The sequence below is a fragment of the Helianthus annuus genome, chromosome 10 (genome assembly GCF_002127325.2).
Source record: "Helianthus annuus cultivar XRQ/B chromosome 10, HanXRQr2.0-SUNRISE, whole genome shotgun sequence".
NCBI classification, from domain to species: domain Eukaryota; kingdom Viridiplantae; phylum Streptophyta; class Magnoliopsida; order Asterales; family Asteraceae; genus Helianthus; species Helianthus annuus.
This window is the reverse complement of record NC_035442.2, coordinates 163,685,676-163,757,764: the sequence shown is the minus strand read 5'-3', so window position 1 is coordinate 163,757,764 and position 72,089 is coordinate 163,685,676. Positions and strand designations below refer to the sequence as shown.

At 38.8% G+C, this 72,089-nt stretch overlaps 2 protein-coding genes across 2 annotated transcripts; both read right to left on the bottom strand.

Moving 5' to 3' along the window:
* Positions 1–28,405: 28,405 nt before the first annotated feature.
* LOC110886358 lies at positions 28,406–29,363 on the bottom strand. Its single transcript, XM_022134138.2, has 2 exons — positions 29,073–29,363; positions 28,406–28,815 (listed from the first exon to the last, which is right to left on the bottom strand). Exons 1-2 carry the CDS (start codon positions 29,184–29,186, stop codon positions 28,537–28,539), a joined length of 393 nt encoding a protein of 130 aa, XP_021989830.1. The 5' UTR covers positions 29,187–29,363; the 3' UTR covers positions 28,406–28,536.
* A 15,491-nt stretch (positions 29,364–44,854) lies between these two features.
* On the bottom strand, positions 44,855–49,873 carry LOC110886356 (protein trichome birefringence-like 10). Its single transcript, XM_022134137.2, has 4 exons — positions 49,161–49,873; positions 47,902–48,300; positions 45,523–45,681; positions 44,855–45,452 (listed from the first exon to the last, which is right to left on the bottom strand). The coding sequence occupies exons 1-4, from the start codon at positions 49,673–49,675 to the stop codon at positions 45,062–45,064; spliced, it is 1,464 nt and encodes a 487-aa protein (XP_021989829.1). The 5' UTR covers positions 49,676–49,873; the 3' UTR covers positions 44,855–45,061.
* Between the last annotated feature and the right edge of the window lie 22,216 nt (positions 49,874–72,089).

Here is a 72,089-nt window from a genome sequence, read left to right as displayed (position 1 = left end):
AGATTTTAAAGGCTATTATTTTATTTATACTATTATGAATTAAGTAGAAAGACTAAATTGCCCTTTAACGAATAAACTTAACTGAAAAATTTAACCTTGTTATTATTAAAGGACGAAAACTTTAATGAGTTTTCCAAATAAAGGATTTGTGGCTGTAATTATTGAAGTTAAAGGGTATCCATTGCAACTCGATACTAACATAGAGGATGAAAAGTGTAATTTATCCTAGCTTTTTTTGTAAAAGTCAATAAGTTAAAAGAAGGTGTGGAAAAGCTTAGCCAAACACCCCCTTAGTCCAAAAAGAGGTTGGTGGGCCCACCAGCTTTAAGTAATATATTAATTAATTAAAAAAATTATTTGTTATTGACTTCAGGAGTAAAATAGTCATTTCACACTAATTTAACTTGAAAACTTAACGGCTATCCACTCTAAGGACCACCAGTGTTATGTGTTGCAAACTGTAAGAACTAACGTGTTATTTCTCAAAGTTAAGAACCGAACGTGCAGTATTAACTTACCACACATACCATCTGTGTAATCTCAAGCCAACCAATATTATTAACTTACCAGACATACCATTTGTGTAATATTGTAATCTCAATATTGGTCCGAACAAAAAGTGATGTTTTTTTAAATGAACCCGTCATGATCCGAATTCATTTTTACCTAAACATGGCTTAACCCAAACTCAGAGTGACCCGAATCTATTTTTACCTAACACCCAACTCGATATGCTCATTTGGCTAGGCATATTTAAGAGCATTGAAGTTATATATAAAGATAAGTAACATCATCATTATCTTTGATAAGTTTTCTTTTACGTTCAAAAATTATACTTATCCACAAAGCAACCCCTACAAAAGAGCAAAGGTAGCCAAACAAACTTACATAATATCGAATTTACATAAACTAACCCATTAAATAGACTTGAACTTAGATCACTTTTTTAGAACCAAAGAAAACCGGACTATTTTACGCTATTCATGATGTTCTGAGTCTTCACTGCCTTGCTAGAAAAATGTTTATCATTCATCGCTTTCTAGATACACCAATAATTTGTAGTAGTAGTAGTAATAATAATAATAATAATAATAATAATAATAGCATCCTTTGTACAATTGTACCTTTCTCCAATCCTGATATGATTGTGAATCTCCACCATATCCCTAAAAGATATTGTGTAAATTGAAAGTAATTTTACATTCAAGGTATCGGGTCAGTTTGATATGGTACTGGCACTCTAAATAGCAACCGAAAGAGGCAACCACAAGAGGATATACACATTGATTGATAAACCAAAAAAAATGAATATCAGTACCGATATTGATGTTGTTCTGCCGGTACCGTTTTGGTTTTTCATTGTAAAGTTAGTATACCAGACTCGTTGTAGCTTATGGTACCAAAAAGTTCTCTATTGCAAGTATAACTCCATCTTCAACACTTCAAGAAAACCATAAAAATGAATACGCTACCGGTACAATGTTGTTCAAACGATATCGGTCAAATTCTTTACGATAAAGTTTAAGTATATTTGACTTGTTCAAAAAAAGTTATAAATGAAAAACAAAATACACTCAAAGGTATTATAGTTATAATAATAAAAAAACAAAGCTAATTATAATAATAATAATAATAATAATAATAATAATATATTTATAAAAACTAATAATTAAAGAAAAACAATAAAAGATATTTATAAAAGTAAAATAACATTTAAATAATAATCTATTGTTCAACTACTTCAAAAATATTAGATATAGTAATTTTTACATTCAAGTTAGGGTAGTAACTTGAAACCTACATTGTATATATTGTTTTAATAACTAGTGTTTAACCTAGGCATTGCGAGGACGGGGTCTTTAAACCGTGCTAAGTAATAAGCAAACGACGACCAAAATTGGGAAAATCGTAAAATAAAAACTCGAATTTATACCACCACATGATGTAAAATGTAGGCAAGACAAACACAAACTTATACAACGTGCTGGCATAAAACATAAACAAACTTGAATTTATACTGAGAACGCTATAACCTAAAGATAAAAAAATAAAGTAAAATTTGAAAGACAAAAAGTAAAACATACAAACTTGAGGAACTGAAAATGTAAAACATATTCACTACATGAAAAAACAATAAAACACACAAAAAATAATTACACTACAAGACACCAAAAAAAATAAAAAAATTCAAAGGCCAAAACTGACCACCAAACAAAGTCTAGTGATCAAACCCAGAAGTTTGCGAGGTGATACTCAAATTGTTATACTATATAATTTACTAGACAATTTTATTAATTTTTTCATTATATATTTATTCTATACAAAAAATATTTAGTTTATATGAAAAAGAGTTAATTACATAGATGGACCACGTTGTTTATAGCTAGTTTCTTCTTTGGATACTAACTTTTTTAATAGGTTTGAGGCTTGTGATTATCATTTTGTAACGAGTTTGGGTATTTACACTAACTTCTATTAATTTTTCTGATAAATTTGAGTAGAATAACTAAAATACTCTTTTGTAACTATAGGGACCATTTATGTAATAAATCATTGTTAATTACAAGGGACCATTTGTATAAATTCTTAATAAATATAAAAATAAAACAATCCCCAACCCACATGAAATCAGATTCGTGTCTAAACTTGTTTAGGCTAGTGAGCGTAGTCAAGTTTCTATGTGACGCTCTAATATGAGCACATTTATTAAATGAGTTTCAATTAAGGTTTGAGCTTCTTTAAGTATGACCCAGTTCTAACTTGAAACAAGTCGATCTCGTCTAACTCATTTACAACCTGGTATTTTCAGCATGATTCGTATAACAGCTCTTAATCAATTTTAAAAAAACAAACACCCTTTTCGGTTTTAGTTCTATTAGCCTCACCATTCGGCTATTGTTCGAAGCCCACATGTATTAGATCTGTTGGCCTTGTATCTATCCCCTTCTTATTTAAGGGAAGGGACACCAATAATATAATAAATGATAGTCTTAGGTGTCACACCCCAACCGATGGCGGAAACATCGGATCGAGACGAAAATAAATCATTCAAAGCATCATAACACTAATTGTGGCAGTATAATTAAATCAAAATTTCATAAATGACTAAAGTAAATACATTGTTCCAAACAAAGACAAATTGTAGCAAAACATGGTAATTGTTTATTATTAAAGTGAGTTTCTATGTCCATCCTAACTTGATTTCTTAACCATTTCCTCTAATCAACCTGCAACATGTATTAAAATATGATCAACAAAATGTTGACGAGTATACAAGTTTGAATACATTGCATAATAATAAAATGTTTAAACGTGCTCATATCCAACATGAATAACGCATACAAGTTACTAATAAGTTAAACTAGTGTAAACTATATGCCAAACCCAAGTTTCCAACGCAAGCTTGATTACCCAACATCATCGAGACGAAGAGGGTGTAACATGTTTTACTTAACAATACCCCAAGAATCAAGGGCGGTGCGTTAATCCTATAGCTCTATAATTGTTAAGGTAGGCTAGCCAAGTTAATGAGCATATAGACACAAATGTATACATAGCATATGAGGTTAACAAGTATCACATGTCTTCATGTTTAAATGTGGATAGAGTGTGATTTTGATTAAACAAGTCTCAAGTGTTGCGTGTTTTTGTATAATGTACATGTTGCACCCAAAGTGACTCAAATAAAAATGGGATTGAGTATACTCACAGTTTTGCGTAGGGTATACACTTAACCGCGAGCGGAGTTGATGAAGTTTCGAGCAAAGAGGTTACACTGAAATGGTTAAACATGAGTATAAGTATTCTGTTATGAGAGGGTGTTGGATCAGATTGTTAAAATAAAGAAATGAAACGAAATGAAACGAGTGCCACGTTGGTTCGCACGGATGGACATGGTTCATTCGCATGGATCGACCTTTCTAGTAAGAACGAACTGACTGATACGGTTTGATGCAACTTACTTGATTTGTAAAACAGTAGTATAATTAAACTAAACAGCGAATGAAATGATCGGTCGTGCTAAGCTGATGTGAAAACCAGAAGTAGAACAATTTGGTTTAGAAAAGTCCGTTCGCATGAATGGACTTTCGCGCGGATGGACAGAGTCCATTCATGCGAACCTACTGTTAATGTTACGGACAGTTTATTTTATAATATGATTCAATTGCAAATGTTAAGTATATTATTTAAATTAGTGAATAAAACGATAAAATGACGATGGACATGTGTGAAAACAGAATTAAAAGTCAAAACAGAAAACGTAAAAGGTTGTCCGTTCGCGCGGATGGACATAGTCCATTCGTGCGAACCTACTGTTCTTGTTAAAATGAGTGTTCGATCCATTTAATCAGATCGTTTTTCGATGGAAATTAACCCTAATGCAACCCCTTAACTATGGTATGAGTTAAAGGTCTAACGGGTTCCAGATTCTATCAAGATCGTGTAATAATCGAAAAGAAAACCATGATTAAGTTGTAAAATGTCTAGATTTTTATAACTAGGATTCAATCTCGTATGAGTGATGCCCCACAGTAGTTTGCCTAGGCAAAACGAGTGGAAACCATCTTCGAGATGGGTTAGATCAAAGAGTTTTGTAGAAAGTTTAGAGTTTGTGATTAAAACTCAAGAAATGAAATAAAATGAAATGACACGTAATGGAAATGAGAGCAAGACCCTTACAGCAGATTCCGGTCATCAATGAGGACTTGTGAGTGTTTGCAAAGAGTTGGGCGAATTTAGGAGTGGAGTAGTGTGTCTATTTATAGGTTTGAGGAGAAATTAGGGTTTCCGAATGATTCGGACGAATGGACTTAGCACGGATAGACTTGATTCGCGCGGATCTACTTGATCCATGCGAATGGACTTGTTTTCAATATTTTATTTTCCATTTTTGATTATTTTACGTGTTTTAATTGGTTTCTCGAGTATCAAGCGTCAATGTGTAATGAAAAATCAAGAGTCATGAATAATATAGCGTTCAAAACGTGAATTATGAATACAAATTTGCACATAAGTCTAACATGAATAACATGAATATGATTAAAAATGCTTGTGTTTTCATTATGATCAATCGTCTCGTACAACTTGAAGCGAAATAGAATACAACAAGAGTACAAGTGTCTAAAATAGAAAGTACAACAATGCTTGCTAAATCAGGAAAGTACAAAAATGCGAAATGTTACATTAGGATCCTATAAAAAGGACATTTTTCGTGAGAAGTGTGAGAAGGCATAAGAATTGACATGTAGGCATCATGTCTTGGACTTTTGCATAATGTTTTGGGTTGTTTTGGCAAGAAAAACACCAAACATAACAATTTAAGGTACAATGAAATGAATTAAGGCTTAAAACTTAAGACACCATGCCAAGAACGTTAAGTAGTGTGTTTTAAGTGTTAAGCAATGTGTTTTAAATTTCACGCCTATAATACGTTGCATTGTTTTTAAATTGTTATGTTTGGTGTTTATCTTGCCAAAACAACCTAAAACATCATGCCTAAGTCCAAAACACCATGCCTACATGTCAATTTCTATGCCTTCTCACACTTCTCATGAAAAAAGGTCCCTTTTACAGGAACCTCACCCATAAATGATATTGAAAGCTCTAATAATCTTGCCTTACTTCCTAGGGCTAAGCAATTCACGGTTTTGAACCATCATAATCGGGGAACCGACACCAAACCGCTTGATTTGAACCGAAGTGGTGTTATAGGGTCAGTTTTCTGGTTCTCATATTTTGGACAAAAGGTTTTCGGTTTGGTTCCGACGAAAGGGTGGTTCTCGAGCTACACGCCTAAGATATCTGTCACACCCCGATTTCCACGTGTATCACCGGTGGGCCCGGTGGGGGATTACCGTGACGTAATTGGCAACAATATAGTCAAACCACACAATTATATGAATGCACAGCGGAAGCATAAAGATAAATATAATTCAACCTTTGAATGTAATATCAAATGTATTACAGAAGTCGAATTGTTTCCACAGGGAATCAAAATAATAGTAAAGTATTGTTCAGTCAGATACAGCATCAAGCTTGCGAGACTATTCGTGATGCTAAGGAGCTATTACCAGCCGAATTACGTATAGTACCTGCACTTAATCTTTTTGAAAAAATACGTCAGTTTACACTGGTAAATACGTTCAACTGACACATTTAAAAATGTTTATTAAAATTGATTTGAATGCACAAGGCACAAACTCTTTCATAACTTGAGAAAATTATTTATAATTATAATCTTGTGAACGAATTACATGTTCTTTTATGCGTTCAGTAGCCCGGGATCCTGTCCGGGTTAAAGATTAATAGACACACCACATTGCGTAAAACCGTGGTGTAAAAACCAACGGCTACGTCTTTTAATAATAATATCGACATAATATACCGGGTGTACGCCTACACCGGGATGTCGAGGTCGTGGCCATTTCGTAAAATGATGCCAAGGATATCCGGGACAACGGTCATTAACCCCCCAAAGGCTTTTAAGAAACAAGACTGTTTAAATGAGCCGATCACATTATTCAATTAACCACCTAAGCGATGGAAGATATGATGCTCAATCAAGCGGTATTAATATACCGTATCCCAAGCCCGTATAAGGGAAAATAAGTTAAAAGTATTTACCTTTGCAAGTATATTCCTTAATGGATTACGTCACAGATAGCTTTTACTGGGGCTCCTATTCTGGAACGAAGGTTTTAATTAACCTATTAGAATCCTAACGGGTCTTTATATTAGCCGTAGCCTAGACCGGTTGGTTTCAAAAGATAGATATGGTTTAATCGCGCGAAAAGGCGAAAACCGAGAATGGAGTGTGATTCTGACCCAACAAGTTCAGAGACTTGTTTTATATGGGTTTAAAGTTCACACTCTGGATTTTAGGGTCAAAATAATATGGTTTGACCCATATCGGCTAATTTATGAAAACTAGTTCCATAAGCCGAACCGTGCGCGCAATAGGCGAAACGGTTAACCATGAGAGTCCTACGCTTGTATCCTAGATCAATATGCCTTAAAGAGGTTGTGGTATCAGTAGGATACCTTCCGTGATGCCCGTAACGAGTTTTAGTTAATATATCGCCCCGTAGGGGTTTTTCGGTCATTTTAAAGACTTTTAAAGAGCTTTTCGAGTTCTACAGGAAATCTGAGTTTCCCGAACAGTTTATAAAGTCTAAAATACTTTATTTATTATTTAAAATCAGTAGCAACTGGAATCGGGTCAAAAGACCTTGTAGAACTCAAGTTTTGGCCGAAAAGGGCATATTCGGTATTTACCGAACCGTAGCCATAACCGCAGGTTATGAGCAAGGTAAAAATTATTAAAAATCTTTAAAATTCCAAAAATATTATTTTACAACAGTGGGTAAAAGTTTTGGTGAAGAAATCTTGGTTTAGATGGGCGTTATGCTAATTGCGCCGTTTATTACAAAAGTTTACGTTAATTGCGCTTTTTAGCATAACTCTCATTCTAACCCTCGGATTGACGTGAGACTTTAAGGACATGCTTATAATTTAGTAAGCAAGGTTATGGTCCGTTCACGTGTCCGAAATACTCGTTTTATTTTAAAAAGGGCGTTACGGTCAACTTTTAGGCGATCAACGGAAACGCGTAAAAGACTCGGACAAATCATGAACCGGTCACAGAGGGTTATACCATCATGTAACCTGGTCCTAAGAGAGTCCTAAGGCATATCTATACCTCACTAAAACGGGTCAGAAACTTTTGCGACATTCGGCTCCGAACCGGGTCAATATAGCAAATGGTCGATTCAAACGAGTTTAGACAAGTTTATATACTTAATATCACGTTTTATGATCATCAAAACAGGTTTCATAGCATATACATTACAGATTATGCAGATTCGCAAAAACGGCTTCCTGTTGACTTTTTAAGTATTCGTTTGACTCGACATTTGAACTAGTTAGAGTGGTGATCAGAGGGAACCCTTTTAGGGGTTTATTACCCACATAAATACCAACTCATAACTACTTTTGATCCGACAATTCACTGGACCATTTGTGATTTATCGCTATGACAACCGTTAGTTACGACGGTTTGGTTTATGAGCTAAATCTATTGAAAAACAAGACCACAATGGTTAGGTGACTTACAGAAGCTGAAGGCAAGACTTAAGAACAAAGAAGAAAACTTGAGAGCTCTTAGAATGATCAGTAGTTGAGTGTTTGAGGTGTGTGTTGGTTATGAGCCAAACATGCCTATTTATAGTGTTCAATTTGCCTTAAGATCATTACACATTGGTCTACCACTGATCATGGATGATGGGCAGGTGTCCCAAGGTGCTATGGGTCGAGTAGGGGGCGCCCATGCCTCATTTATTGGTTGTTTGATCGTTCACTAGCTCAAAAGGCATGAAAATCCAAAGTTTCTGCATCTGGGCGTCCCACGCGGCCCGCCTGGAGGTTTAGGCACATTTTAACGCGGGCCGCCTGATGTTTAAAAATCAGACGCGAATAAGAGGTGGCTCGCGGCCCGCCTCCACTTAACCCAAAACATAACGCGGGTCGCGAGAGGTTTGATTCTCAGGTTTTTTTAAATCTTTTGTAATCATGACGAAATCCTGGTAATTAATAACGAAATCTTTCGTAATTATTAACCTGACCTTTCGGGTTTGAAGGGGTAACTTTGCGATTTGGCCCTCGATTATTTACAACTAAGGGCCTCGTGTTATTCACTCGCACTGTTAAGTCCCCGGTTAATTTATTAATTATTCGGAAAGCCTTAACTTTCATTGTTGACGCTTTTAACCCTTCTTATACGAATTTGACCACAACTTTCTCGTTTTAAAACGGAACTTCGCGGAATTTATACAGTATATTCTAGTGAGCGTATAACACTGTTACAGAGCCTCGGGAGCGTTAAAGGGTCACTCAGAGGTATAATTAAACATGTTGACACAGTTAACCCATGTAGCTTGTAATCTCTCACTTTCTTCCGCGTTTCGCTTCCGTACGATCCATGATTTATTCGTTTGAAGGTACGAGCATCATTTAGGGTTACTATCCAGTATATCTACCCTTGTTTGACATTTATAACCCTCGAATTCACATACTTTCAAGGTTTGTCAATATTAGTCCTTTATTTAATATAAATGCCACGTGTAAACAAATGACACGTGTTAACACATTATTGGACACAAAATTTCGAGGTGTTACATCCTCACCCCCTTAAAATAAATCTCGACCCAAGATTTACTCAAATAAGTAAGGGTATTTTTCTTTCATCGTGGCTTCAACTTCCCACGTGTATTCGGGACCTCTACGGGCATCCCATTTGACCTTTACAATCGGTACGTGCTTTCTTCGAAGCTTTTTCACCTGTCGATCTTCAATCGACAAAGGCTTCTCTACAAACTTCAAGCTCTCATCTATATGCACATCTGTGTGTGGGATCACCAATGATTCATCGGCAAAGCACTTCTTGAGATTGCAGATGTGGAACACATTGTGAATTCCATTGAGCTCTTCAGGCAAGTTCAACTTATAGGCGACTGATCCGACACGTTCAATGACCTCAAAAGGTCCTATGTACCTCGGACTCAGCTTACCCTTCTTGCCGAAACGCATCACCCCCTTCCAGGGTGACACTTTAAGCAACACTTTTTCACCTACTTCGAAGTGAAAATCCTTACGCTTCGGATCAGCGTAGCTCTTCTGCCTATCGCGGGCAGCCTTGAGACGTTCCCGAATCTGGACAATCTTGTCCGTTGTCTGGAAAACTATCTCTGGTCCTGATAATTGGACCTCTCCTACTTCCGCCCAACAAACAGGCGATCTACATTTCCTACCGTATAATGCCTCGAAAGGCGCAGCCTTTATGCTGGTATGGTAGCTATTATTGTAGGAGAATTCGATTAGGGGTAGGTTCTTATCCCAGTTACCACCTAAATCTATAGCACACGCGCGTAGCATGTCCTCTAACGTTTGAATGGTACGCTCACTCTGATCGTCCGTCTGTGGATGGTAAGCCGTACTGAAGTTCAAACGCGTGCCCAAAGATTGCTGGAAGCTTTTCCAGAAATGAGACGTGTACCTAGTATCCCTATCGGAGATAATAGACACAGGTATGCCGTGTAAGGCTACAATCTTATCAACATAAAGTTGGGCTAGCATATCGGAGCTATACGTCTCCTTGATGGGTAAGAAATGAGCTGATTTAGTCAGCCTATCAACGATAACCCATATTGTATCGTTTCCTTTCCTTGTTTTGGGTAACTTGGTAATGAAATCCATAGTTACGCATTCCCATTTCCACTCGGGAAGTTTCAGGCTGTTGTAGCAAGCCAGATGGCTTTTGGTGCTCGGCTTTGACTTGAGCACAAGTCAAGCACCTTGCTACATGGGCGGCTACAGACTTTTTCAAGCCTATCCACCAATAGTTTGCCTTTAAGTCTTGATACATTTTATCTGCTCCAGGATGGACCGAATATTTGGAACTATGGGCTTCCTGGAGGATAACATCTCGTAGTCCTCCATAAATCGGAACCCATATTCGTCCGTTTAATCTAAGGATTCCATCCTTGCTAAGAGTCAACTGTTCTTCAGTTACTCCTAACTTTTCCTTAGGATAATTAGCTTCCAACACAGCCTCTCGCTGTGCAGCTAATATCCTCTCAATCAAATTGTTCTTGACTTCAATGCTCTTGGCATTGATTCGAATAGGTTTTACCCTTTCTTTCCTGCTCAGGGCATCAGCGACTACATTCGCTTTGCCGGGATGGTACCTGATCTCACAATCATAATCAGTCAATGTTTCCATCCAACGGCGTTGCCTCATGTTCAACTCTTTCTGGTTGAACAGATGTTGAAGGCTTTTGTGATCAGAATAAATCACAAATTTAATACCATAGAGGTAATGCCTCCACAATTTCAATGCAAATACAACGGCACCCAATTCCAAGTCGTGGGTGGTGTAATTCTTTTCGTGCACCTTTAATTGTCTTGAAGCATAGGCAATCACCTTGCCTTTCTGCATAAGCACACACCCCATGCCAGCGTGTGATGCATCGCAGTAAACTACGAATTCATCTGTACCTTCCGGTAATGTCAACACAGGTGCGTTGCTTAGCTTCTGCTTCAGAATTTCAAAGGACTCTTGCTGCTTTGGGCCCCAATTGAACTTTTCTTTCTTCTTGGTTAGGGAAGTCAAGGGCGCAGCAATCCTCGAAAAATTCTCAATAAATCTCCTGTAGTATCCTGCTAACCCCAGGAAACTACGGATCTCTGTGGGCGTCTTTGGCTCTTGCCAATTCATGACCGCCTCTACCTTAGCGGGATCCACTTGGATACCACGCTCGCTTACGACGTGTCCAAGGAATTGGACTTCTCTTAGCCAGAATTCGCACTTGGAGAATTTGGCATAGAGTTTCTCGCGATGTAGCAATCCGAGAATACATCGTAGGTGTTTCTCATGGTCAGCTTCGTTCTTGGAATATATAAGGATGTCGTCGATGAAGACGATGACAAATTTGTCCAAGTACGGCTTGCAGACGCGATTCATGAGGTCCATGAACGCAGCCGGTGCATTTGTGAGCCCAAAAGGCATCACTAGGAACTCGTAATAACCGTAGCGAGTCCTAAATGCTGTCTTGTGCACGTCTTCATCTCTGACCTTTAGCTGATGATAGCCCGACCTTAAGTCGATCTTCGAAAAGTAGCTCGCTCCTTGCAGCTGATCGAACAGATCGTCGATCCTTGGCAAAGGATATCTATTCTTTATGGTAACTTTGTTCAGCTCACGGTAATCGATGCACAACCGCATCGATCCGTCCTTCTTCCTTACAAATAGGACAGGTGCTCCCCAGGGAGACGAACTAGGTCTGATAAAACCTTTTGCCAACAGTTCATCCAACTGGGTCCTTAATTCCTTCATTTCCGTCGGAGCAAGCCTGTAAGGCGCTCTAGCTATAGGAGCTGCTCCAGGTATGATATCTATTCTGAATTCCACTTGTCTATCTGGTGGTAAACCAGGTAGTTCTTCGGGGAAAACCTCGGAATATTCAGAAATAACAGGAAGATCCTCTATCTTCGGCTTGGGCTCTTCAATTATCACCTGAGCCATGTAAATGACACAGCCTCTGTTCAAACATCTAGAAGCCTTGAGCATAGATACGTCCTCGGGTAATCCATACTGCGTGTCTCCTCGAATGGTAAGCGATTCACCACTCGGAGTCTTTAGCACTATATGCCTTCTGTTGCAAATGATTTGGGCCTGATTACGGGATAACCAGTCCATGCCTAGAACAATGTCGAAACCCGCTAGTTTGAAAGGAAGTAGAGATAGAGGAAAAGAATGGTTCTTAATGGATATTTCACATCCCTCTAGAACAGTGGAGACGGTTTCTATCGTGCCGTCTGCTAACTCTACCTCGTATTTCACATCTAGGGTTTTGATAGGCATATTCAATAGTTTGCAAAATTTTTGGTCTACAAAGGATTTATCAGCGCCTGAATCGAAAAATACTCTTGCAAATATATTATTTACGAGAAAAGTACCTGTAAGTACATTGTTGTTCAGCACAGCCTCCTTTGCATCCATACGGAAGACTCTCGCATTTGTCTTCTTGTTCTCTTCTGGTTTCCTGGCATTCTTGGGACAGTTACTCTTGATATGCCCCTTTTCATTGCAACCATAGCATGTTGCATCTTTGATTTTCTTGCAGTCCACTGTCTTATGGTCCTTGGACTTGCATAGTCCACAGGCAAAAGACTTTGGCTGGGACTGTGAATTCGACCCAAACCTACATTTTCCAGAATGGGGTTTCTGACAGATTTTGCATTTGGGCCTTTCTCCAGCTTGCCCATCTTTCTTTGCTTCAGTCCCTCTCTTGCCTTCATCGTTTCCATGGTGTTTCTTTCCTGACCTACGTGAGGTGTCGTCCTCACGTTTCCTCTTTTCCGCCTCCTTGCTCCTTAGCGTCCTCAGACGGACAGCATCTAAAGTGAGAGACAAGGAGATGTCAGTTACTGACCTGAAGGTCGTCGGCCGAGAGGCCTTCACACTAGCCTTTATCGCAGGCTCTAAGCCCCCAATGAAACGGGCGATTCTCCTGGACTCTGGTGTCACAAGGTACGGGACCAAGCGAGACATCGTATTGAAGCTCGTCAAATAGGCCTGGCAGTCCAGGTTTGTCATCACCAGTGACACAAAATCAGACTCGATCTTCTCTACCTCATGCTGAGGACAGTAGTTTTCCTTAATGAGAGCAATAAATTCCTCCCATGTCATCTTGTATAGAGCAGACTTACCGGATGCCTGTACCAACGCTCTCCACCACGCTAGGGCCTCGCCCTTAAACGACTGTGACACAAACTTCACCACATCCTTCTCCGCACACCCACTGATGTCCACAATAGTGTCCATCTCATCCAGCCAGGTGATACAATCAACCGCACCTTTTTCCCCTGTGAACTCCCGGGGTTTACAAGACACGAAGTACTTGTAGGTGCATCCCTTGGCACCGGACGTATCAGTATATTCCCTATCACGACGAACACTGTTCTCAGCGGACGAGTGATTGTCGTCATCTTTCTTGGGTTTGGAGAGTGGTTTGGATTGTGACTTTGGTTTGGAGGGTGGTTTTGATACAGTTCTGCTATGAGACTCAGTGTATTGACGATCCAGAGCTGCCTGAACAGCGTTGTCAATCAGAGCCTTTAGCTGTGCGCCTGTCAGATGCACTTGCGCATTATCGTAGTCATCTTCGTTTGTATGGCTGTTTTCTCCGTTGGGATCCGCCATCGTAACTTGTATCTGTTACAGAAGATAACATAATTTTATTTAGAAGCTTATTATGGAATTGTCTTTTATGACAATTTATTAACCATGGTAACAGAGACCATATCTGATTAACTTATTACGCACTTAGTTTTAGGATTTGAATATATCCTATTTTAGCTATAACAATAATATTGGCGGCATAAAGCCTAATCACGATGATGTTTTATAATATTAGCCGAGATTTCAGAGAATCAAAGGCATAGAGGTTTGAACCGTAGTTATTTTACCCCTTTCTGACAGGGAGTCATAAACTACCACTGTCTTTTGTCCTTTATAAAACAATTATTACGGCCCATAGGCACTACACCACTAATGGATGTTTTAATAAGGTTGGCTCGTAGACACTACATCACAAATGGATGTTTGATAAGTGATCATTTTTATTGATGATTTAACCCATGATTTATTATATCATTAATTTGGGCTTTGGAATCCTTTAAAGGACTCTTGTATGAGAATGACGTGTGTGACTTTAACGAATCACATCAGTCATGATCGTTAACATGCTTACAGAGGTTAACAGGGAATCAGAATCTTTTAATTAGGTCTTACCATCTTGGCCGGATCTTAAAAGACACCTGGCTAGGTTTCACTCTAAGATTCTTTATTTTGGCAGATCAATTAAAAGGAATGGTTTTGATTTGTTTCATATATAGTGATAACAATATGAAATTCATAATATAACATTCCATAATTTTAATACGATTACACACCGCCCTAAACGGGACTTTTAAATAGTACATACCTACATAGAGGTTTTAAAACAAGAGATAGGTCCACGCAGGGACTAATACCAGATAAGTGTCCATGCAAGGACTAAAAGATAAGTCCACGTAGGGACTGAAATACGATAAATGTCCACGCAGGGACTTCTTTTAAAATAAACATTACATTAGAACATACATAAAGACTAATGGTCACGTTTCTTCTTCTTGCCCTTTAGTAGGTTCGCTAAGCCCTTGAGGAATCCTCGGTGGCTCTTACGTTCTTCCTCGAAGTCTCTTTCCACACGGCTCAAACGGTGGAGTATTTCTTCTTGCTCAGGAGGAGAGAAACGTGGTTGTGGTGCCTGTTGCGGAACTGGAGGTCTGGGAGGTACTGGATACCCATGAGCTGAGTAATCCGGTGCTCCCATGTTCCCATGAGCTCCGTCGGGGTATCGTGCATTATACCTAGCCGACACCACATATGGGTTGCGCTCATAATTGTAGTTGTAATGCGCTTGTGATGACGGTTCGAACGGGTTGTAAGCCGTTGGACCCGTGTAAGCAGGTATGGGTTGGTCATACCCAAATGGTGGCGAATTTGGTGCAGCTGGTGCGGAGTTCGCCTCCTGTACAGGACTTGAAGGTCCTTCTTCTTGTAGTGGCGGGTAGTGGCTACTACTAGAGTGTCGAGGGGTGCTGAAGTTGAAATCCCCTCCTCCTCGTGTGGACATACGAGCATTTGTTCTCCTACGCCTTGGCGGATCAGGCATTACTGGCTGTACCGTTGGCGGAGGTGGTGGCGTAACTGCCACGAAGCGTGAATCCTCGGAGGGATCCTGCGGATGTCGCGGTTGTTGTGATGTCTGCTGAGGTGGTGTGTAGTACCACTCATGCCGGTCAAACAACGCTTGGAAACTATCTGGTCCCTGATAGGGTGTGCCATGGAATGATGACCCATCAGAGACTTCTATTGGATGCGTGGGCGTACCACGAGCAGGTTCTGTCGGATCAGTATCCTCGTCCATATGATCTTCGGAGAAATGATCTTGTGGCCCTAACGGAACAAAACCTGAAGGTTTCTGGATGTAGTCAGCTGGATTAAACTGACCTCTGAAGTATGGAGTAGGGTCGTCAAAATTTCGGTGTGATACCGAACGTTGTAGAGGTATGAAGGAGGGTTGCGGGTTGTTGGAGTCATTCTCGGAATTTGGCCCGAATGAGTGCCGGTACGACGGCGTCGAGCTATGCGAGGTGGAATGCCTCGCAGGTTCATAAAGGTCTCTTCGCCTCTGCGGTTCTTCACTCCTTGTAGTCGAAGGAGCTCGCGTACCTGAAGGCCCGGCTTCGTGATCGTGATGAGTAACGATCTCTCCTCTGCCTCTTCTTCCCCTTCCTCTTCCTCGGAATATCACTGGCGGCATATTTCATGCTTTATAAAACTTTAAATACCAATAATAAAAGAAAAGACAAAATTGGAATAACAATTCGAATTTGTCCTAAGTTCTTGTCTAGACTCAAGTATGTGCAATTGTGTCACTGAGATTAAACACATTAGGATAGTGTTTAATTCACTCAATGTTGGCTCTGATACCAACCTGTCACACCCCGATTTCCACGTGTATCACCGGTGGGCCCGGTGGGGGATTACCGTGACGTAGTTGGCAACAATATAGTCAGACCACACAATTATATGAATGCACAGCGGAAGCATAAAGATAAATATAATTCAACCTTTGAATGTAATATCAAATGTATTACAGAAGTCGAATTGTTTCCACAGGGAATCAAAATAATAGTAAAGTATTGTTCAGTCAGATACAGCATCAAGCTTGCGAGACTATTCGTGATGCTAAGGAGCTATTACCAGCCGAATTACGTATAGTACCTGCACTTAATCTTTTTGGGAAAATACGTCAGTTTACACTGGTAAATACGTTCAACTGACACATTTAAAAATGTTTATTAAAATTGATTTGAATGCACAAGGCACAAACTCTTTCATAACTTGAGAAAATTATTTATAATTATAATCTTGTGAACGAATTACATGTTCTTTTATGCGTTCAGTAGCCCGGGATCCTGTCCGGGTTAAAGATTAATAGACACACCACATTGCGTAAAACCGTGGTGTAAAAACCAATGGCTACGTCTTTTAATAATAATATCGACATAATATACCGGGTGTACGCCTACACCGGGATGTTGAGGTCGTGGCCATTTCGTAAAATGATGCCAAGGATATCCGGGACAACGGTCATTAACCCCCCAAAGGCTTTTAAGAAACAAGACTGTTTAAATGAGCCGATCACATTATTCAATTAACCACCTAAGCGATGGAAGATATGATGCTCAATCAAGCGGTATTAATATACCGTATCCCAAGCCCGTATAAGGGAAAATAAGTTAAAAGTATTTACCTTTGCAAGTATATTCCTTAATGGATTACATCACAGATAGCTTTTACTGGGGCTCCTATTCTGGAACGAAGGTTTTAGTTAACCTATTAGAATCCTAACGGGTCTTTATATTAGCCGTAGCCTAGACCGGTTGGTTTCAAAAGATAGATATGGTTTAATCGCGCGAAAAGGCGAAAACCGAGAATGGAGTGTGATTCTGACCCAACAAGTTCAGAGACTTGTTTTATATGGGTTTAAAGTTCACATTCTGGATTTTAGGGTCAAAATAATATGGTTTGACCCATATCGGCTAATTTATGAAAACTAGTTCCATAAGCCGAACCGTGCGCGCAATAGGCGAAACGGTTAACCATGAGAGTCCTACGCTTGTATCCTAGATCAATATGCCTTAAAGAGGTTGTGGTATCAGTAGGATACCTTCCGTGATGCCCGTAACGAGTTTTAGTTAATATATCGCCCCGTAGGGGTTTTTCGGTCATTTTAAAGACTTTTAAAGAGCTTTTCGAGTTCTACAGGAAATATGAGTTTCCTGAACAGTTTATAAAGTCTAAAATACTTTATTTATTATTTAAAATCAGTAGCAACTGGAATCGGGTCAAAAGACCTTGTAGAACTCAAGTTTTGGCCGAAAAGGGCATATTCGGTATTTACCGAACCGTAGCCATAACCGCAGGTTATGAGCAAGGTAAAAATTATTAAAAATCTTTAAAACTCCAAAAATATTATTTTACAACAGTGGGTAAAAGTTTTGGTGATGAAATCTTGGTTTAGATGGGCGTTATGCTAATTGCGCCGTTTATTACAAAAGTTTACGTTAATTGCGCTTTTTAGCATAACTCTCATTCTAACCCTCAGATTGACGTGAGACTTTAAGGACATGCTTATAATTTAGTAAGCAAGGTTATGGTCCGTTCACGTGTCCGAAATACTCAGTTTTATTTTAAAAAGGGCGTTACGGTCAACTTTTAGGCGATCAACGGAAACACGTAAAAGACTCGGACAAATCATGAACCGGTCACAGAGGGTTATACCATCATGTAACCTGGTCCTAAGAGAGTCCTAAGGCATATCTATACCTCACTAAAACGGGTCAGAACTGAAGTCAAAGCAAAAGTCAAACTTTTGCGACATTCGGCTCCGAACCGGGTCAATATAGCAAATGGTCGATTCAAACGAGTTTAGACAAGTTTATATACTTAATATCACGTTTTATGATCATCAAAACAGGTTTCATAGCATATACATTACAGATTATGCAGATTCGCAAAAACGGCTTCCTGTTGACTTTTTAAGTATTCGTTTGACTCGACATTTGAACTAGTTAGAGTGGTGATCAGAGGGAAACCTTTTAGGGGTTTATTACCCACATAAATACCAACTCATAACTACTTTTGATCCGACAATTCACTGGACCATTTGTGATTTATCGCTATGACAACCGTTAGTTACGACGGTTTGGTTTATGAGCTAAATCTATTGAAAAACAAGACCACAATGGTTAGGTAACTTACAGAAGCTGAAGGCAAGACTTAAGAACAAAGAAGAAAACTTGAGAGCTCTTAGAATGATCAGTAGTTGAGTGTTTGAGGTGTGTGTTGGTTATGAGCCAAACATGCCTATTTATAGTGTTCAATTTGCCTTAAGATCATTACACATTGGTCTACCACTGATCATGGATGATGGGCAGGTGTCCCAAGGTGCTATGGGTCGAGTAGGGGGCGCCCATGCCTCATTTATTGGTTGTTTGATCGTTCACTAGCTCAAAAGGCATGAAAATCCAAAGTTTCTGCATCTGGGCGTCCCACGCGGCCCGCCTGGAGGTTTAGGCACATTTTAACGCGGGCCGCCTGATGTTTAAAAATCAGACGCGAATAAGAGGTGGCTCGCGGCCCGCCTCCACTTAACCCAAAACATAACGCGGGTCGCGAGAGGTTTGATTCTCAGGTTTTTTTAAATCTTTTGTAATCATGACGAAATCCTGGTAATTAATAACGAAATCTTTCGTAATTATTAACCTGACCTTTCGGGTTTGAAGGGGTAACTTTGCGATTTGGCCCTCGATTATTTACAACTAAGGGCCTCGTGTTATTCACTCGCACTGTTAAGTCCCCGGTTAATTTATTAATTATTCGGAAAGCCTTAACTTTCATTGTTGACGCTTTTAACCCTTCTTATACGAATTTGACCACAACTTTCTCGTTTTAAAACGGAACTTCGCGGAATTTATACAGTATATTCTAGTGAGCGTATAACACTGTTACAGAGCCTCGGGAGCGTTAAAGGGTCACTCAGAGGTATAATTAAACATGTTGACACAGTTAACCCATGTAGCTTGTAATCTCTCACTTTCTTCCGCGTTTCGCTTCCGTACGATCCATGATTTATTCGTTTGAAGGTACGAGCATCATTTAGGGTTACTATCCAGTATATCTACCCTTGTTTGACATTTATAACCCTCGAATTCACATACTTTCAAGGTTTGTCAATATTAGTCCTTTATTTAATATAAATGCCACGTGTAAACAAATGACACGTGTTAACACATTATTGGACACAAAATTTCGAGGTGTTACAATATCTCTCTTCAAGGGTTGACCTTGGGCAAGGCCAGGGTAGGCGATGGCTCAACGCACAAACTCCCGAGAGGCCCGAAAATTTTATTTTATTTTTAAATATATTTTATGTATAAATTGTTTTTAAAATATTTTGGTGTGGAAAATAATGTCAAGGGCCAATGTAGATAAGTCGGTTAGACCATACAGAGTGGGAGGGCCCGAAAGAGGGGGCGTGAAGCGTCATGTAGCAGCCACGTCAGCACATGTCAGAAAAGGGGTGTGGTGTAAAAAAGGGCTAGGTGGGATGGGACGTGAAATGGTATCATGGTGTGACACGTAGCACAGACTTTTAATTATTATTTTATATTTAAAAATTATAACATATCTAATAAATTTAAGAAAAACATTAATAATAATAAAATAAAACATATATAATAGAAATTAGATAACTCAACTTAAAAAATTAAAAATTACATAATTATATATATTGTTGATAAATAGCGATGAATATTAACTTTATTTTTATAATAATATATAGCTTTTTATTATTTTTTTATTTAATATATTATAATATTTTATTATTATATTTACTTTTAATAACATATTTTTATTTTTTTTCTTTTTTAAAACCATACTTTTCTTTACCATTTTTAATAATTCTTTTTTTCTTTTTTAGAACATATATTAATTTATCGATTGATTAATTTGATACTTCTTTAATAATCTACATTTATAACTTTTTTCTAAAAACTTAAGTACTTTTTTCCCTGACATTCCGTTAAAAAGTTTGTTAAAGACGAAGTTGTACTCAAAATAAAGTACGTATTTGATATCATAAAATGATACGATGATAAACTAAACTGTTCTAATGGTTTGCCTTTCTAAACAACATGATCTATTTTTAAATCACGTTTGTTTTACATTATCATTTGCTCGGTTTCGCCGCAACGCGCGACGTAGAAAAAAGTAGTTAAACATTAAACCTAAACATAACTAAACCTTACATAATTGAAATTAAGCATAAATAAACGGGAAAACATAATTAAACTAAAAAATCTTATAATTTGTCACGCTGAAAAGTGTTTGAAGTCACGATCGTACGTATGTCTGTAGTCAACGAGGGCCACTTGAATCACATCGTCTTCCGTAAGCTCACCATCGTTGTTTTCCACAACGTTAAAAAGCATCTCAAATCTTGAACTGTTCAAACGAACAATCCTAAAATGTGAAGAAAGTGCATCAATAGTTCGGATGGTGTCACTCCTATGAATACAAAATTGTTGGAAAATTCGTCCCAAAATGGACCGAGGGATCACGAGGTGTATAGTCGGTAAGGTTGCGAGCCAAATTCACACAACGCAATGTCCTCTTTTCAGTCCATGGAATCGTTGCCATTTTATATAATTTTTTGAAGAGAGAATCTGATGAAAGTTATGAGAGTTTTTTGAAAAATGAGAGTGTTTTGTAAAATAAAAAATAGCATAATGGGTTAGATTAAATAGGAGTTAATTTTTTGAGTAAACTGCCAAAATGGTCATTGAGGTTTGGTCACTTTTGTCACTTTAATCCAAAACTCAAACATTTTGAAGCTGGGTCCCCGTGGTTTCAATTTTGTTGCCATTTTCATTCAAAATCAAAATCTGGTCAAAATTTTCGGTTAACATCCAGTTTTTTCTCTTTTTCCTTCATTTTAATGAAGGGCAAAATGGTCTTTTAACGTTTTATTGTAACAAATTTAAAAAATCTGACCATTTTGCCCTTCATTAAAAGGGAGGAAAAAAAACAAAAACTGGATGGTAACTGAAAAATCTGACTAGATTTGCTTTTGGATGAAAATGACAACAAAATTGAAACCACAGGGACCCAGATTCAGAAGTTTGAGTTTTGGACTAAAGTGGCAAAAGCGGCCAAACCTCAGGGACCGTTTTGGCAGTTTACTCAGTTTTAAGAGTAAAAAACTTAAAAAAAAATCGTTAGGGAGGGGGCAAATGACTATAAGACACAACTAAACGTGACACGTCGCCACAACAATCGCCTCCACGCCGGTGGAAAATCCACCGCCTCCAACCCCACGTAGTTTGTGGGCCGGTGTGCCCAACATGGAGAGGCTTCCACACCGTATTCCCACGCCCACTCCGTGTGGTCTTAGAGTGGAAGGGGTGGTTATCACATTATCACACCCAATCACCATTTGACGAAGGGATGGTCATCAAATTTCATTATATCACACTTGCGATGGCATTTCATCACTCTCTCTTTTGTTTTTTAATATTTTAATTTAATAGAATATGTAAGACAAATAAATAAAAAATGCATTTAACTTCAAAGAAAGTACAAATAAAGTAAAACTTCATAACCTAAAAAAATCACAAACGTTGCAAAAAAAAAAAAAAAAAAAAAAAAAGGCTACCGAATTTAGAAAAAAAAACCTATAAGTTATATGGCTAATTCCACTTCAGACAAATTTCTCGTTTGCGTTCAATGAGAATCGGTTGATACGGTTCTTTGGCGTTTTCGTGTGGTGGCTCAAAACTTTCAAATCTTTATTCTTCTCGATCTCAATCAAGTGTTTCATGTATTATTTTTCTCTTTTTAACTCTGTATCCGTCAACTTGCGTCATTCTCTATTCTTATCTATGTCCAACATTTTACCGACGTGAATTTCGTTCATGGAATCCATCCAACCTTCTTTCCTTTAGTCAGAGTTTTGTTTTTATCATAAAGATTAAAGATGTCACATCCAGTCATCCACATGTTTCCAATAAGCTTAAGGGTCATGGTGTAATTAAGTATATTGGTTTCTATGGTACCGGTAACTGCTATTTTCATGATCTACAATACTAGTAGGCAATGGCTTAGATATGTATGTCTAATTTCAACAACCAAGATTAATTATCGATTAAAAATATCTTTCTAACAAAATCTAAAACATATTTTTTTTATAAAAACATGATAGAATTGTGTGTGACGTTAATTCATAATGTGATAATGAAAATTGAAAATTTATCTGATTGGAGTATGAGTTTATGTCACTATATCCGTAACCTTCACTTATTTAAGGAAAATGAAGTTTGTTAAAAACTGCCATTTAGTAACACACAATTACAATGAGTTGTCTCATGTAAATATTGTTTTATTTGTTAGGTGATATCTTGTGTGCATACATCAAATCAAATTTGGCAATGTAACACCATTTTTTTCTTAAACATTTTACATCAACTTTGACATATCACAAAATCATCACGCAAACTTTCATAAACTTTTGTTTTAACCTGTTTTTGTTTATCATGGCTTTTAAATTATTTATGAGATAATTAATTCATTTTCTCCCAAGCCAAAATATGAGGTTAAACACTTAAACCTTTGGAGCTCCTTATGAAACTCGCAATGCATTTATAAGTGATATAATGAATTATCGAGTTAGATATTAAACATGTAAGATTATTTTGTAGTGGCGTGGCGTCTCCTTTCAAATTAATTGAAGGTTTTCATTGGATGCTAAAGACATCACACACCTCGTGCTTCTCCCTATCACGCCCTTTACAATACTCACGTCCAAGCCCTTAGCGCCCCCGTAATGATGTTTACCGCCCTTCCATGTTGAGGTGTACGTGGACGTTAATTCACTACACACTACATTCAGTCTAATATCAATTGTTATTGTTGCAATCATTTTAATTATGTGTTGTTTTGTTATTTCAGTTTTTATAGTTATCATATATTTCATGCCTACTAATTTAGTAATTGGCTGCGTCATGTGTCACAACTCTGAGAGTCCAACATCCTTTTTGCCGTTTCTCTTATTTCACTGTGTCATATTCTATTTCTTAATATAAATAAGTTAATCAAAATTTCATTTTATAGTCTCTAAATCTTCATTCCTAACTATTTAATACACGAGTTTATAAAGTAGTACTTAAACAAACCCCTGATCCTTTTGTCACAAACACAGTATCAAGAACAACAATCTCTTTATTAATCAACTAGTCGGCACAGATTACACCAAACAATCAAAAGAATCAGTCGGCACAGATTACCGACTTAGAATCTTCAAAGATAAGAAGAAACACAAACTCTCAACCTATTGAGATCATCAACGTGATGATCTGCTCTAACAGATGATCAGAATGATCACCAAATCACACGCCTCACAAACCAAAAACCCTAAAACCAGAGCGTTTGTAGAGAGAGAAAAAGAACAACAATTGCACTGCGAGAGAGAGAGAGAGAAGTGAGAAGTGAGAAGTGAAGTCTCTGCTCTAACAGATTATTCATAAAAGATATAAAAATATAAAAGATATATAAAAAATATTGAATTGTTATTTTAGCAACTTTTTATGAATAATTCTTGAATTAAACTATTGTTAATGAATCAATGGTTATTAAAAGGTAGTGGCGTAAAAATTTGATTTTGTGACTAAATTTGAAGTAAATATATAGATTTTTAAATAACTATTTTATTATAAAATCTATGTAGTCTTTAATACATTATTAAAATCCAATTTGGCTTGTTTCCGATCGGTTTTTGGGTGGCAGGGGCGGACCTACCCACACCCGTGGGTGGCGGCCGTACCCCTTGAAAAAAAATAGTGTTAATTTTTCGGTAAAATTCCGACTACACCCCTTGGAAATTTTCAGCCGCACCCCTTGGAAAACTTCAACCGCCCCCTTAGAAAAAAAGATCATATTTTTAATTTATAAAAAAATTGTAATAAACATTGATTTTATAAAAATATAACCTAAACACTGATTTTTATAAAAAAAAAATATAACCTAATTTATACGTTTGTAACCCACTCAATTATATTAAACAATTTAGCCTAATCCCACTTTAGCTCAACCCTACAAAATTTGAAGTATAATAAAATAACCCAACCCAAAGCGCCCCTTCCTATTCTGTTTCAGTCTTTCTCCCGCTCTCTCTCGTCTGCGATTCCCAACTTCCCATTGCCCAACGACAGCAACAGTAACGAACCCCCAATTTTTCATTGGAATTCATCAATATCCGGCCACCAAACCCACTGGAATTCAAACAATACAAGGTACTTTCATATTTTTAATGTTATATTGCTGTTTTATGTTGTTTTTTAGAAGAAATAGAGTTATAGAAATGATAAAAAGGTTAAAAATTTTATGTCTTTTGATTTTTTTTGTTATAGATTTTAGTAGGGTGATTTTGTTGCTTAGATGATTTTTTTGGTTGTTACAACTTACAAGATACAATTAATCAACAATTATTAGGGCTTGAAAAGTAAAATTCAAAATTATAGAGCGATGAACTTATGGAGCAATTTATATGTGATACGAACCATGAGTAGGAAAGTTATGGTGCGATTTCTCAAGGGGAAAGGGATTGGCGATGAGAATTTAAGTGATGGTTCGATATGTTATATAGAAAAAGATTTGCTTAGAAAGTAGCTCTAGATAATGTTTTGGATAGATTTCAAAAATTGAAAACCCGTAGGGCGACAATATAAATATGTTTGTAACAATGTTTGATGTGTTTTTGATGATTATATAAATTTTAGCTTGATGTTCTTTTGTTTTACATGTTCTGATGCGATCCGACACGATATGAACTGAATTTTTTTTTTAAAAAAACCTAGAGGCCTAAAATCTTTAAAGATATTTCGCACAACCATGAAAATTTTCTTTCGTCTGCCACTGTCGAGCGGTTCTCTAATGAAGTTAACATTTAAAAAGGAATAAGGAGGAGAGCAACACATTAACTTTAATGGTTTTTACAACCACACCCCCAATGTATATTGAAGATTCCATGGGTCATGAAACCCATTAATAATTTGAAACAGTCAAAAAGATCTTTTAAGATTGTGTTTTTTGACGATGTTCACAAAAGTATGGGGTCCCCTAAAATAATATATGAGTATCATAAAAGAATTGACGATGTTCAAAAAAGTATGGGGTCCCCTAAAATAATATATGATTATCATAAAAGAAAAGTCTATAAATATTTTTTTAATAATAAGGTTAATTATATTTACTGTAATTGTGATGTTAGTTTGTTTTTGGTTAAACATATATTTAACTAGATGATTCGTAGTAACGTAATTGATAATGAAAGCAAAAGTATGAGATAGAAAATAAATTACAAGCCAAATTCAACTTGGTATCGTCTATTGAACTTAGCCCGTCAGCACAAAGACATGAGACGGTTGTTTGAAAGGTCTCCGGTTTGAATCTTATAAATATTGTAGATTTTTTGAATTATTGTCGTCTAAGCCAAGAAAGAGTGAAAAACTTAAATTGTTTACATTACCTAAACCCGATGTGATCCGTTACACAATTCAACCCGTCAAAAGTGAAAAACTTAAAGTGTTTACATTACCTAAACCCGATATGATCCGTTACACAATTCAACCTATCAAAAGTGAAAAACTTAAATTGTTTACATTACCTAAACCCGATATGATCCGTTACACAATTCAACCAGTCCGCATATTTTACCACGCTTATATAATATGAATTATTTATATGAAGATTGTTAAACTAGTTATTCCAACATACCAAAAAGGTTAGACTGTGCATGTTCTAGTGACAGCCAACTTCAAAATTAAAAGTTGAGTAAAGGGAAAGAAGGTATGTGTCAATCTGATCTATCCTTAGATGGCATCAAAGATTCCATGTGTCAATGTCATCATTTCCCTTTAATAATTTCTTTTGTTTAAGATGGAATTACCAAATAACATATGTTTCTTCAAAAAAAGATTCAAAAGTCCATATTATATAAACAATCAAATAATTGTTTTCTGAGATTTTGAATCTGAATCTCTTGGACTAATGGTAAACTAGTAAGTTTTGTTTATTAAGTTGTAGCATAGGTAAATGCTTGGAGTCTTTATTTAGTTTTCTATTTCAGTGGTTTATATTTCTTGTTTTCCAATACATTGGTTTAGTATAAATAGATGGTTAGGGTTATTGTAATGATGTACATTTGGTTTATTAATAAAAAAGAGTCGATTGAACGTTCGACCAAAACCGAATATTATGTGTTTACGAGGAACTTGAGATCTTGGACCCTAAGTTAGAAAGGGAAGAATGTTACATCGGCACGCTTATTTCTTCATGGGTTATTAGAGTCATACGAGAAACTTTGGCATGGTTTATTTCACTCCACATAAATTAGAAAAGCTACTCGTAAGTGAAAATCATAGGGAGAGATAATTTGAGTGCGTTTATTCTTATCGTTTTAAATTTATGACAAAGATAATCTTTCTACAAGTCACGTGGGATGAATTAACGTTAAAATCAAACTAACGTCAACTCTAAAGACTAAACGTGTTAAAATTTCACAACGATGTAGCAAGCTTGTTTTTTTCTTTGATCAGTAACCAAGAACGATATAGTTCGAGGACCCACGAAGAAAGGTGTCAAGATTGGTCAAGAAGGATTGAAGATGTAAAAAAGAAGATGGCAATGGTACTTACAAAATACGGACAAAAAGGATTTGATAAAAGCATGTGACTTTGGATACGGTCTCGCTTAGCAAGTGAAAGAAAACAACAAAAGCGAGTGACTCGTGACATACCTAAACAAAAGAATGGATGATATCCTATTTTTTCTTATGAAGACTTGGCATTAAAATTTTGCTTGAGACCCCAAAATAGGTTGAACTATCCTAAATGCATAGTTATATAACAATATGTCTCCAAAGGTTTTACTCATTGTTATAATGAGTTTTCATGTACCACATCCGACTTTATATGTTTGATTTACTGTTGCAACAAGATTTGATATACTGATATGTAATGATGCAGTGACGGATCTAGCCTAAAAATTCAAAGGTGTCCTGATTTTTTTTTTTAGATTAAGGGTATCCTTTAAAAAAAATTTACTCTACGTAAACGGATTTGAAGGGTATTTTCACTACGGAGACGAAGTTGCAGGATAGCACGGGCTATATCCCTGCTTGTACACTACCTCCGCCTATGTAATGATGTGTGTCAAACCCGTTTAACACTATCTCAAAGAAAAAATCTAAAATCCCAAATAGGTGAAATATAGATAAATCATATTGACAAGAGATGCCAATAATTAAAAATAGATGATGTGGTGATGGAGAATTGATGAAGTGAATATATATAACAAAACAAGAGTAGAGTAGATTAGTTATAAATACCCCATTTGTGATGTCTATACCTATCCGACTTGATCACGTGACGCGGATTGTGACCCACATTGCACATGGCACTTGCTTGGATTGTTCCATTCCCATGATCCACCAAGTAGTTTTTCCTTTTTAATTTTAAAAGCTTAATTATTGTTTCGTTCAAAGTTTTTTTTTAATCAAATTTGAGCTTGTTTGCGAATAGCTTTGTAACCTTTAATTATATTATAGCATGTATATGTATATAAACGTATAGCTACATATAATAAAGGTACATATTATTTACCTTTTACTACGATTACTTTTTACTATAATTATACATCTTTTAATATTAGTTATGTAATCACACATAATATTATACAAATATTACTATATTCATATGAGTAACAAGGTCGTTAATTTGACCCGTTTGTTATATTAAGTCTATGTTTAACTCGTAATAAACGAGATTTTACTAAGTTAGGCTTAAGCTCGGCTTGATTTGAACTTGTGACTAGCCATTATTGAATAATATGAGTTATACCCATATGTATAGCTTATATTTGGAATGAAAGTATAAAGTGTAACTCATTATTTCCGGGACAAGAAGAATGTATACACTAGATAACAAATATTCAAGCTCGACTAAGAAACACTTAAAGGCTATATTTGAAAAAGATAAGTCAAAAATCAATCAATAATAAGGTGAAACTATATTTTTATTCACATTTACATGATTGATTAGAATTTAAAATATTCTCTTTAGCGACTCATAGTCCTCAATATTGTTGTCCATCACGATCTATGTGGTTGCTATCCAACACTCACAAAAAAACTCATTCATCTTTTATTAAAATAATAGTTGAAACAAATTAAATACACACTTATACATTAGATGAATTGAGCTTATACATCCATTGTATAGATATTTATTGTACTAGCTAATTAATTGATATTAATAACATCTTTTGTGATTCAAAGAATTGTAAGATGTATTAGTAGTATTGTGATTATGGTAAGGTTCATGAGGAAAGTGTCCACTTGAAGTATGATCAACATGCCTTTGAGTTTGAACCCTCGTGTTCGAAGACTTGGATCGCGATTGCTTACTTCTTCTTGGATTAGTCGACGATTGTGGGATGAATACCCCGGTTCCTTTGATTTCTCTTCTACCATTTTGATTATGGAAAGTTGGTATTTGGTTTTGAATTGGATGGATTGTTTGAGAGATAACCTAGAAGAGAAAACAATAACATGTGAAAAATACAGAAGAAACAAGGGTTACCCCTTATAGTAAAACTTAACAAAATAGCAAGGTTTCCTTTTTCCTTATATTGAAGATTTGATTAGATATTTTTGTTTCTTGAAAAATGTCACTTTCCACAAATAGAAAACTCATATTGCCACTTACCCATTCTTTCATTCAATCTTTGTTTTGTATAGAGAGAGAGAGAGAGAGAGAGAGAGAGAGAGAGAGAGAGAGATGTAAACCTGGAAAGAAACAGGAGGGCAGTGAAGAGTAGGGTCTTCATCATCATCCATAATCAAAAGGGAGATCCTCTTACTCAAGTCTGCAAAGAACACATCATCTTCAACAATTTCCATCTTACTTTCACTAAGCTTAACTTTCAACTGTCACAACTCCAAACAACTTAACAACTTGCTATACTTCAAGTGTTTCTTTCTCTTTCTCTTACTTCTTTTTGGTTGCTTGAGTAGAATAAATAGGGAAAGAAGAAGGTATGATGTTGAGTATAGAATGAAAGAATATATGTAGGGTTAATAGGGTGGAGTGGGGTGGGGTGGGGTGAGGGTGGGGGTATTCAATACTCCCAAGGGGCTGGACATGTGAAGTAGTGGGACCCATGTAGCCAATCTGTCTATTTATGACCCACAATAGGATCATGAAGTGTGTTTATGATTCTATCCAGTTGTGGAAAAAGAAGATAGATAATAGCAACAGAAACTAAGGCACAACCCACACACAGATTTATCTCATCCATAACATCAATCTTTAGAATATACTTGGTTGTTATTCAATTCTACTCTACTCACTCACTTGAATACACTTGCACATATAACATTGCCAACTAGGAGATGATAGGATAATTAGTTATGGTTCAATTCACTGTGACAAGAAGCTACAAAAAAACCATAGGTGTCACACACATGCATGCATGGGTTGGAGAATATAATCATATATTGTGTTTGGGCAGCTTTTTATCTGATTTCTTGTGATGGATTTAAGCTTTTGTGAGTTGGTTCCTGTCAAATATGGTGCTCTTTCTACATCTATGTCTTGCACTTTTGTTCTTTTCATTTATATCTTATGTTTAGGATCTTGAACAATTAATGTGATTTTATCTACCACACAACAAGCTTACATGTAGCAACAATTACCATAAAGTTATTTATCCCTTAAAAATGAAAAAAAAAAAAAAAAAACAGAAAAACGTACGAATTACATAGTGACATGAGGATAAAAGTAAGTGGACTAAAGGTACTCAACTTTAAACATGCATAACTTTTATCTACGAAATGAGCCAGACGTTGTGACAATTGGCCATAGGCGGCTTGCCCGACCAACTTTCGTGCCCAAGTCCCCTAATTTGTGAACTGATTTTGATTTTGACTTTGAAGGTTTTCTTCAAATTATGTGATTTTAATTGATTTTATGTTCCGGAGACTACTACAACACATCCATAATTGATTTTATGTTCCGGAGACTACTACAACACATCCATGTTTATTGGGTTGATTCCTCTAAGTTAGGGTTCATAGTACATAGCCAAGATCAATGTTCCTTGGATGATTCTCTTTCCATGTTCTTGAATCAAAACAAAATTTAAATAAACAATGGAACATAGATCTAACTAAAGTTTCCAAATCCCAAAGCTTATAATATTCCAGTTTCCATCTCTCTTACACACGTAAGTACGATATAAAATACCATAATTTAATAAAGTTCATAATTCTATATTCAAAATTATGTGGCCCAGAATAAAAGCGAGTATCTCAAACGGTGGTTAAAGGTCATCTAATATAGTGTCTCTAGTCATCATGTCACATCATTTTAAACCACACTCACTTCAAACTTTCACATTTCCTCCAACAATAAACCATTTCAAACCTCCACATCACATCCCACTTTTTATACTAAAAAAAAAAAAAAAAAACAAAACGTTTGTGAGTGGGTGATCCCCAACATTTCAGACCAACCGCATGGGCCAAAGGCCTCCAATAAAGGAAGTCTGGTGTGGGGTGGTCCGCTCTGCCAAACCATAGCAACGGACCACCGTTGTTTATGCCTAATAACTACAAAGCAGGCTTCCACATAAATTTTTCACTAATATGTGGTAACGAGAAAAACAATAATGCAATAAAAAAGGGGTAAATTACTTTTTGAGTCCCTGCGTTTTAGTGGTTTTAACTAGTTGGGTCCAAAAGCAAAAAGTTTAACGACCTGAGTCCCTATAAGCATTTTCATTAACCATTTGAATCCTTTTGGGTCCAAATTTTAACCTTTTGAGTCCAATTTTTTTGGACTCAAATCGTTATAAAATTAACAAAATTGGACTCAAAACGTTATAAAATAAATGGCTAGGGACTCAGGGCGTTAAATTTTTTGATTTTGGACTCAACTAGTTAAAACCACTAAAACACAGGGACTCAAAAAGTAATTTACCCAAAAAAAAATGTTACATGATTGGCGGACCAGAAATTTTTTACTAGAGTGTCATAATTTTTTTTGTATGTATATGAAAAGCATATTTTAACCGGGTCAGATCACCAAATTGTTTACCCTGGATACCAAAACATTTTGGGTTTTGAATGTGATTTTATTTATGTTAGTGTATACAGATTTTTTGTTTTTGTTGGATCATTGTTTACTTCAAATGTGAGAGCTAGCATCCATCTCTTGAAAGGGTAAATCATCCGTCTCAGAGCATAAAATGACCGTAAATTATGTGTTTGAGCAATTTAAGTAAGATTAGAGGTATGTGAGTTAAGAAAATTAACATGGGTTCAACTTAGTTTAGCTGGATCAGACATGTTAGGATAAGGGGTGAAACATTTAATATTTGAGAAAATCCTCAAAATGCCCCCTTTTGACAATTTTTTTAACGTTTAGTCGCTTTGACTTTTCATTGCCACAAAATGTTCTTAAATAGGCAATGACGTTGGTGTATTAAGGTTGACCGCCCGTGTTTTGATCCAACAAAATTGAGCCACATGTCTGGCGCCTACACCTGTGTTTCTATGGATGATATCACGAGCGCCACAGCCTGTCTACCATACTTATCACGGGTGTCATTGCCGGCTTTTTTTTAATTAAACAAACTATAGATTTTTAAATAAATATAGCCCTGACTCCCTTTTACCGTGGAAAGCCCACTTTGTGATTTTCCCTTTAGTTTTGGTGTTAAAATCAGTTGTGATGTCGTTTCCTAGGTGAGGGGATGATTGGTTCTATGACTACTACCTCAAAGTGACTCATCCATCTTTGTCATGTTAGCCAAGCGATTGTTTATCTTTTTGATAGGTAAAAAAACCCGTGGGACGCCCATGAGCGGATTGTAAGACCGGCGACGCCACCCGTGACATTGACTACAAAAACGTCATCGTAGGCGTCAACGTTACCATAAATATGGGGGTTTCTGACACGTGGCATGATTTCATTGGACCTAAACTTAACGCCGTCGGTCGACAATAAATTATGAGGGTCGCACTCGTATCTATGGGACATTAGTGAGAGTGGAAGGTCAAAGAGACATTCTCTTGTAAACCTTTTTTTTTGTTTTTTTAACATTATATATCAATATCATTCCACACGAAAAAGGGCAATTACAAAGCAATGGCAGGTAGTCGGGCAACAAGTTGCGCCGCCACCCCAAAAGATAAAGATAAAGATAAAGATAGGAGTCAAGTTATTACTTTTAACAATAGTGAAAATGCATTTTTCGAATCGATCAACCTAAATTAACATAAAACAACCTAAATACTAAATCAGCAAACCAATACGACCAACCTAAATTAACATAAAACAACCTAAATACTAAATCAGCAAACCAATTAGTTGTGAATGGCAATCCTAAATCACCTATTAGCAAGCAGCCATATCAAACTAAACCAAATTAGTAGAGATTCTATGAACTACAAGACATCATCAAATCAACTAAACGAATCAAACCAAAGAATGAGTGAATTTCAAGTTTTGTCCTTTATCTTTAGGCCACTTTGCAAGTTTTGTCCTTTATGTTTAAATTTGACGAGTTTTGTCCTTTATGTTTAAAAATCAAGCACGTTTTACCCTTTATGTTTAAAAATCAAACACGTTTTGTCCTTTATGTTTAAAAAATCAAGCACGTTTTGTCCTTAAAAATCAAGCATAAAGGACAAAACATGCTTGATTTTTAAACATAAAGGACAAAACTCGTCAAATTTAAACACAAAGGACAAAACTTGCAAAGTGGCCTAAAGATAAAGGACAAAACTTGAAATTCACTCAAGAATAAAAGAACCTAATTAACATAAATTTATCATCAATTTGTAAATAGCACCAAACAAACAATTAGCCTTGAACTAAATAACGTAAAGTAACTTTTTTTGGACGGCTAATGTTATTTTTTCATCAATAATCCTAAATGTTTGAACCTGAGACCTTCCATTTAAGAGTAGGGATGAGCATATGCCACCGAATACTGATCCCATACCGATCCCGTACCGGTCCCGTACCGATCCCGATCCCGATCGGTATCCCGATCGGTATCCACTTTTTGGCGTTTTCAGTATCGGTACGGTACGGTATCGGTATTATACCGATACCGACCTTCAAAATACGGTATAATACCGATACCGTACCGTACCGATACCTAACCGACATGTTTCGGTATCGGTATCGGTACCTAGTTTGGGTGAAATTCGGGATCGGTATTAGGCGGTATCGGTATCGGTTCGGTATCGGATACCGATATGCTCATCCCTATTTAAGAGACATATGTCTCTACTAAGTGGCAACCCCACATTGGCAAATTAAAGCAGAAATATTAACGTTGTAAGTGAATATGGAAGACATAGCATTATAAAGGTGACGATTCGCGACATATCAGATTCGATGAGAGAAAGAAATTTAACGGCCAGCTAGTAAGACTTTTAAAAACTTCAATTTTTTTACACAAACTAGGTTTTAAACCGCCACGTTGCGGCGGGGGCTTAAAAATTAAGGCCCAACGTATACAAATGATAGAATTTTTGCCCGTCACGCTTTGTTGCGGCTTAAAAATAACTGGAAATATGATCATAGAAAATAACACATATATTCGTCATAGAAATAGACATAAAGAACATCCTTCAATTGATAAGCTCTTAGGTATATAGATTTCATACAATTGTTGTGGTCGCCAGTTTTGGGACTAACATCGGGTATGTTAGTTTCATAACCTGTGCAAAAGAGATGATGTTAGTCGACATGGCTGCTTGACAAACGAATTGCAGTTGCGTTTTTGTCCTAGTTTGCAACTGCAAAAAAGGTGGTTTCCCCTTGATCATTCCCTGCGCTCTTTCTTTTGTGAGCTGGTTGAATCTGAAATGACTAAGAAGTGCTTCAATCATATACAACAATACCATAAAACACCTTTGCCCACCTACCCTTCATATTAACACTTTGTCTCACCTCCCATATATATATATGTGTGTATATATATATACACACACCCGCATATCTATATTTCCACACAACAATTATTTCAACAAAATCACAACAGAACTGAAAAAACACTAATTCGAACATACCGAGTAGTACTTGATATATCAGTTTTTAAACCTGTACCGTTTCGAATCGAACCGTTTCGACGCGAACCGTTTCGACCGTTACCGTTTCGACGCGAATTGTTCAACCTGTACCGTTTCAAATCGAACCGATTCAACCCGAACCGTTTCGACGCGAGCCGTTTCGACCCGAACTGGTGGTTGTGGGTGCCGGAATGATGGATTCCAATTCCTTTGACAACCAAACACAAAAAAAAATAGAATTGAGATTCCATTTCCAATAATTTCCAATTCCAATTAGAATGTTTAAATTTCAAATCCAATTCCTTCAAATTCTAATTACTATACAAATTCCAAATCCAATTCTAAATCATTTCGCGAACCAAACGCTCCCTTAAAATAGATTTAAAAAGCTCGAGAAAGTTTGATTGAAAACAAAGGAAGAAAGTGATTGAAGTCCACCTTTTATGTGGAAGGAGTCCATTTGGTGTTCTAATTAATAACCTCCTTTGAGGCTCATCTAATTTATTTTGACAGTGGTTCGAATTAAGTTAGTGTGTCGGAAACAAAATCACTGTCACTACTTTTTTCCTTTTTAAATAGGAACTATAAGATGAAGAAATGTGAAGGCCAAGCCAAAAGTTTTGACCAATAACCAAATGAACAGAAGTAGGACTAATTGTAATATAAAAACCAAAGTTAACTCAAATCAAATAGTGTTCACCCCTAAATCCTTGCTCCTTGTCATAAACGACTTTATTCTTTAATTGCTATACAAATCGGTACAAGAATTAAAAATATACTTTCTTTTTTCAAGGACATCACTCCTACAGTTTGTGTACTATGGAAATGTTAGGATGTATTGCAATGATAAGATTCAATTAGTAAAATAAAAGTAACTTTCTCTTGGGTTTTTACAGACAGATATTACAGGTTTTGTTGTTTCTTTTAAACATCAATTTATACTCCTAATTACCACTAATCAACTTAAACTAAAGAGTCCCTATCAAAGAAAGTTCTTGCAATGCAAATACCATCTTTCAATTTTTTAAAAGACTATCCTTTTATCATCAATAATCGATTTTGAAAGTTTGCGGTGGGCGACCGGATCAGTGGAAATATTCTTCTCTAGGAACAATGCATTTTTAGCATCAAAACGGCTCAAATGGTTGCAACGTTTAGCGTACATTAACGTTGGTGTTTACCCGTTCATGTCACTTTTTTTTGATAGTTTATTGTTTTCTACCGGCGCTATCGTTGTTATCGGGTTAAACCTGCATAGAACGGGGGGATGCGTACCTGAAACCGCTTCCTTCTTCTTCTCCTGCCTAAAATTACAACCCTAGGTTGATCATATTCATTGGAAAACCCTAACTTCAACAGAATTTGGGAGAATAAGTATACCTGGGGATGAATTGAGAGATCTGGGAAGGCGGTGGCGAGCTGTTGCTGTTGAGTATTGATCTCAAATGGCGAATCCATGACGAAGGTCATAGGCCGTAGGATCTCCGACGTCGCCGCCTTGTGTAGCATACAGAGTTGTCGGAACCCTAACCGGACAACCCTTCCCAAAACCCTCCAGTCCCTCTCTTCTCGCATGGCCTTCTCTTTCCCTCTCTAACGTCGTTGTGTCGCCGATGTCGATTGACGCCGGTTTGAGCCAGACCGGTGGTAGTAATGGGAGGCGCAGTGTCGATGTCGGTAGAGGCACGGTGGATGACGCATGTTGTGGGGGGATTGGAGTGATGTCGGGTGGCCGGATTTGGTGGTGCTGGATGGTGGAAGGGCGAGGGTGGGTTGATGTGAGGGGATTTGGTGGTGCTGGATGGTGGAAGGGTGACGGTGGGTTGATGTGAGGATTTTGAGATGAGAAAGGGATGATTGTGTATTAGTATTGATGTTGGATTATTATAATAATAAATTTACTGTTCATTAACTTCGTTTATTAATATATGTATAATATAATTACCAGCCAAAAAAAAAAACATATTAAAAAAAAATTCTTGGGTGACACTTGACCTCATAGTCATAGAACTTTTCCTGATCTGGACCTAACGTGAAATCATCATCACTCTAACCTTCTTTGATGTGATTTTCTTAATCAATTCGCTTATGATCAACTAGTTTATATAAAATATCACTTTTAATAGTTAACAATATTTTTAAATATCAAGTAGAGACACTACTAAAAAAAAACACCTTTCTTGACATGCATTGCGTGTCATAAAAGGGTCTTTATGACACGCAAATACAAGTCGTTGATTGAGTCATAAAATTAACATGACATGCATTTGTGTGTCATATTTTTATGACACACATTTAATGACACGCATTCATGACACACATTCATGACACTCATTTTATGACAACTTTTAATGACACACATTCATGACACTCATTTTATGACACTTTTTAATGACACACGTTCATTGCAAGCATTTATGACACATACGTATGACATTCCTTTACGCGTGTCATGCTTTTGATTGTATAAATTTTTTTTATAAAATTACTAATTTGTAAGGCTGGCAAATCGTGTCTTAACAGGTTTAACAGGTTTCTGACGGCGCGCACAACATAAGTTTCAAACATGATTACGACTCGTTTAACTACTTTCTACCTCATGTTTATAAAACAGTTTTATGTTTTATGTACAAAGATGAATAAATGCTAGATCCTAACATTATAATTTTAATTATTTTAAAAATTAAAAAAGTCAAAGGGTGTATTTTTCAGTCAAACAGGTCTAATCGTGTCTTAACAGGTACCCAATTGCCAGCACTACTAATTTGCACTGGATACATGTATAATAACAAAAACAATAAATCTTTTTCATAAAACAAATACACATATATATATAGGTAGAGGATCCTGTAAAAAGTGCTCAAAGTGTGAGAAGTGTAAGAAGTGTATTATAACACTATATATAATACTATATAACACCATATAAACACCGTATAACAATATATAACTCCATATAATACCATATAACACTATGTAACACTATATATCATTATATAACAAATATAACACTATAGGTTGTCTGACAGCATGTCTATGATAGATGTATAGTGTTATATTTGTTATGTAATGATATATAGTGTTACATAGTGTTATATGATATTATATGGTGTTACATATTGTTATACGGTGTTTATATGGTGTTATATAGTATTATATATAGTGTTATAATATACTTCTCACACTTCTTACACTTGAGGCCCTTTTTACACTATCCTTACCCTATATATATATACCAAAACAATTCATTACATAATCTTTTGTCATGTATACTACAAATATTTTAACGTTAACAAAAAAAAAATTGTCTGCCAATACATCGTAAACACCTAAAATTACGATTTGTCACTTAAAAATAGAGGTAACCACATAAGTCGACCAATCTTCGCGAATGCCATCCATATCCGCAGCCGAGTATTCATCTACTTCTTTCCGAACCTGAGACAACAATTAAATAAAATAAATCTTAAAATCAGAATTTAATCCTAATATATGAATTTAAGCATTTGTTTGGATATATAAGTACATATTTCTCTAATAAACAGACTAAAATATGCCTAAACTTACATTATCATTGTCAAGTATTTCAACTCCTTCGTAAGTTATCCCCTTCATGAACTTCATCACATAGTAGCCGCATTCAGTACCTCCTGGTTGACGTGGACACTACACAATTAAAAATATCAATAAATGTGAAACCATTGCGACTTAAGTCTAAACTAAAGGGATTCTATATTTACAATGTCATTACAACCACAATTTAAATAAGGGATTAAGTTCTTACCCTAGCGTTAATCCGGATGAGTTTAACCCTTATGTTGGCATCACTTCGTGAAGCATACACGGCCATTGCCCTATAAAAAATTAAAATTATATCAAAATATATTCCAACTCTTTTATCATCCATTATGATAATTTTGTATTACTTACGCATTAAATGGGTACCGGTACTTACGAAAGTACCGGTACTTACGAAAGTACCGGTACTTACGAAAGTACCGGTACCAAAAAGCGAGAAAATGGGTACCTGTACTAAAAATGAAAAAAATGGGTACGTGTACTGAATATAACCGGTTCGGTACCGGTACCCGTACGGGTACCGGTACCAAATGCACATCCATAATTCAAACCGATATTCGTTCGAGCTCAAGCTCTCATAAGTAAGACGAGCTTGTCTCGTTTGCACCCCTAATCAAATCCCCCTAGCAAACTAGTAAAAGATGTACAACATATTTTTAAAAATAAACAATTAAAGGTCATGAAGCATATGCAAGTAGGCAAAAGATCAAATACAAATAATCTTAACATACTAAACATACAAATTGAAGGAAAACCCAAAAAGACAAGGTGGCATTTTTGTAATTACCACCAACTATCAAAGTTACAACCAAAAATACCTAAAAAAACACAATTTTTTTTAACATTTTTTATTAAAAAATCGCTACATTTCGTTAGCAAAAAAAAAAAATTTTTTTTTGGCTGCTACTAAAAGTAGCGATTTTTTAATAAAAAATGTTAAAAAAATAAAATAAAATAATTTGTGTGTTTTTTTTTTATTTTTTTATATTTTTTTAGGTTTTTGGGGGGTTTAGTTTTTAGCATTTTAGCTTGGGTGGGGGGGGGGGGGTTTAGGTTTTTTTTTTTAGGTTTTTGGGGGGTGGGGGGGGGTTAGGTTTTTTTAGGTTTTTGGGGGTGGGGGGTTTAGGTTTTTTTTGGGGGTGGGGGGAGTGGTTAGGTTTTTTTAGGTATATTTGTAGAGTAACTTTGATAGTTATTGATAATTACAAAAATGCCACCTTGTCTTTTTGAGTTTTCCTTCAATTTGTATGTTTAGTATGTTAAGATTATTTGTACAAGAACTTTACCCTATGCAAGTAATCCAAGATGCCCTTTAACAAATATCACAAAAATGAGCCATAAATCTATAGAGAAACATCAAGTTTACAACTTTATTAAAATCAAAAGTAGGTTAATCATGATTAACTATATCACTATTCAAAACAGTAAAACAATAACTAAATTGGTAAAATTAACAGTGTCGGCTGGGATGCAATTAGAAGTTTAGAACCCACATTTCAAACAATTCATCATAAAAATTCACCTAATAAAAATTCAAAAGCACAAAGAAAATCACAAAATAGAGTTTATATTTAAAAATTTCACAACAATTAATACAAATACCTGGTTAAACTTCAAGCCTTAAATCCCACAAAATTGTTATAAAAAAGATGAAATCTTGACAATTTTTGTCACCATAAGTCTGGGCAGATAGATCACGGTATAAATCGCAACAGATGCTATTTATAAACATATAATATACAACATATCAATCGATTAAATGTTAAGAAGATATTTAAATGTTGGGAAAACAAGAAAATTCTAGAATTGAGAATTACCTGATGAAAAATCTGAATAATTGAAGCAAAATTGATTCATTTCGAAGAAATTTGTTGTGAGAGAATTTGGGCGCCACTGAAAAATCTTTTTTGAGCCTATGTAGGTTAAAGAGGGTGAGAGCCGGGAGGAAGGAGATAAAAGTTTGAGTTAATTACTGTTTTCGTCCTAGGGTTTGTCAAAAATCACTATTTCAATCCATTAGTTTAAAAATTGCGATTTCAGTCCCTGTGGTTTCACTTTCGTAACCATTTCAGTCCACATCCGTTAACCTCATCCATTTATTCTGTTAAGTACACATGAATTGACCATAATGCCCTTATTAATAAAAAAACAAAAAGATGTCTAAATGAGTTAATTACTGTTTCCGTCCCTGTGGTTTGTCAAAAGTCACTATTTCAGTCCCTGTGGTTTCACTTTCGTAACCATTTCAGTCCAGTCTCCTAGCATCGTGTATTTTACCATTAAGTTTTTAATGAAATACCTAAATTACCCTTGTGTTAATTAAATTGGATTGTAGGGTTCGACCCATTATGGCTCCAGTAGAAGTAGAAGTCTGGCACTGTTTTTACATATATGGTTCCAAAATTTTAATTTTGGATTTTAGAATGAGAAAATGTCTAGATAAGCATTATTTTTTTAAAGTTATTATGTTAATTGATGCTGCTAGGAAGATATTAATTGGGGTGGAGTAATGGGTCGTCGAACAATAAGAGGGTGGGGTTGTGATGCCGGAGAAGATGACCGGAAACTTTTTGCCGGAAATGAGAGCAGGGATGGAGTGGGGTGGGGTAGCGTGGGGTTGTGTTTTAACAAGTGGGTCCTAGAATACGATCTTTTAAATTTCCATGGTTTTTTTATTTAATTAACACAAGGGTAATTTAGGTATTTTATTAAAAACTTAACGGTAAAATACATGGTGTTAGGAGACTGGACTGAAATGGTTACGAAAGTGAAACCACAGGGACTGAAATAGTGATTTTTGACAAACCACGGGGACGGAAACAGTAATTAACTCATTTAGATATCTTTTTGTTTTTTATTAATAAAGGCATTATGGTCAATTCATGTGTACTTAACAGAATAAATGGATGGGGTTAACGGAGGTGGACTGAAATGGTTACGAAAGTGAAACCACAGGGACTGAAATCGCAATTTTTAAACTATTGGACTGAAATAGTGATTTTTGACAAACCACAGGGACGAAAATAGTAATTAACTCTAAAAGTTTTGATTTTTTCACTTGAGGAAAAGTGGGCGGGAACTTTTATTTGAGGGTATACTTTTCTTTAAACTTAGAGTTAATTATTGTTTTCAGTCCACATCCGTTAACCTCATCCATTTATTCTGTTAAGTACACGTGAATTGACCATAATGCCCTTATTAATAAAAAACAAAAAGATGTCTAAATGAGTTAATTACTGTTTCCGTCCCTGTGGTTTGTCAAAAATCACTATTTCAGTCCCTGTGGTTTCACTTTCGTAACCATTTCAGTCCAGTCTCCTAACACCGTGTATTTTACCGTTAAGTTTTTAATGAAATACCTAAATTACCCTTGTGTTAATTAAATTGGATTGTAGGGTTCGACCGACTATGGCTTCAGTAGAAGTAGAAGTCTGGCACTGTTTTTACATATATGGTTCCAAAATTTTAATTTTGGATTTTAGAATGAGAAAATGTCTAGATAAGCATTATTTTTTTAAAGTTATTATGTTAATTGATGCTGCTAGGAAGATATTAATTGGGGTGGGGTAATGGGTCGTCGAACAATAAGAGGGTGGGGTTGTGATGCCGGAGAAGATGACCGGAAACTTTTTGCCGGAAATGAGAGCAAGGATGGAGTGGGGTGGGGTAGCGTGGGGTTGTGTTTTAACAAGTGGGTCCTAGAATACGATCTTTTAAATTTCCATGGTTTTTTTTAATTTAATTAACACAAGGGTAATTTAGGTATTTTATTAAAAACTTAACGGTAAAATACATGGTGTTAGGAGACTGGACTGAAATGGTTACGAAAGTGAAACCACAGGGACTGAAATAGTGATTTTTGACAAACCACGGGGACGGAAACAGTAATTAACTCATTTAGATATCTTTTTGTTTTTTATTAATAAGGGCATTATGGTCAAATCACGTGTACTTAACAGAATAAATGGATGGGGTTAACGGAGGTGGACTGAAATGGTTACGAAAGTGAAACCACAGGGACTGAAATCGCAATTTTTAAACTAGTGGACTGAAATAGTGATTTTTGACAAACCACAGGGACGAAAACAATAATTAACTCTTAAACTTTTAACCAATAAAAATAAAATAAAATAGCTAATATTTAGGTTTAGGGTGAACGGGGTGCTCCCTACGTGGGGAGTATTCCACACTTAGCGACAACCAATCAGGTTATTCCATGTCAATTCCCCTCTTAAGTCCCCATTTTGCACTCAAACGTTGGCATCACTCCACTCACACAATTATTTTTTATAAAAAAAAGAAAAAAAATATAATTGGTGGAAAAAGGGTGGACCCACGTTAACAACCAGTCACCCCCTCTCTCTCTCTCTCCTCTCTCTCTCAATCGGTGAGCACACACCGAGCTAAACCGTCACCGCGCGGTAAAATTTTGTTGGTGGCGGTGTACCCGCACGGCAAAATGACTCCCCGCATGGGGTCACCGAAGATGCCCCGTGCACCCTTATATGTTAATGAAATAATAAAAATATAATGATAACCTCCTAAACCGTTATATAAGTAATAAGTTACAAAACCGTTTTTTTTTTTCAAAATCAGTTAAGGTTGCAAACCGAATCGGTTTGGTCTACTTTGGTCAAAACTGGTTTGAGGAGACACCGGTTTGGGTTATAAATTGGTTTTGGTGAAATATATTTGAACCCTATTCAAATTGGTTTGGGTCGGGTTGAAATCGGTTTGGGTGATGAGATAAGGAACCGGTATACAAATTGGGGTTTTGGGTCAGGTGGAAACCAGTTTGGCTCAAAGGGGTTGGGTAGTGCAAATCGGGTCGGGTTATGAACCAGTTTGGAAATCCAAGCCGCTTCTTGGGTGCAAGTGAGCCTAGCCGAGCTCGAGCTCGTTTAACTTATGACAACTTGAACTCGTTTAACTTATGAAATCTCGAGCTCGGCTCAATTCGAGCTTTGTTTCTAAAGCTTAAGCTCAGCTCGTAGTTAGTTTTTCAAGCTCCAGCTTGGCTCGGGCTCGGCTTGTTTACTATTTATTAATTAATTTATATTAACTATAATTATTATTTTATATATAATTTAGTTATTTTTTCATAATTTTATAAATAGTAAGCATTATTAATTAAATATATGTTTAATATATTAATTAAATTAAAAGTTGTATAAATAGTGGTTTGTTTAGGCTCACGGGTCGGCTCGAGCTTGATAAGCAAAGCTCGGGCTCATTTACTAAATGAGCTTGTTTTTAGGCTCAGGATCGAGCTCGTTTAAGCTCGTCTAGTTTCGAGCTTTTTTTCGAGCCGAGCCAAGTAGCTCAGCTCGTTTGCACCCTTACTTTTGTCCATGTCTAATGTCAAGATGCCTTTGACCCAATGTATTGGTGAATTCCCCTCAATCAAATGGTGAGGGTTTAAAGGTATTTAGGTGGACTTTAGATGGTGAAGAATTAGAGAGTGTGTGTGTCGGCATTTAAAAAAATAAAGAGAAATTTTAAATACAATAATCAAGTTAGGAAAGCAATTAAACTATTTAATGTCTCACTTTTAAATAGGTGAAGAATGAATAAATAGTTTTAACCAAGTAAAAATGGGTTTTCATTAACTTTGTACACTATACCTAGTTAATCAATTTTTTTAGATTGAATTATGCTTGATAAGAGTTTTGTAACGACCTATAAACCACCTAAAATAGAGTTAATATTAATAAGATATGGATGCTCAAAATAATACGTTTAGAATAAAGTTGTGAATTAGTGGAAACTGAAAAGTTATCTTATAGACAGGTGAACAAGCCTTACAATAATTTATTATAGACGCGTGAACAAGCCTTACAATAGTTTATAAGTCAAAAGGCTAAAATACTTGATAAGTTTTACAAAAAGGCTTTTAACTTAGTGGTATCAAAATGTGTAAAGTGATATTCCCTCATTAGATTAAGGTTTTAAATTCTATAATAGACAATGATGTATAATTAGATGGTCACTGACGATGATGACGATGCTGATGGTGTATGTTAACCGTTCTGAATAATAATAATAATAATAATAATAATAATAATAATAATAATAATAATAATAATAATAATAATAATAATAATAAATAAATAAATAAAAACTTAATTAACTTTTGCCTCCTGGTTTTACTCTTCTATTCCCGAGTTAACTTAACGAGGGGAAAAACAAGTAAGGAAAGGACGAGAAAGGAAAAAAAAAGATGTCTTTCCTCCCGTTTCCTTCAAAATCGGAAGGATAAAAAACTAAAGAATTTAGCCTAGTTTTCCTTTCATTTCCTTCCTTACATGAAACTCGAGAATACGACATGTTTTATTTTCCTTCCTTAAATAAAACTCTGGAACACAATATTTTTATTTTCTTTTTGTTTCTTTTCCTTTCCTTCTAGTAAACTTTGTATGTACATTGGGAGGGTGCCAAGTTTCCTCAAACATTTCTTTTTCTGATCCGATATATCTCCATTGGGCTGAACAAAGGATCCTCTTTGAGTCTTTGTGCAAGAAGTAACTTAGACTCTTTTATCTCACTTTTTCAAACAATGGCAAAAACATAAACTATTGAAAGTTGCAAATGACTTGAAGGTAAAAGAATCTTTTTTAAACTCAAACAAATAAATTTATTATACTTATTTTGATTTATTTAAGTTATAAATAATGGGCGTATACATAATACATGATATTGTGTATAACCATGATACAAAGTTAATATGTTATTTATGGTCAGTATTAGTAAACATCATACTTTTAAGCTCGGCTTGATTCAAGTATTTTTTTATGTATCTAAACCAGCTAGCGAGTTGATTCGACTTGATCATACACTATAAAGTCGCTTTCCGTCTCTAAAACTGGTCTTTCACTCTTTACTCACTTCACATGTAAACTAAACTGAGTTTTAAATTATGATCTTTAATTAAAAGTATATATATGGAGCTTCTACCTTTCTATGAGCCAAAAACATTGGCGAATCGAATCAAACGCAACCTAATATACAGTTTCCTGTTAAACCATCTCCATATCGCAACGCAAAGATCTACTGAACGCGTTGGTATAATCATCAAAAAGCATATTATATACACTGTCTCCACCCATTCACCATCATAGCACGCGTGAACGAACCCCGGATGTAGTATTACTTGCAGAAGCACCCGCTTGTTTCAAGATTAACGCGTAAAGAATCTCATTCCATGCGTCGGGAACACCGGGAAGACACCAATGGCTACAATCCTGCCGGTGTGCAGCCGCAGGGCTGAACTTCGGGCCAAGATAATATAAAGAAGGATGCCCGTCTTTTCTTTTTGATGACATAATGGTCGTGTTGAGTATATTCATCGATTTGGTAGCGTCAACTGATTGGTTTTTCGATTGATTTGAGATTACGTCTTTGAATATGTGATACTGTGGCCAGTTTGAAGATGATTGTGTTGTGGAACCTAAATTTGGTAAGGTTTCGAGGTGGCAGTTTCCGCCTGCTCTCCAATTCCCGCCTCTGTAAATATAAATATTGTTTGACGTTTTATCTTTCAGGAAAAAATTGTAATGGAGACGAAAGAACGAACCTGAAATGTACAGGAGCGTATGTACGGAAGAAAACTTGTGTTCTTGTTTTATTTACTTCGGTGTTGATCCAAGATAATATGGTTTCTAATGCCTTTCTGTATGCAGTTTCGACGTCCATTTTCATATTGATTTTGGCTCCTTCTTGGAAGTAACAGCCTCTGATCAAGAACAAGATTGAATTATAAACCCATAATTTTTTTCAGATGTAACAAAACCGAACAAGACATGTCGAAAAGCTACACGAAAAAAACAAGATGTACGGGTCACAATGGATTGGGGTGATAAAAAGCAGAAATGTTCACGGTCTGGTTTGGTCGGTTTTGACAAAAAAATTTGTTCGAATTGCTAACTATGATTATAAAAAAAAAAAAAAAAAAGAACCAGCTAGTTTTCACAGTTGGACAGTTTTTACAAAAATAATTCAAGAGCTTAATTTTATATTAAAGTTTTTACAAAAAAAGTATCTTTCACGAATATAATACATATATAAATGAGTTAACTGCCATTTTCGTCCCTGTGGTTTGGTCACTTTGGCCATTTCAGTCCATTTTTCAAAAATGCGCCATTTTCCTCCCCGACGTTCTGGAAAGGTGCCATTTCAGTCCAAAAATCATAACCCAGTTAAGTCAGTTAGTAAATAAGGACTGATTGTGTAAATTTGTAACATAAAGGACTGATTGTGTAAATTTGTAACACCACCACCACTAGCCCTGCCACCACCACCACCACTCTGCTGCCACCACCACCGCAACCACCGCCACCACCGCCACCACAGCCCTGCCACCACCACCACTCCGCTGCCACCACCACCACCGCCACCACAGCCTTGCCACCACCACAACAGCCCTGCCACCACAGCCCTGCCACCACCACCACAGCCCTGCCACCACCGCCACTCTTATTAAAGTTTTAGAAACAACAAGTACACCTCTCCATTTTTCAGGGACCAATTGGGCATTTTTGTTCAAACTCCATTTTGCCTCCTCTGCGTCGAACCAACTTCCGTCCGCTCCATAGCAGCTCCGGCGAGGGCGTTTTATTTTCCCATCGGTCAATTAATCAAGAATTAAAGTGTGTGTCTATCCTTTCCATATTCCAAAGTGTAACCGAACAACATTAATGTCCAATAATAAGACCTGTGACTCTCGAATCTGTGTGTAACCGACGAACTCGAACTCATCATTTTTTTAGTTGAAGCCTTTAATTTGCGGCGTCTTTAAGAGTGCCTGTAACAACCGAATCATGGTCATTCAAGACCCAAAACCGTCGACCATTAAACACCAAATTAAATCTTTCGTTTTCGAATCAATTCGGTATAAGTTTGAGTTCTCATCGAGCATTCAGACCCTTAGTAACTTCATTACACTTCCAATTTTTACTCGAAATCGCGCTGTAACCCGCTGTTCACTCGTCGGACTTGGCGTCGGAATCAATTTTTACTCGAAATCGCGCTGCAACCGTTGACATCTGTGCGGAGTGGTGGTGGTGGCAGGGCTGTGGTGGCGGTGGTGGCAGGGCTGTGGTGGCAGGGCTGTGGTGGTGGTGGCAGGGCTGTGGTGGCGGTGGTGGTGGTGGCAGCGGAGTGGTGGTGGTGGTGGCAGGGCTGTGGTGGTGGTGGTGGTGGCAGCGGAGTGGTGGTGGTGGCAGGGCTAGTGGTGGTGGTGTTAACTGCCATTTCAGTCCATTTTTCAAATTTACACAATCAGTCCTTTATGTTACAAATTTACACAATCAGTCCTTATTTACAAACTGACTTAACTGGGTTATGATTTTTGGACTGAAATGACACCTTTCTAGAACGTGGGGGACGAAAATGGCGCATTTTTGAAAAATGGACTGAAATGGCCAAAGTGACCAAACCACAGGGACGAAAATGGCAGTTAACTCTATATAAATAAATTCGTAATCCTCTAATGAAAAAAAATAAAAGTAAATGTGTTCCAAGTTTCTAAACATAAATTGCCAAACCTTTACAAATATTTTAAACCGGCCGAATTTCTTCAGTTGAACATTTCAGTTGGTTTCGACAATTTATGAAAGACACTAATAGAAACATCTATAACATAACTCCAATTGACTCATCTATAAGTAGATTAATCAAAACTGTCACCGCATGACCCATTTGACTTTTAAAGTCAAATACGATAAACATTTAGTTTTCAAAATCCTAATCATGAAATAATATTAAAATAAAGTTGCCTGCTTTATCAAAACAAAAACAAGGGGAAACACAGCTTGAAAGAGTTTTTGCAAAATTTGTAAAGAGAAAAATATCATTTATGAATTTGGTAAGTTATGAGTTTGACCTGAAAAGTCAAACATACCCGTATTTCGGCACAATTGATGAAAATTAAAGAAATAAGGTAAAACTAACATACCCCTTTATTGTTTTTTCGTTGTTCCACCAATGCCCCGTGTTGAAAACAAGAACATCAGCATCTCGCCATTTCAACGAGGTCCAATCCATTTGGTCCAATTTAAGCGTCGTCTTTATTTCCGAAGAAGAACCAGGAGGGGGTCGACTTTGTAGAACGAGAAAAGGAGCCCTGTAATACTCAAGAGTGCAATTGTAGTCCCTAAACTTGAACACCAAGAAACCTTTGTGTTTAGTGATTGGATTACCATTTACTTCGTATATTGAATCGTTACTTGTATTAGAAGTAACTGCCGAGGATAACATGCAGAGAAGAGATTCCCACTGGTTTCTTCCTATTGAATCCCCGACAAAAACTATTCGCTTGTTCCTCAAGTTTTCCAACATCCGTTTTCCGTTGAATCTATTTTCAACAAAAAAACAATAAAAAGTTAAAAATAAAATACAAGAATATTCAAAAAAAAAAAAATTGAACTTTTAAAAGAAGTTTCTATATAGCAGGGCCAGCTGTTACATTCACCTGACTATATATAGACAAGAATTTAACAAACCATAAAATCTAGAATTGCTTCAAGAAAGTACTCATCTCTTTGTGGAAAATGCATTACCTTAAATAATTAAATATCGTTTTTATCATGAACCGCGTAAAGTGGCAAAAAAGGTAACTTTTAGGTTAAAAAAAGGACCTTTCGCGTCAATTTTAGAATTTTCCGAGTGTGTTTTTAAAAAGATTATCAAATAAGTTTAAGGGCATGTTCAACATTAAACCAATTAAACAACCGTAAAAAACGATATTGTGGGAAAGAGTAAGAGGCAATTTCACCCTCGGCGTCACAGTTAAAGCAATATGTACAAGCGTTAATAGGATTCTTGAACGGCCTCTATTAATGCAATTACCTTATTATATGATCGTCAAAATATTTTGAAATCAAATAATGCTAAACACCATCAAAATTATATTAAATTTCAATACCAACACAATGTTTTATTATCTTCTAATTGTGATTAATCACTTTCAAAATGCAATTGCTATAACTAGAAAATATTTAATGTTACCAACCAATCAAAAAATACAATTTTGACCAACATGACCAATCTTCCAAACACACCCCCTCCCCTACAAGAGTCAACAAAAGTCAACGCCTTTGACCATCCAAACAATCTAATACAGAGTGTAATTGACTTATTGGTATACCAAATATCAATTCCCAATTGCATAACAATGAACAAAAAGCAGCAAACAAAAAACAAATAGTCAAATACCTGGGCAAGTTACAAGCTTTCGGTTGCCAACGCCATTTAGTATAAAGAAGATCTCGCCGTCCATTTTCAGAACATCTGAACCCTTCATCCAAAAACCTGCAATCTTTAGACTCATACAAAGGATACCTCTCATCCCACAACCAATCACCATCAAACAAATCACACCCATCACCACCAACACTCAAAAAATCAAATCTTTTCACATACCCACCAAACTTCAACCATCTAAACCTATCAGACTCTTTAGAAACCCCAAAACCACCCTTAACAACACTTCTATAATCCAAATAAAAGAACCCAAAAATTACACAAACTGTAATGAACAAAAAACCAAGAATCCCTAAAGAGGGTTCAAACAGTTTAAAGGTCTTAACTTTCTTGAATGTAGACATGTAGGAAGATGAATTGAGGTCTTGGTGAGATGGGTTCTTCACCATTTGAGATAAAGATTGGTGGGTTTTGGAGAAAAGTGAAAAGGGTGTGTGTGATGTTGTGGGGTGGAAGCAAGAGCACATTAATTAATGGGGGATTTGAAGAGAATGAATCATTGGGATTTCTTGCTTGCTTGATAGAGGAGTAAAGTAGCATTCATTGGAATTAAAAAGGGGGAAAATGAAATGGATTTGGTTTGCTTTGTGAAAACGGTTATGGGGTGAGGGAGAGGGTAGTGGGATTGATGGTGATGAAAATGTGAAACGACAGTGAAATCTTTGTTTACCAACGGTTAGACCATGTGTAATGGAAGGGGAAAATAATGCCCCCAAGTGTGGGCATTTTACGCCACGTGGCGGTCCAGTCAGCAAAGGGGCATTATTGGGCGTTTTAGAAAAATGGGTGTAGTGGGGATGGGGCATTATTGGGCATTATTGGGGCATTAAATAAAAAAAAAGAAAAAAAAAGAAAAAATCTTATTGGATAGGACAAGGGAGATGAAATCTGATTGGACAAAGACAAAGGGTGTTGGGCGTGGTTTATAAAACGCCAAAGGGGCTTTTTTTGAAATTTTGCTTAAAAAAACGCCCCATGTAGTGGTGCATGGGCGTTTTCGGGCGTTTTTTTTGAATTTTTTTTAAAAAAAACGCCCCACTACACAGGGTCTTATCATGTGAAAAAGTTTGTAGTGTAGATATGTTGTCGTGTGCAAGTTAAGTCCTTTTATTTTGGGAACTTTTATTAGGTCATGTCATAAAGTCTGTTTTTGAGCGTTATATAACATGTCGTGTCATGTTATACATGGGTTTTATGGGACGTTATATTACTAGAGCCCGTAGTCATAAAGCACACACCTTATCATTACTCAATTAATTAATACCCCCTTCAATTATACATACATATGTATGTATGTATATATATGTGTGTGAGTGAGGGAAAGGTTTGCAAATCCTTCACGCCGCTATGCACATAGCGCTGGCATCAAAAAACTACCCATAGCGCCTCCTACAATGGTGTGGCGGGCGCTATGGGGCGCTATAGCTCAAAAATTTCCCCCATGCCGCCCCACTACGTACGACCTTATGATTTTTAAAACACTTATTATATAACACTATGTACATATTAAATAAAGGGGTTGGTTCCGGTACAAACCATATTTATCCTACAAACCTTAAGAACAGATCCTAGCACTTAAAAGAAATTAAATTAGCATATACTAAAACAATACATACATAAAATTAGCACTTTTGAATTATATTAGCACATGAAAATTAATCAAGATAATTGATTTTAGCACAAATGTGAAATGATATCAACAATTTTCTTTATCAGCACATTGAAAATAAAAGGAAGATCCAAATAAAGAATTAATTGCTTGTTAGCATAATTATAAGGAATTTAAGATAATTGGTAATATTTAGGTTATCATTTTACCATTTCTCTATAATTGGTTGCATGCCACATGACACTTTTTAAATGGTTCTTACAGTTGTATTTGTATTTGATCCTAGTCCATTAAATGAAATATAAATGTGTGTATGAACGGTGGAGGGAGAAAATTTAGGTTATGTTAGACCATCGGGTATGGGGGTCGTCCCCTCCCCGTCCCGGGTCTTCGGCCCCGTCGCACACTGGCCCCCTTTGGATCGTCGCGGCGCTCCCGTCTTCTCCAAGACGTTGGAGACGAAGTAATGATGTGGGCCCCCCTCTGACTTCTCTCTCTCCCCTTTATTAATATATTAATATTATATTGGAGACGAGGCAATGATAGGTAGTCCTCTACACTCTTGGGTAGTCCCTAAGACCACCCGTAGTGGGGCGTTATTTTAAAAAAAAAAATTGAAAAAAAACGCCCCAAAACGCCCCTCCCCCACTACACTAGGCGTTATATGGCGTTATTTTTTGAAAATTTGCATACAAGCGTTTTAATTATAACGCTTAAGAGATCAAAGGGCGGCCAATGGGGAGTGGTCAACTGTTTGACTAACCAATGAGCACTATCTTTGTTTTTTTTTTTAATGATTGGAAGGGCCATTATTTCCACTACACCACTTTTGCAATAACGTCCCATGTTGACTAGGATGCCACGTGTCGGATAATGCCCCATGGTGGGGGCATTATGTTTGTTCACCACTACACATGGTCTAAGGCCATGTGTAGTCATAAAGCCCTTTTGGGGGCGTTATGCGACATGTGGCATGACACGTCAGCAAGGGGCTTTATGGGGCGTTATGCAATTTGAGGACGTAGTCATAAAGCCCCTTTGTCATCATTACTCAATTAATTTAATTTTAATTTTTTTAATTAATTTCTAAGTTTTATAAAATTAAAAAACATTCCATTAAACAATACATTAAAATAAAAAAAAAAAGTTAAAGAAAAAAAATTGGAATGTATTGATTTGTAAAAAAAATGGAAGAGTTGGAATGTATTTATAGTGTGAAAATAAAAAAAATGAATTTTTTTTTAAATATGACCGTTTGACAACGGTCAAAAATTCAAAACATTCATCAAATAACGCCGTGAAAATCATAGCGCTTTGAATTTTTTTTTTGGCATAGCGCCCTTCGTCCTGGTGTGGGCGGCGCCATCTCGGCGCTATGGGGGCATTCGCGCCCCACTACGTATGCTCTAAGGGGATGGTTCTCAACCCTTGATGAGGTGGCGCCTACGTGGCGGGTGGTCCCTTTGGGGACTAACCTCACCATACCTTATGGTCTTAAAATGAGGTCAAAATAAGTCGCGTCAAAAATTAATCGAGTAAAATGAAAAATAATAAATACAATTAAATTTTAATATTAATTACATAATAATCATTAGAGTTAAATGTCATTTTAGTCCCTGTGGTCTGGGTCATTTTGTCACTTTAGAACAAAGGTTTCATTTTTTGTCTCTCGGTCCAAAAAGGTTTCACTGTTGCTATTTTAGTCCACTGTGTTAACTTCATCCAGTTTTTCTGTTAACAAGAAGAGCAATTCGGTCATTTTATATGGCCGAATTGCCATTCTAGTTAACATAATTACATAAATGTCAAAATGGTCCTTAAGTTTAGGCTACTTTTACCACTTTAATCAAAAAATGAAACAGTTTCTATCTGAGTCCTCGAGGTTTCATTTTTGTTGTCATTTTCATTCAATTGGCGAACTGGGTTAGTATTTTCTGTTAATTTCTCTCATTTTTGTCGTTTTCCTCATCTAATTAAAATGTATCATGGCATAAAAATGACGATTATACCCTTCATTTAAATGATGAAAACGACAAAAAGCGGAGAAGTTAATAGAAAATTGTAACCCAGTTTGTCTATTGGATTGAAATAGTAACAAAAATGAAACCACAGATACCTATATATAAAAACTTTCATTTTTGGACTAAGGTGACAAACTAATGGACTATTATGGTATTATTCCATATATAAATAAGTAAATTTTTCATGCATACACACTTGTAACTTGTGCTTTGGGGATTTTCTAAAAAAAAACTTGATTTTTTTTTAACCCAAAGGTTTTTGCCTTTTACAATTTTAACCCTACAAAATTTTTTTTTTTTAACTTTAACTCAAAACTTTTCATTATTTGCAGTTTAACTTCACAACTTTTGTCAATTATACTTTTCGTCTTTAGTTTAACGTTTTTTACGTTTCGTTACGTATAGTTCTAAATTTTTGAGTTAATACGACGCAACGTATGAGTGTGGTTCAACTTTTTTATGTTTTCTTTCAAATTTTGCAAGTTAACACGGCGCAACGTGCATGTGTGGTTCAACGTTTTTACCTCTATTTTTTCATGTTTGACAGGTTCGTCGCAACACCTAGATCCTAGGTCGAGTTAGTGTTGGTGGTCGATCACGGTTGTATGACATTAGTACTATTTGACAACGTTTTACGCCCCGCCGTAACGCGGGGTGTGCTTTGGGGGTTTTCCAAAGAAAAAATGGTTATGTATATGGTTGTCGTAACCTTGGCTTTAGGGGTTTTTGATGAAACAATGGTTAACCGGGCAGGGTTAACACACTGGTCTCGTCAAGAAGGGTTAATCCCTTCCTCTCGAGGATCGCTGGCTGGATCACCGGTGGTTGATCTCCACACAAGGAAACAAGTCGTGACTCGTAACAAGGAGGATGGGGTGGGGGGTGCTCCTTGTTACCACTCTCCGGCGTGAGAATCAGTAGTTTGCTTGGGAAGCGAAGTAAGATAGTAGTAGTAGTGAGAGAGTTGTGAAGAGATACCTCAAACCTGGTTTGGGGTTGGTATTTATAGCCGAGGAGTGAAGGAGGATGATGATGGATGGACTGACGACGTGCTGCACCTTTGCAGGTGTGTCAGGCTTGTCGGTTGTGGAGGTTACGCCACGTCAGTCCATTGCTTACGTAGCTCTGACAGGTAACTGCCATTGGTGCCACTTACACTGTGGTGTCAGTCCCACTTGTTTGAGTGCATAGGATGCGGTGCAAGCCGCATCGCTACGTGCGGTAACATCTGAAGTTACCGCGTCTCCTACTTGTGATCAAGGAATACGCGAGATGCGGTGCTAGCCGCATCGTCGTCCGCGGAGACTATTTGCCTGCATCCCTTGTCGTGACGAAAATGCCCATATGGTGCGGTGTCAGCCGCACCGTTACGTTCATCTTCTTTTATGCCTAAGGTAAGGCTTTCTTGTATTGATAGAAGTGTTCACTGGATGCGGTGCGATGCCGCATCGCTGTGAATACTTCCGTTTTCGTACACCAGATGTGATGCTCTGTCGCATCACTCTACCGTTCTCATATTCCATGTAAGTCCTCCTTCGTTACTAGATAGATTGGATTCAACCCTTGTGCCGACGCGTTCTCGCATGGGCACAAGTAGGTTGTTAGCTAGTGGGGGTTTTGATAAGGGTAATGGTCACTCGCGGTCGATGATGACGCGAGATCTGGGACCATACCCCTTCAAGTCCCCCAGTCTAGTGTTGCTGCCACATACAAGTTGTATGTGGGAGGAGTACTGGACTATGGTGTTTGGAAGGTAGTTTGGAGTCTGGAGAAGATCCTAGACCATCTGTGGTCTTTTCTGTATGTAAATCAAGCTGGAGGTCTGGAAGGGTTATCTGACGCCTCTTCCGTATCGGTGAAGGAATCTCGTCTGATGCGAAATTCTCAGCCGATTTATGTCACCAGGTGGCTTGCCACCTGTTGTTGTGCCGAAGGTCTCTTGGAGACTTTGTTAGTAATGCTGCACAAACTTCGAACCAACCTCTGAGATGGTGGTTTGAAGGTATGCAGAGGTTTCCCACCTCTGAAAGGTGGTCTTTTCTTCAAACCAATTGTTGAATTAGTGCATGAAGAAGAAAAGAAAACTTTTGGATCAATCTATGAGATTGGGATCAAAAGTAGTGGATGCTTGTAAGTGCTTTGCTCAAGCTCTATGTTCAGCATCTAGTTACGAGATGACGATCCCTTTTTTGTTGGGTTTTCGTGTTCGTCGTCATAGCTCTCTAGTAACCGCACGTCCTTTGCGGTTACCTCGTTGCGTCATTGTTGGCCATGTTTGGTCGAACAATGTAGGTGTGTACTATGGGTAAATAAACATGGTCATAGGCAAGGGTATGCCCACCATTGTTTATTCTATGCGGCCCATAGGCGGGCAAACAAAGTCATAAGCAGACTTGTTACCGCTGTTCGGACGCTTGTTGTTCGACAAGGGCTCGTTTAGAGCGCTTATCTGCGTTCGTTTTGGAGCCACTTACCTTCCCGCTCCAATACCGAGTTTGCCTTGAAGTAGCATTGCTCGGTGATGTGGAGTGAGCTTGGCTCTTCCGTAGCAACCACTCTGCGGAAGCTATGGTTATGTCCGTAGCTCCTCGTGAGTGTCTGTGGTTTTGCATTACCACATTCGCTCGAAGCGGGTGTGTTGCTCGGATGTAGCTCTTGAAGGTTCAGGAGACAGGGTTGCTGATGTGCGTTCGCGTACATTCCCTTCCTTCCTTTTGTTAAAGAAGGTGTTCATGTACCCTCTGCGGTTGTGAACCGGACAGGAGGGATTTGAAGCTTGAAGAGAATGAAGGCAATGCGGTTCCCCTGTGTCTGAGATGCGGTTCAGTCCAACGGACTACGCTGGTTCTGAGCATCTGACACACCTGAACGGGCTCGTGTGTGTCATGTCCGCATATTCCACGTGTGCTCGTGGGTAGTGCGTATAGGTATTATACCCCCTTATAGTGTAGAGATATATATTTTTACCTAGTTTTAGGGGTATGTTAAAAAACGACATGCGGTATGGGTTATGGTGCGGTATACCAGAGAAACCGCATGCCGCTTATAATTGGATAATGTAGTCGCTTTTTGTTGCATACGTGGCTGATCTCACGTGTGAGTTGGTGGAAGTTGGTGAGATCTTCCTGGCATGTGCTGAAATGAAAGGACGTTTGCACTGCCCGAGGCATTAAATGCACTGTAGCAGAGAGTGTAAACGTCTCTTTTGTCAGGCGCGTGGGCGGCCACGCGCGCGTGATAACCGTCAGCGAAAACGGCGCTTGACATGTGGTGTCATACGATTCGCTCTTTTTGAACGTGACGATTTGTTTTCTCCCTCCGCATTAATTGCGATGGGTATATAAGGGGAAACCGTTCGTGGTTTCCCCTCACTTGTTCGAAATTTCAAAAATTTGCCGGTGAGAGAAAATCTTTTCTTTGTCTTCTCCGACGATATTTCTTGAAGTTTCGGTGAGGTTTTTAGTTTTTCCACTCACTGTCGTCTGTTTCTCTGTTATATCTGATGGCTGAACCATCAAGTCCACATAATGTGGAGGGTGAAAACCCTGAACAGCCGGTAGTAGCGGCTGATGAAGACGAAGATGATGACGTTGACGTTCCCGGTGGTGGGTTACCGGTGTTGAAGTGGTCAAAGGGTGGTTTTAAACTCCTGATGGCCACTGTGCAGATGGCCGACGATTGGGATGCCACCTACCCACAAGAGGGGGACACCGGTGCCGATGCTCCGGCCGGTTATATAACCTTGTGGGCTGATTTTTTCAACGACGGCAACCTTAGGTTGCCGGTGACGGTGTTTGTTGCGGAGGTATTGGAGTATTATCATCTCCATATCTCCCAACTTAGTCCCTTTGGAATGTTCCGAATTAGGAACTTTGAATATACATTCCGTGCCCATGGCTTGCCCATTACAGTGGAAAATTTCCAGCGGTTCTACCAGTTGACGGTGAACACCGGTTTTTTCTCGTTTACTCAACGGCATGGGAGCTTGAAGTTGATGACGCCTCCTAAGGGTGTGACAGGCTGGAAGAAGAGGTTCTTCTATGTGAAAGCCTGTGCGGTCTACGCCAGCATGTCTTTCAGGAATGTCAACGTTGGAGTTTCTGATGAAGATATTCCTGTTGCCACCGCAAAGACCGTGGACTGGTTCTCTAGGCTGCGGCCTATTGAACTCAAGAAGTTGGATAACAATCAACTGTGGGTATTGCGGATGATGCTCACGAGACCAGATAGGAAGGCAAGGCCCGTTTTGCGAGAAAAGAGTGGTGGTAAGCTCTTTACACTTTGTTATTTTCCTTACTTCCTATGCCTTGTAGTAACCTGCATGCATGTATCAGCGGATGCGGTTGGCTTGTGGAGAATGTTTGAGCCCGATTTCGAGGGCCGGGTTGAACTTATTGCGGTTGAGCTGAAGAAAGGCTTCAACCTTGAAATTCTTAGCAACTTCCGCGTACCGTCGCGTGCGGTGCTGGATGCCCCGGTACTGGGAGACGCAAGAGGTATGTCGTACGTGGCATTAGTTTTTTCAGTTTATCGTTTTGACTGGTTTTGTTGATTGTGTCAATCCAGGTATCCTTGCGGATTTGGGGAAGTTTGAGAAGCGCATTCCCAAAAAGAATGCGGAGAAGAAACCGGTGAAGAAAACCGTGCGGGGTCGTGGCAAGGGGAGTTCTGAAGGCTTAGTTGCCCCTTCTTCAGTTTCTGAAGCCGCAGGTACCTATCGATCTTGTTATCGCGGATATACCGATTACGTGGTAGTATCTGACACCCTTGAGGGTTTGGGTGTTATAGGTAGTGGTGCGGCTGCGGGTGGAACTGCTGTGGTTCCCCCCGTTGTTGGTGAGAAAAGAGGACCAGAGCAGAAGGCTGCTGGTGGTGGTGAACCGAAGCGTCGGAGACTGCAGACCAAGAGAGTTGCTCCGGCGCAAAAGAAACCTGCAGTTGCTGCTGGTAGGTATATCCCTTTTCATTGTTTTGTATGTACAATAGGTGGGAATAATCATTGATGCTCTTTGTGTTGCAGAATCCCTAGATGCAGGGTATTCTTTCTTTGACTTCCCTTCGTCTCCTCTGCATACCGCTGCTGCGGGTGCGGGGGTATCGAAGGAGACTGTCGTGCCCAAGGAGCCTACGGCCCCTTTTGTTAGGCCGGTTCGCGATCCCCCCTTGGAGAAAACGGTGGAAACGACTGCTGACCAGATATTCGACACTGTGGATTCCTCAGACAATCTGATCTCTCCTAATGAGGGTGATGGATTGGACTTGAGGTTTTCAGATACTGGTAAGCAGAAGTCTGATGCTGAGGTGCGGCAGCAGGATGCTGAGCCGCAGAAGTCTCCTGCTGGTGAGAAGGGTACCGGCTCGTCTGCTGGTGGTGCGGGTTATGATGGGCCTCCAATTCAGCCTGGGGAGTCTGAATTGGAGTATTACTACCGCACTTACACGCAGGGTCGCAGTACTGTGTATCACCGACCCCCCTGGACTGTTATGCAGGGGATGATATTTCTAATGACCCTTCTGCATGCAAGGAGATTTTGGGTGGTCTGGGCACCCCTTTTGAAGTGGAACGTGCCCGTGCTGCACCCCGGGAGCTGCGCATAAACCAGCTCTCAACAATGTTGATAGGATCTTCCATTGTGGCGAATGCCATTTTGGAAGATTACAAGGTGTTGGGCCGCCGCGAGGAAGAGGCTGCTCGCATGCGGGCTGAAGCGGAGAAGTTGGTCAAGGCTGCCCGTGCGGGTGCGGAGCAGCTTGAGAAGGATAGAGCTGCTTTTGAGAAGCAGAAACAGACCGCGGAGTGGGCTGCCGCTGCTCAGCTTAAACAGGTTCGTACTCTTGCCAAACTCCTTGCTGATGAACGCAAGACTTGGAATGAAAAGTTGTCCAATGAGCATAAGAAGTGGAACGAATCCTGGGCTAAGCAGAATGACACTCTGTTTTATGCTCGGCAGGAGTTAACGAACGCCAAGGCAGCGAACGTTGCCTTGGGTAAAGAAAAAGCTGCAGCAGAGGCCATTGCTGTGAAAGCGCAGCAGGCGAAGGCCGAGGCCCTGAAGGCGCTTGAGGAGGCCAAGGAAGCCGGGGCGCGTGTTGCAAAGGCCGTTGAAGAGGCCGCAGAGAAGGAGAGCCGTTCTTCTAAGGCTCTTGAAGAGGCGAATGCGGAGTGCATTCGTTTGGATAAGGTTGTTGCCAGCCTTCAGGTATGTTTCGTTACCTTTGTTGTATATTTCCTTCATTGTTTCGAAAATGCTTATCGAGTGAAGTGTTTGCTGTTTTTTGACAGGCTGAGGTTCAGGCCCGGGAGGTCGCGGTTACAGACCTTACTGCCCGCGTGTCGGTTGCGGAGGAGCGGGCTGATGCCGCTGTTGAGGCCAAGGATGCCTTGGTGTCCTCTGTTGACCAGTTGGAGGCTGACCGTGAGTGGTTGCGGACTCACGGTATCGCGCGTGTAAGTATCCGTTGCCTTTACATTTGCTTGGATTAGTATCCAAGACTTATGATCCTTTTATTGCAGATTGTTGAGGCTATCATGAATGCCCCTGAGACCGCATCTGGTTTGGACCTGGTTAAGGAACGTGCGCGCGATGCTGGTTTTAAAGCTGGTTATAACCGCTGCATTGGGCATATCAATGTATTATCCGCGGGCGGTTATACTGATAAGCGATCCGGGTTCCATGGTGTGGACACCGAATCGCTTCTTAAGGCGGCCGAAGTCTCCTTTTATAATACGTCCCTTGCCTGTGTAGAGGAACTGGACGATTGTTTGGAGGCTGCGGACTATGTTGATCGCTTGCGGATGCTTTATCCGGATGCGGAAGAGGAAGAACCCGCTGGTGGTGCCGGAGGAGATGCGGGAACCAGCGGTACAAAATAGGGTTTAGGTTGGCTAGTGTGCCTCCTTTTTGTGTTTCTCTTGTATAGAATAGGAACTTTATGTAAATTCATTAAGCATCATGTTGGTGCTTGAATTTTTTGAATACAAAGTTTCTTTGTTCAGTTTGTACAAGTGTTTTTAATTCTTGCATGTCTGAACGTATGTATGCGTAACTTTACCCATTTATGAACGGGGTCAAGTATACTCCATACTTTTGTTGTATGAGTACGCGTCAATTCTGGTATTTACCGCGTTAGGGTTTTAGAATTGTGTAAGCTTTGTAAAAGCTTATATATCCGGGACTCTACCCATTTGTGAATGGGGTCGAGTGTACTCCATACCTTTGTCGTATGGGTACGCGTCAATTCCATTGTTTGCCTTTTTGGGCTCAGGAATTGTGTTAAGTATTATCAAAAACTTGTTTATCCGGCCGGATAAATATGCAAGTCTTTTTGCCTTCTGCTGGCCTATTACAATATTTGTGTGTGGGTACCACTTTGTATGGGTATCGCGAATGAAGATTTTGCCAATCTGTTTTTGGGATACCGCAAAGTGGAACACGCATTTGTAATAGTAGTAACAAACAATAATGTACAAAATTGCTTATTTATTTATTTGCAAATGGCCTGCGGCCCGATAGGTTACATAGAGAAATGTAAGAACATGGCTTACATATAACAGCGTCGAAGCTGTTGTGCATTCCATGTGCGTGCGATAGGTTCGCCTTCTAGTGTTTGCAATTTGTACGCGCCTTTCCCTAAGACCTCTTTGATGAGGTAGGGTCCTTCCCACTTGGGGGCAAGTTTGCCTGGGCGCTCGGCATTAGATGCCTCATTGTCACGTAGGACGTAATCTCCTGGGTTGAAAGTACAAACGCGGACGCGCGTGTTGTAGTACTTTTCAAGTTTGGATTTATATTTGGCCTCGTTGATGGCAGCGTTTTCGCGCCTTTCTTCCAAGAGGTCCAAATCGATCCTGCGTTCCGTGTTGTTGTCAAGTTTTTCAATAGCCAACATTCTAGGAGACGGGAGACCTACTTCCGCGGGGATCACCGCTTCTGAACCGTAGACTAGGCTGAAGGGTGTTTCCCCGTTGCTTGTTTTTGGGCTTGTACGGTGAGCCCATAAGATACTTGGGAGTTCATCGACCCAGCCACGCCTGGCCGTTCCCAACCGTGCCTTGATCCCTTCGACTAGGCTTTTATTGATACTCTCGACTTGGCCGTTCCCTTGCGGGTGTGCGACTGATGAGAATATGTGCTCAATATGTAGTTCTTTTAGCCATTTTTGGAATTCGTCGGCAGCGAAGTTGGTGCCGTTATCGGTGACAATGCACATTGGTAAACCGAAACGGCAGATGATGTGTTCCCAAATGAACTTCCTCGTTATCATAGCAGTGGTTGAGGCGAGCGGTTTTGCTTCTACCCACTTTGTGAAGTAATCGACCGCTACTATGATAAACTTAACCGCACCCGGAGCGTCAGGGAATGGTCCCACAACGTCAATTGCCCATTTCTGAAAGGGCCATGCGGTTGTGACGGGGACTAAGTTGTTTTTTGGCCGCAAGGTTTTTGGAGCATGACGTTGACAGTCGATGCACTTGCGCAACTCTTTGACGGCGTCCAGGTGCATGTCGGGCCAGTAATACCCGGCATTCATGATTTTGGCCACTACCATGCGTGGTCCAGTATGTATGCCACATATGCCCTCGTGTATCTCTCGGATGAGGTATGTGGCATCCTGGGGGTTGACGCATCGTAGTAGTGGCCCGAGGTATGATTTGCGGTACAAGATACAGTCTCCAATTTGATAATGGCATGCTTTGTATTGTAGCTTGCGTGCTTCTGATTTGCTTTCGGGAGTCACACCTGATTGTAGATATGCGATAATAGGTGTCATCCATGATGTTGAACCGTATTGAATGACGTTGACTTGGCGCAGGGGTACCGAAGGATTTTGCAGGATTTCGATGCGTATCTCCTTTGCCAAGTGTTGGAAGCTGGTAGATGCAAGTTTTGATAGTGCATCTGCGGACTTGATTTCGCTTCGATTAATATGGCGAATATTGAACGAATCAAATTTGGATATTAGTTGCAGGGCTTGCTCGAGGTAGAGGATCATGATATCCCCTTTTGCGGCGTAGTCGCCGCGTATTTGGCCCGCAACTAACAAGGAATCGACGTGTGCTTCCAGATGTTGCACGCCGATTTTGACTGCTAGACGTAGTCCCGCTAACAGGGCTTCATATTCTGCCTCGTTGTTTGTGCTTTTGAAATCGAGGCGGATTGCATATGTAAGCTCTTGGTCGTCAGGGCTGACGAGTCGCAGACCTGCACCCGCACCTTCGTCGTTGGAGGCACCATCTGTGAATAGTGCCCATGTCTCTGAGGAGGATGGCGTTGGTGCAGGAGTTTGTTGATGTGTGTAAAATGCAACATATAAATCACATCAATTAAGGCATAAAACTAACCCTTTTTAAGTGCTAATGTTGGAAAAAGAGTGTTTTTGTCTTCCTTTTGTATTTTCAGGATGAAATGAGCTCAAAATCACAAAAGAAGCAAAAAGACAACTAATTATACCATAAATACAAGAAAAGGAACAAAAGTAGACTGCCCGGACCCTCAACGGCACCTCCCAAGGCAAAGGAGAAGAAACAGAGTCTGAACACGCCCCGTGTCCAGCGAACACGGGGGCGTGCCCAGGAAGCAGCAGAAAAGACAAACCAGTAGAAGCTTCCATTGCCCACCACGGGGCCGTGTCCAGCGGGCACGGGGGCGTGGTGAAAGTACAGCAGGCGCATTAATTGTAATTCGCAATTACAATTAATGAAGTGAGAGAATGTCAGACGGGCACGGGGCCGTGTCCAGCGGACACGGGGCCGTGTCCAGCCTTCTGTTCAGCCTATAAATAGAGGAGCTTGGCTTCATTCTCTCTCATCCCTTGGCACACCACCTCTCTCACACCTCATCCACCACCCACCACCACCATAACACCATCATCCACCACCATCATCCATTGTCCATCGTAGAGTGTGTGAGTCGTCTCGGGATCCAAGATTGATCGTAAGAGTTCTTGACAATCAAGGCCATGTTTGCCTAAGTCTCTTACATCACTTGGTGAAGACAAGTGTTTAGTATAATACTTTTTATTTTTAATCTTTTGCACTTTTTATTTGGTTTTGTATTAATGACTTTAATAACTAGTTACTTATGTTGAAGGTGATCTTTCCTTATCGTTTGTCCGTGGTGTCTTGGCATTATTTTACTGTCTATATAAAATAAAAGATTTTCACCATTCATATCTCCACGGTCTATATGGAGGTATGTTGGCTACCTGGTCGGGGGTTAAGGGAACGGTTTGGTAAGGGTCTTGCCCTTGTTCAGCGTTTAGAGGTCCTGCTTGGGACCTGGGTCAAATTTAGTAGGATCTCCTTCAATGCCCATAGGTATTGGATGGCGGGGATCCAAACTCTTTGACCCCCTCATAAGTTAACTACTATTAATACTATAACCCGGCTATTTAGGACTGTATCCCTGCTGACTCAGACTACTTAGCCGAGGGTAACGTCACCGCCAAAAGCGGGGCCTACCACAATTTGCATTAATAACTTAATTCATTATCTTTCAATAATCCGACCCTTTAGGATTGTATCCTTGCTGACTCAAACTACTGGGTTGAGGGTAACGTCGCCTTCAAAAGAGGGGCCTACTACAATAACTAAGATAATCTCTTAAACAAGTGCAAAAGTGCGAAAATAATCAAAGGTTATACTAATACACGTGTCGGATCCAAGTGATTCATCTTGTCTATCTGTTTTTATTTTATTTTTATTTTCAGCATTTAGTTAGTTTTTATTTTTCTTAGTTTAAAACATTTTTCTAACCTTTTTGATTTGATTAGACGTTGAGGATAAACCGGTACTAAAAGCTCTTGTGTCCTTGGACGACCTCGGTATCTTACCAACACTATACTACGTCCACGATGGGTGCACTTGCCCATATGTGTGTTTAGTGTTAGTGAATATCGTGTTTTATAAATTTAAAACTTGGCTAAAAGTGTAAAAAGGGCTTAAATATATATCAAAAATATAACACACTTCACGCACATCAAGTTTTTGGCGCCGCTGCCGGGGACACAAGGATTTTAAGAAAGTTAGGAATCAACGGCCTAATCATATTTTTATTTTTCTTTAATTTTTTAGGATTTTTTCTTAGATTTTTAGCTTCTGCAGAGCTCAACACGGGGCCGTGCCCGCTGAACACGCCCCGTGCTCAATCATTGGAACTGGCAATCCTGTTTTAAGTCAGACAGTAGGCTGAACACGGGGCCGTGTCCACTCAACACGCCCCCGTACCCAAGATTCAGTTGCTGAAAACAGAACCGTTAGATCCCGGCGGTTGGTAATTTCTGACACAAACATGAGTGATAGTAATTCTTTTTACTTTCGGCACTCTTATGGTTTGTGGTGTCGAATATGTGGAGGCGAACATGAGGAATTAAAATGTTTTTTCCTCACTTATAGGCCCCACTATATAGACCCACCGATTCCTTGTAACCTTAAGAGGGGCGAAAGTAAAAATAAGCACTATTTCTCCCTCGAATGCGCCCAGCCAGATATTCTAGGAGAAATGCTCCTTGACGAGTTATTTCAACTAGAAGAACTACTTCTCAATTGGTCAAAAGAACTTAGGAAGGATTTTTTAGATCCATCCCAAGACGATGACCATGAGGAAATGTTGGAACCGCATTCCGACAACCTCGTTGCTCCCGAAAATACCTTCTTACCTCGAAAAGACGCGGACGATAGTCGTCCCTGTGCCGATTGTGCCGTGAAGGACTCCCCATCGACTTCGTTCGATGCATACATAGACCTGAGCGATTCGGCATACACCTTCTTTAACAAGAGCCCGGGAAAGGGTTGGACTTGTCCACCTAGAATGAAAATAGGAATTACCCTCACCGACAACCTCTTGCGTTCTCGCCTTAGTATAGGACAATTAAGGTATCTTAGGCACTTTGGGGTTGTTCCAACAAGTCAAGAGCCACCCGATATAGATTAGCTCCTTAGTAAAGACAAAACTTCATAAAACAGCTTTCCGACACGGGGCCGTGCCCGGCCAACACGCCCCCGTGTTCACCAAAAGATTCCCTTCTGATCAGAACGTCAGAATACGGACAAACTGTGTCAGAATTTTATCTGCACACGGGGCCGTGTCCAGCGGACACGGGGCCGTGTCCAGCAGGCTGTCGTTTTCTATAAATGCAGCCAAAAATCCTGCACATTTGGACCAACTTGGGGACAGAGATTTGAAGGAATCTTCTCTCAAACAATCCTAGGTAAGTCTAAAAGAAGTTTCCAACAACCCATCTTGTCCTTTCCTCTTCTAGACATTTCCTTCTTCTTCATCTTTCTTCAAGAACTACCATGAAAAGTTTGAATTTTCAATCTTTGTGGTAGGGAACAATGAGTTTTGATCATAGAATCTTGGTAAAAACATGTTATGTAACATTGTTTAGAGTTATTTACTGTCAAAAAGATTGCATAAACTCAGAAAATAACTTAAAAACCCAAGATTCCTTGCTCCAAAATTCTGCAGAAAGATGAACACGGGGCCGTGCTCAATGAGCACGGGGCCGTGTCCAGAAACTGTTTCGTCATATAAACTGCTTTTGGTTTATTTTTCGTAGAATGGCGAGTGAAAACAGCGAAACATCATCCGTTCATTCCTCAAACAGCCGAAGGGGAAGGAGGCCCTCCGTTGAAGCTACACTTGTGCACTACGTGATAGCACTGAGGGAAGCTCTCGACGAAATGACGTCAGTAGAGGAGGTCCTCATTGACCGTATTAACGATCTTACAATGGGACTTGAAAGCAGCTTCCAAGAGATTAACCTTTTGCACCAAAGGTTAAACATTTTGGTAGCACCTCTTATGGAACCAGTCCTTCCACAACAAGACTGGAACTTGGCACTCGGTGTTAACAACCCTACCGGGTGGGGAGACTTTCCCGCAGAACCTCCTATGGAAAACCCACAAGAAGTTCCAGCGGAAGTTGAAACTCCTCAAACTAATGCGAACGAGCCCTCTTTTCTCCTTCCAAGGGAGGTAGAGGAGTGGCTTGCCGACATATGAGGAGAACCACACCCGAAAGGAGAAGTTCTACAAAGCCTTATCTAACCAAGATTAGTAGCTTCTTGGAAATTTTGCTAAATTAAAATAAAACATAGGGCTAGAACTCCATAAGTTTAATATTTATGTAATTTTTATCTTTATGTAATGTCTCTCTATTAGCAATGTTATGATGGTTTTTAAGATTGATGGTTGTTTTGAGAATAAAACACACTCATGGTGGTAATGGATGAAAAAGGGAACGAGAAAAATGGAACCATGCACGATGAACAGGGCAACCCGACAAAAATCTCCATCACAGAAGGCTCAACACGGGCCGTGCCCAACCAACACGGCCCCGTGCTGAGCCCCCTGCAGAAAATCACCCAGTTCAGGTAACTGGACACAGGCCGTGTTCAGCGGACACGCCCCCGTGTCCAGCCTTCTATTTCAATTCTGTAATTTTTGTTACTGGCACTTGACCACGGGGCCGTGCCCGGTCAACACGGGGCCGTGTCCAGGATGCCAGTAACATAAATCTTTGCTTTTTAACCCACTTTTACACATTCTAATCAACCAAAAACTTTATTTTTGGACACATTGAGGACAATGTGTAATTTAAGTGTGGGGGGGATGTTAAAACCTTGAAATTTTGCAAAATCCTAAACACAAGCCTTACACAAAACTCTATTGGAACCGCTAAACACCCCAATTTTTTTTTTCAAAAACTTTTTCATTTTTTTTATTTTTATTTACTTGTCTTAGTTTAAGTTGGGAATAACAAGTTCTAAAAAGGTTATATTTTTACAAGTTTACAACCGATAGCGTCGTGATAAAAAGAACCAACATAAGAAAATTATGAAACGGTATAACAAGTCTAATTAAAAATTCGATTATATATACTTGATCACATAAAAAAAACCCATTCCCACATAAGTGAGTTTTGAGCCTTTATTGAGCATAAAAATACACATATTTAGATTAAATGCTCATTTTTCGTTTCTTGTGTGAATAGCCGCTCGGTTCTTACAAATCTAGAACTTGCCACGACGATACATTCCTGGTCCTTACCAACTTAAACCCAAGTAAGTAAATGATGGAGGCATTAGGACTAACCATTTTTCTTTCAAAACCATTATTTTTCATTTTTTTTTACCTACCCAAAATCCCCCTAGATAGCCCCTTTGAGCCTAAACCTTTCATTTCATTACCCCAAAACCCTTTTTACCCACCAAAAACCTTTTTATTTTTCACCCTTTATTTTAGTAACAAGCTCGCTTTTTCGTAAACTCACCTTTTTATGTGACGATCAAAAAAAAAATGATGATGATGAAGTCAAAAACAAACAAAAGCTATAAAAGCTTGTTTGGAGAAATACTTCAAAATAAAAAAGTCACTAAAAACAAGGTACTTCACGAAAACTGACGCTTGTTACGATTTTCGCCCTTTTTACTAACCACTAACCAACCACCCACCTTTAACCCAAGCCTAACCCTTCACCCCAAAAGTCCTCTTGATATTTACAAAGGTAAAAAGTTAAAAAGGAGGAGGATTGATTGCTTGGCAAGCCTATGGAAGGCGTAAGTTCCATGCCGCTCTCGAGTGATTCACTAAAAATATACACATTCGGCCGAGTGTTGAGTGATCTCCCGTGAGGTATGTGAACTTGTATATAAATGGAATTTTAATAAGGCATGATATGCCCAAATAAGTAATTCATCTTATGAAACGTTCAAAATAAATCATAACGAATAGGATTGTAAATAAATAAAAATAAAACCTATAAAAACCTTGGATTCCCGACACTCTAGGACAAGCTAAAAAACTTCTCTTCTACCTATTCCATTTGGGAGTGTAAGCCACATTTAAAGAGTTTTGCTTGAGGACAAGCAAAAGTTCAAGTGTGGGGGTATTTGATGTGTGTAAAATGCAACATATAAATCACATCAATTAAGGCATAAAACTAACCCTTTTTAAGTGCTAATGTTGGAAAAAGAGTGTTTTTGTCTTCCTTTTGTATTTTCAGGATGAAATGAGCTCAAAATTACAAAAGAAGCAAAAAGACAACTAATTCTACCATAAATACAAGAAAAGGAACAAAAGTAGACTGCCCGGACCCTCAACGGCACCTCCCAAGGCAAAGGAGAAGAAACAGAGTCTGAACACGCCCCGTGTCCAGCGAACACGGGGGCGTGCCCAGGAAGCAGCAGAAAAGACAAACCAGTAGAAGCTTCCATTGCCCACCACGGGGCCGTGTCCAGCGGGCACGGGGGCGTGGTGAAAGTACAGCAGGCGCATTAATTGTAATTCGCAATTACAATTAATGAAGTGAGAGAATGTCAGACGGGCACGGGGCCGTGTCCAGCGGACACGGGGCCGTGTCCAGCCTTCTGTTCAGCCTATAAATAGAGGAGCTTGGCTTCATTCTCTCTCATCCCTTGGCACACCACCTCTCTCACACCTCATCCACCACCCACCACCACCATAACACCATCATCCACCACCATCATCCATTGTCCATCGTAGAGTGTGTGAGTCGTCTCGGGATCCAAGATTGATCGTAAGAGTTCTTGACAATCAAGGCCATGTTTGCCTAAGTCTCTTACATCACTTGGTGAAGACAAGTGTTTAGTATAATACTTTTTATTTTTAATCTTTTGCACTTTTTATTTGGTTTTGTATTAATGACTTTAATAACTAGTTACTTATGTTGAAGGTGATCTTTCCTTATCGTTTGTCCGTGGTGTCTTGGCATTATTTTACTGTCTATATAAAATAAAAGATTTTCACCATTCATATCTCCACGGTCTATATGGAGGTATGTTGGCTACCTGGTCGGGGGTTAAGGGAACGGTTTGGTAAGGGTCTTGCCCTTGTTCAGCGTTTAGAGGTCCTGCTTAGGACCTGGGTCAAATTTAGTAGGATCTCCTTCAATGCCCATAGGTATTGGATGGCGGGGATCCAAACTCTTTGACCCCCTCATAAGTTAACTACTATTAATACTATAACTCGGCTATTTAGGACTGTATCCCTGCTGACTCAGACTACTTAGCCGAGGGTAACGTCACCGCCAAAAGCGGGGCCTACCACAATTTGCATTAATAACTTAATTCATTATCTTTCAATAATCCGACCCTTTAGGATTGTATCCTTGCTGACTCAAACTACTGGGTTGAGGGTAACGTCGCCTTCAAAAGAGGGGCCTACTACAATAACTAAGATAATCTCTTAAACAAGTGCAAAAGTGCGAAAATAATCAAAGGTTATACTAATACACGTGTCGGATCCAAGTGATTCATCTTGTCTATCTGTTTTTATTTTATTTTTATTTTCAGCATTTAGTTAGTTTTTATTTTTCTTAGTTTAAAACATTTTTCTAACCTTTTTGATTTGATTAGACGTTGAGGATAAACCGGTACTAAAAGCTCTTGTGTCCTTGGACGACCTCGGTATCTTACCAACACTATACTACGTCCACGATGGGTGCACTTGCCCATATGTGTGTTTAGTGTTAGTGAATATCGTGTTTTATAAATTTAAAACTTGGCTAAAAGTGTAAAAAGGGCTTAAATATATATCAAAAATATAACACACTTCACGCACATCATTTGTGCTTCTTCGCATTCTTGGATGCGATTCACCGGTACTTCGGCGGCGAAATCAGCTAAGATCTGGCCTTTAATCGCGGGGCGCGGTTTATAGTGTATCGTGTGCGCGCCCAGCTCGATTGCCCATTTTGCTAATCTCCCAGAGATGTCGGGTTTGGATAGGATCGGGCCGATCCTGTAATTGGTTAGCACTGTGATGACGTGGTTTACGAAGTAGCGTCGCAACCGTCTTGAAGCGTGCACTAATGCTAGCACCAATTTCTCCATTATTGAGTATCTCGTCTCTGGGTCGTTGAGCATCTTGCTGATGTAATAGATGGGTGTTTGAACCCCCTTTCGCTCCACTATTAATACCGCACCCACCGCGTTATCCGCGGCGGATAGGTATAATATGAGTGGCTCATCTTTGCGTGGTGCGGTTAGAGTTGGGAGTTGTATCAAACACTCCTTCATTTCCCAGAAGGCCTGTTCAGCCTCTGCGGTCCACTGGAATTGTTCTTTCTTTGAACAGCTCCGCAGGGTCTTGATGAACGGATAAGACTTAGCTGCATGGTTGGCTAAGAATCTGTTGAGTGCCGCTAGCCTGCCGGCTAGCCGTTGCATATCCTTCATCGATGAAGGCGATGGCATGTGCTCGATCGCCTGGACTTTCTCCGGGTTTACTTTGAATCCATCTTTAGTCACGATGAACCCAAGGAATTTGCCTTCTTCCATTCCAAACGAGCATTTCCCTGGATTGAGCTTTATGTTAACGCTTCGTAGAGTTTGGAATGTTCTTTCGATGTCCGTGAGCATGGTGTCCTCTTCCATGCTCATGAAGACCAGGTCGTCCATGTAGATTTTGACACTTTTGCTTATTTGCCCGCGGAAAGTGTCGTTCATCAACTTTTGGTAGGTTGAGCCCGCGTTGCGCAACCCAAACGGCATCTTTGTATAACAGTAATTTCCGGTGGGAGTCCGGAATGCCGTTTTGTCTTCATCCTCGATTGCCATTTGTACTTGATGGTACCCTTTGTAGCAATCGAGGAAGCACTTCCATCTGAATGGTGCGAGATTATCGACTTTTTCGTCGATTTCTGGAAGTGCGTAACAATCCTTGGGGCAGGCTTTGTTAAGGTCTTTGTAATCGACGCACATGCGCCAGCCCCCGGACGGTTTTTCTACCATGACTGGGTTGGATAACCAAGTCTGGTATTTGACTTCCCGCAGGATGCCTGCGGAGAGCAGTTCTTCGATCTGCTCTTGCATCGCCTGATTTTTAGCTGACCCAAGGTGGCGCTGGCCTTGGATCACTGGCTTAATACCTGGCAAGGTATTCAAGTGATGTTGCGCAATATCACGTGGGACCCCGGTCATGTCTGCGGGTGTCCACGCGAAGATGTCTTGGTTCCTGAAGAGAAGCTGCTTCAGTTGCGCTTTGGTGGTCGGGGATAAGGCGTGACCCAATGTGACCTTTTGTTCTGGGTATCTCGCGTTGAGAACCCATTTTTTTGGTTGGTCGTTGAGAGTGGGCCTTGCGACCTTGGTCGGACGTACTTCGTCCGACATCATGACGTCCCTGCGGGCATAGATTATCGCGACCCCCGATTCGGTTGGGAAACCAACCGCAGAGTGGGGGACGGACGTGATCATATTGAAATCTCCTTGGGATTCTCTCCCGAGGAGTACGTCATATCTGGAGGTGTGAGGTAAAACCATGAAGTTTACCTCTTCTGTCCTTGTGCGGTTTCCGCTGCAAAGACGCACAGGGAAAGTGATCTGGCCCAGGGGAAAGACAGTTTCCCCTGCGAACCCGGTTAACGGGTAATCTACTGCTTGCAACCGATCTTTGTCCTCCTGATCGAACTGGTTGAAGCATTGTTCGTAGATTATATCAGATGTACTGCCCGGGTCGATGAATAGACGCTCGGTGCAGTAGTGTGCCAGTTGGCCTGAAATAATGACGGCGCGCCTATCGCGCGGTCCGCCCCGGACTTTTGGAAAGACGACTTGCTCGTCTTTCCAGTCACATTCCGGCCTTCTCGCCGCTTTGCGCGGCCTGCCCTTGCCTCCGTGGATCATGTGGGTGGAAGCCACGTGCATGGTTCGCTTCCCGAAGGAGGTACCTTCGCCATGAGGGGTAATGCGCTTGGTGGGTTTTTGCCCACCTGGCAAAAGGTGTTGCAGTTTCCCCTCCTTTAAGGCGCGCTCAATCTCCAGTCGGAGACTGATGCAGTTGTTGGTGGTGTGGCCCGAGTCCTTGTGGTACTCACAGTAGAGTGTGAGGTCCTGATTTTTCTTGGACTTCATTGGTTGGGCCGGTCGCAAGAATTGTGGGTCCGCAAGGAGGACCTCACTTGGCGACATGGTGATCTCGGTCCAGTTGCGGTCCCGAGAATCTTTTTTTGACGCCCGACTGTCTCGGGCGGGGTTGTAGTTCTTTGGGTCGAACGTGTTGGTTCGCGGGAAATACGGTTTGGAAATATCGCGATTTCCAACGTCCCGGTTGCGTTTATTGTTACGCTTGGACCCTTGGTGGGATGTTTCGGCTTGGGGCTTTGCCTTTGTCACATGCGGTTCAAGTGACCGCTGTGTCTGGGCGTATGTCTTGACCGCGGTCATGACATCCTCCCATTTTTTGGGCAAGCCCTCCTTGCCAGAGATGGTCATGATCATCTCTCT

What these genes read in the sequence shown, in the direction of transcription:
- LOC110886356 (XM_022134137.2), bottom strand. Translation starts at nt 49,675, where the DNA reads ATGTGCTCTTGCTTCCACCCCACAACATCACACACACCCTTTTCACTT. An exon ending in AAAGCTTGTAACTTGCCCAG is followed by an intron (nt 48,301 to 49,160) that starts GTATTTGACTAT and finishes TGTTGAAAATAG; the next exon opens with ATTCAACGGAAAACGGATGT. An exon ending in AACGAAAAAACAATAAAGGG is followed by an intron (nt 45,682 to 47,901) that starts GTATGTTAGTTT and finishes GTTCTTGATCAG; the next exon opens with AGGCTGTTACTTCCAAGAAG.
- LOC110886358 (XM_022134138.2), bottom strand. Translation starts at nt 29,186, where the DNA reads ATGGAAATTGTTGAAGATGATGTGTTCTTTGCAGACTTGAGTAAGAGG. An exon ending in GCCCTCCTGTTTCTTTCCAG is followed by an intron (nt 28,816 to 29,072) that starts GTTTACATCTCT and finishes TTTCTCTTCTAG; the next exon opens with GTTATCTCTCAAACAATCCA.